Genomic DNA, 66,040 nt, shown 5'->3' with positions numbered 1-66,040 from the left:
GGGGGGCATGGACCCAAGCCTCAGTCACACTAACAAACTTAATCCTAAACCGATCATTCGTATATGGTATTGGGAAACTACAACAGTTTTTTCGGTCTGGATAATAAACTTTGCTGGTGCGACCGCAGCCAAATTGACAAAGGAAAGTCATTACAATAGGGCTTATCTTCTTGAATGCAATCGTAAGCGATCTTGAAAGCATTCTCTTTATTACCGCAAAAATAGAAACTTTGACAAAATATGCATCGCATATCGTGATGCACAGGCATAAACAGGACAATTCTCGTGTTACAATTTGTTTCAATTTCATTATCGACATGATTATACAAACATGATAGACGTGTCCACTGTTCCTCACTTTTCCTTAAGATTTTTTTGGAACATTTTTTGTTCTTATACATTTTTATGTCTATGAATTGAAAACGAAATAACAAAAAAGTATCCGATACTTCAAAAAATATAGTACAAAACGCAAATCTGAAACAGTATCATGCAGTTATATCTCTGGGAAATAATTTTGGCAGAGTTAGTGTCAATCTTTGAAAATGATAACTGAAGTGGCTACCCTGGGTAATTATGCCGTTATTATTATTAGTATTATTAATTACATTCTTTTTTAGCAGGCGGCTCTTGAAACAACTGACAACCTTTGAAAGCATTAAAGCATATTTCAGTATTACTAGATTATGTCTGCCCTTAAACATGACTGTGGATAAAATAGTATATACATATTCTTATTTTACTTACATTGCGATTTCAGATAAGAGTTTGTTTTGATCAAAACAAGCTTCCAACATGATGTTGAAAATAATAACTGAAGTGGATACCCTGGGTAAATATGCCGTTGTTATTATTATCATTAATTACATTCTTGTTTAACAGGCGGCTCTTGAAACAAGTGACAACATTTGAAAGCATTAAAGAATATTTCAATATTACTAGATTATGTGAATTGGATAAAACAGTATATGAAGAGTTTGGTTGCAAAAGGGGTTAGGTCCACTTTTTACCATTCCGAGAAAAAACATGTTTTTTATTCTCTCTTACTGCAATACTCTTATGAGAAACTAAATTGTCATGATGTACTACCCTATCATGTGAACATAAAATTGGGTATAAACTATAAAAGAAATCTACCCGTCTTCAATTTTTTTCTATATATTCTTTTAAAAATCATCATTGTGGACCTAACCCCTTTTGCAACTAAACTGAAATTAATCCAATCTATTTTAATTAAAAATGTGATTTTTCTTTGCCACTTTCATTCACGTTTTCATGTGAATTTCAAATTTTCGTTGTTTTCATCAGAACGACTAAAAATTTAGAGGATTTGAGACAGAAAACAAAAAAATGTATGAACAATGGACTTAACCCCTTTTGACAAATGAGCTCTTTAGAATAGTTTGTTTGCAAAAGGGGTTAGGTCCACTCCAAGAAAATCATTTTTTATCCTCCCGTATTGCAATATTCTTATGCGAAACTAAATTTTCATGATACCCTACCATGAGAACATAAAATTGGGTATAAAAGAAATCCACCTGTCTTGATATTTTTGTAAATATTCTTTTCCAAAAAAATTATGTGTGGACCTAACCCCTTTTGCAACTAAACTTAAATGGATCTAACCCCTTTTGAAAAAAAGTGATTTTTCTGTGCCATTTTATATCACTTTTTAATGGGAATTTTAACTTTCCTTTGGTATCATCTTATAGAGCTACTAAAAATCTATACATTGGGACAAAAAAAAATCAAATTTGATGAAAAATGGACCTAACCCCTTTTGCAAGTGAGCTCTTCATATACATATTCTTATTTTACTTACTTTGCGATTTCAGATGAGAGTTTGTTTTGATCAAAACAAGCTTCCAACATGATGTTGAAAATAATAACTGAAGTGGCTACCCTGGGTAAATATGCCGTAATTATTATTATCATTATTAATTACGTTCTGGCTCTTGAAACAACTGACAACCTTTGAAAGCATAAAGGGCACACTTCAATATTACTAGATTATGTGAATTTGATAAAACAGTATATACATATTCTTATTTTACTTACTTTGCGATTTCAGATGAGAGCTTGTTTTGATCAAAACAAGCTTCCAACATGATGTTGCGGTTAACATGGTTATGTTAGCCCCTGTAATAAATCGCCGAAAAGTCAAGTTCCAATAAAGTTTCACCGTGTTTACACAGTGACTCGGCTCGGGGGTTCGACACGCGAGATGTGCTCAACACGGCATTTTATGCTGTGTAAACGCAATCAGTGGGATCCGCGAGCCATGTCGAACTCGCCCCCTTTTCGGTATAAACATGATAAACGCCATCGCATTGCCGTGTTGAGCATGGCTCGCGTGTCGAACCCCGAGGCGAGTCACTGTGTAAACACGGTATTGTATTCCAAACGGTTGTTGTCGAATTATAGTAAATAACGTACTTTTCAAAAAAAAAATGTTAATCCAAATTTCAACTCCAGCCCGCACAACTTAGGATCATCAAAATTGCATTTTTTCTGGTAAAAAATCAGCGTTCTTATCAAGTTCCTTTAGGAAAAACATAAAATATCATGGGATAATTAATAGGTTTACCCGAAATGGATTAAACTGGATATCTAAGAGGGACTCTATATAAAACATTTTCAGTCATAGAGTAACGTACGTTTCACCTCCTCTTTGTTAAGGTTATCATGCTGAGGATTACTTGTTTGAAGTAAGAATCTTAGGCTACTCTGTTCCGGAAGTGCTGCATAATCATACTGGGGCTCAGAATAGCTTGAGCAGGTAGCTGTGTCTTCAAGGTATTTGTGATCATTGCTACCGATGGTTAAGACTTCCGATGGTTTCTCCGAGTAGTCAATTGGTTCTTCGACAAATTATTGCGAGCTGGAGGGCGGTTCTCCTTGATCCTTGTCCATCACTATTTCTTTTTCATGATCAGACTCTAGTGTATGGTAATAGCTACCATCAGGCATGTCCTTATCACTATCACATATCTTCTCGACTCTAGGGTTCACGGGTCGACGTCCGTCATCAGTTCGGGAAGCGTATTTCCCGTTTCTCCCAGACTGTGCGTTTTCGAAAGTGTCTCTGTTACAGGGAAGTGCTAACATTCCCCTTTTCTTATAAGTAATGGCTGACAATTCCAAACTACCCTTATGAGACACATCGTTTAGTTGACCTCTTGCCAGTTCTACCTTCAACGCGTTTCTCGGTGTACCTCTGCCAATGTGGCTTTCAACATCTACTACATCGGTTGGAGCCTCTGGTGACCATTTCTTGAATCCCCTCCTGCAATTAGCACGAGTGCTTCTCTGATTACTCCAGGGTCGTCCTAAAGTCATTATCCCTTGACAACTACCAGTCGCGCCGTGTTTACTCATTGAGCAACCAAACCCTCTGTCACCTCCTTGCCAACCTTCACTCGCTTCTGTAACCTTCTGTGTGTCTGATGAATCTCGTTGTGAACGTCTAGAGCCGGATGGAAGTCGGCGAGGCAGTGACTGCCACCCTTGGCCATGCTGGTGGCGGTTCCTACTGCTCTGGATGCGCCCAGACGAATCTGTGTGATCATATGTGTCCTCGGACGAAAGATTTAACCCGGAAGCAGTACACCCATTGGTTATGTTGGTGGATTCAACGGGACGATGAAGACTGGGTCCCACAGTGCAATAGATGTTTTCATTTCCTTCATGCCGAGCGCGTCGAGATGAACAGTCGGTTGGTACGGCGGCGTTCTCGATTTGATGACTTTCTTGTCTTCTCTTATGTCTCCTGTTTAAACGAAGAGAATCACCCAAAACGACATTGGTGACATAAATTCTCGTATACTATAGGCTTACGAAACTTCTAAATAGTGAAGAATGATGTTGCCATATCATTTAGAATTTGAAATGTTAACGAACTTAACTGAATAAAATAGGCCTATAATGTGTCAACATTATGCCACAGAAGGATAATCAGTTAGTACTGTAGTATGTTGATATGAAATTAATGTAGGACCAATTATAACGCGGTTTCTGACTGATATCAGTTCTTCATTTTAACTTTAAATTATTCTCAATGAACGTACTGTTGTTTGAAATAGGTGTTTCCCCTTTGTTGTCATTTTGTCTTTGCCACGTTTCCCATTCTATCGATAACCTAAGGATGGGAAAATATCTAGGCCTTTTTTGTTTTAATAGATCTTCACTAAAGACAATCACTTATCATGTTTTCCATAGCCATCTCCACCCGTCACACTTTTGACCCTGGAAGCTGATTTTAAAGCAGACGTACCTTCTATTTATACCATAAAAGCAGCATATAAAACATGTTGAAATAACTATCGCGAAACACACAGCTGCAGATACCAAGTATACGAGTTTAGGAATGGGTCCTAGAAGAGAAAGAAAACGAAAAAGAAGACTATGCTTGAGGAAGAAAGAAAAATTGATAAAGATGATGGCTTTAAAAATAAGGGTATCGTTCAATTTAATCTAGTTTTACTATCAGTAATACTACTAGCTACATGTATAGTAGTGGTGGCTATACTATAGGAGATTTAAATATCTACTTGCCAACAATGATGAAGGAAAATACAAACGCAAATAGGGGTCCCAAATGTTTTGATATGTTGATGATTGTATAGTCCACGAAAATTGTGTTTGCATTAATTTCCCATGGGTTTTAAATTTCACTGATAATGATGATGAAAATACTGATTAAAATACTATTTTAATAATCCTAATGACAACAATCCCAACATTGATAATAACAACAATGATGATAATAATGATTAGTGACAATAGTAATAATGATGATGATAATGATAATAATAATGATAGCAATATAGATCTAAACTGTTTTCATACAAAAATTAATCATTGTAAATCACTACCATATACTTGCCATGCTTGTCCGTAGATTTTTCAGACGTGGTGTCTAAAATGAAAAAAAAAAATAAAGGCAGCATAATTCCAGCATGAGAACAGAAAGAAACAATTATATGAATATTCATTGTGCTAAAAGTACAATCTGACTTTTGAATATCAAATTCAATTAAAAGGACACGTTTGTCACGTCCGTGTCGAGAATGATTGGTTAATTTCTGCTTAGGGAGTATAGATACCCGTGGGGGGGGGGGGGGGCTGGAAGTTTGGGTTGATGCAAAAAAATCCCTTCTTCTTTAAGTACATTTTGTCCCTTATTCCATTGAGACAAGTTTTTTTTCGCCCCTTTTTGATGATTTGTCAGTGGACCATTTTTTAAACTCTGATGGTGAGTCAATCTTATTTTTGTTGCTCATACAGCAAGTCAACTTTTTGTGTGAAAAACTTTTAGCCCCTCCTGGATATCTAATGGTGCGTCCCTTAGCGTAGAATATGTTGAGATCGAGGTTAATTTTCCTATCAAATCCAAATTCAAATATGCCCTACAAGGAATTTTACAAGGTTCATCATGACCAATAAAACAATCAAGGAATAGATTATTTAGAGATTTTTAAAATATTAATCCTAGTAACTAATAACCCGCCGTCTTTTTTCCCCGTTGCTTCGTTTTCTTAAAGGATTTCATGGGGAGGGGGGGGGGGATGGTGCCGCTCTCTCATGACCAATATCATCGTTAAAAAAATCTGAAATAATTAACAACTTTCTCTGCTTCTCACATCATCTTTTAACGTGATGTAAAAATCTGCATGTACAGTACATTCTTCGCTTCCTTCGCCATTACTATAACATAACTGTGTATTAAAAAGAAATTTGTATGTTAGAAAGGGGTCTTGACCTGGTACGTGTCCGGGGGGGGGGGCACTAACATTGACGAGTGGATACCATGCGCGATCAAAAAACACGTAAAAAGTATGTCTTTTTCAAAATAGGGCACGTTACGTACGTAACGAAATAAGGGTGTCAAAAACACTAAAATAATGAAAAAAGGGTATCTATTTCGCTAGGAATTAGGGTCAAATTTAGAAGGGTATAAAATAGATTGAAATGTTTAATTTGTAAAGGATGTACTTTTTCCCCAACATTCAACACTACGTGTTTAGAGTCCGATTTGCACGAGGTGTGGGAGGTGGGGCCGTACTAAACATAATGATGTAGGTAAAGGTAAAACCGACGACCGACGTCCGTTACACTAATTCGCTGAACTTGTTTAGGGGTTCAGTTCAGGGAATACTTGCCAAGGGTATCGTTTTGTTTCCCATCCTTGTTTAGGGTATGGTTTCACACGCCAATACTTGTTAAGGGGTACATTTTTAGAATATGGAAAATACTTGTTTAGGGTGCTTTTCGAGACCCCATGGTCGCGCATGGTATCCACTCGTCAATGGAAGTGGCCCCTCCGGGGTACGTGTTCAGTCCCCTGTAAACTGACATTTAAGATTTGAAACTAAATGATATTTAAGTTGAATGAAAATTACTAAATGAAATTTAAATAGCGAAATTGAAACAGTTACCTTCGTATACTTGATAAAATCCATTGCCGCCACAAAATTTGTTACCAGTACCGTCCGCATTTAGACAAGGTATACCGCAACGTGAATCACAGACTATGTCCTTTCGTTTACAGGTGAAATTTCCACAAGAACAAATGCTTTGTTCTGACAAAGCTGCAAAGGAATGGCCTTCATTCTTGCATCGGTTGGTACATTGGTCAATTTCAACGATATATAACGTTGTTGTCGTTTCAAAACAAATGAAGTCATAACAGCCAAGATATGTCATATCTGCAGGAAAAAGTTGATAAAATGGTTATCATTGTTTTATTATTATTATTTTCTTAACTAAGTATGCAATCTAAATTTATTTATGATTCTCAAGGGTAACCACATTCTACAACCTTGGCCGTTTGATTAATAAATTTCGGTTTAATTTACTATAACGTATAAGCATTGTATTATGCGTATTGGATTATGTCAGCAGTATTATTTAAATTTGGTTTTTAAATGTTTTTATATGGAAATGAAATAAAAGTCTCAGAATCTTTGAATCTTGAATCCAGGTAAGGAGAATAAATATCTACCAGTCAATGCTTAACATAATACAGCACTGAAGGAACTCTAAACCTTTGGTAAGGCATTTATCCTCATTACCAGGTCCCTCGGAGAGGACCTTAAGCCGTTGGTCCCCTGGTTGCTTGCTCACAGGCGTTCGTGCTTTCTTAACAGTCAGGTTAAAAACCTCGGTATATATTATATTATAAATCGATTCCAATAGACAATTCGAGTTTACTGAAAAAGAAAATGGCACGATAATTTTCACCATAATTTGTGGCGTTGTGGCCCAGTGGATTAGTCTTCGGACTTTGAAACAGAGGGTCGTGGGTTCGAATCCCAGCCATGGCGTAATTTCCTTCGGCAAGAAACTGATCCACAATGTGCTGCACTCAACCCAGGTGAGGTAAATGGGTACCGGTAGGAAGTAATTCCTTAAAAAGCTGTGTGCGCTATGAACGCCTAGCTTAGCCGGGTAATATAGGATCGCCTTGAGCACATAACAAGGTGGATATGTGCGCAATATAAATACCCTATATTATTATTATTATTATTTAAGATTAAAGTGAAATAAACAAAATCCCCTCACATTTGGATGTTCGATCACCAATGCCATCAGAGCACAGAGGGTCATCCGTTGTTTTATCTGGCGCCGAAAGAGGCAGAAGCAAGACACCAACGATCAATCCACAGAACACGGCCATGACCAAGATGAGTTTTACCCTCTGCGTCTGTTTGGGTTGTTTTTAGAAGAGGACGGGAGATGTTGCCTCCGATATTCAAATTTATATCCTCAAAAGAACGATATTAGCTATTCGTCTTGGGAAAGTCCTTATCCATACTGTTTTTTTGTGTGCGTGCATTCAGCATTTTGAGGAAGTATAATAAAAATAGATTTGAACAATTGACTTCACACTTAATTGTAATTGTCACGTGAACGTTAGGTCTGTCCTACATATTTTGCTAATCATTGGTTAATTATGGAATTAAAGAATGAAACTGGAACTTTACGTAGGATTGAAACTGGATGATGTGGTTACGAAGTGGGCGGTGGCGTGATGAGCCAAAACAATGAGGGGCCAGCTATAATGTAAGGGGGAAATGCAACCGAGCGAAGGGGGCAAGCTTTTTAATCATAATACCAACGAAAGAAAATGTGATAAATTTTGGCATAATATTCTGAAAACGATATTATATCTCACCTTTTTAACAGATTTAACTTCTTTTTCTCCCTTTTCCTTGTCATGTTTATAAGGACATTTCTGTTTGTAGGTCTATGGGTCTATGATTATGTAGATAAAAGTGGGGCGGACCTGCTCCGTCGCAAAAGGAGCGAACTATACCCCCCAACAGCCATTTTCATTTCTCTTGCTTTTCAGACACAAAATTGAAGTAACGTATTTCAGTAAGAAAATATCACACCTTACTAACAAAAATATCATAACTACATTCATTAGTGTCTATAAAAAAAAAGAAATTTGAAAAATTCCTTTTTTACAAAATGGCCTCGAAATGGACGAGTAGCTGTAATATTCTGGAATTCCAAGCAGATGACCTCTCGCCAAGGTATGTTACAACATTGGGCAGGATAACATTACATCTTCAACAAAACCGACATCCAGTCACAGCAAAGTGGAAATCAAGTGGTGGGCGGACTTGCCCCGGGGGCGGATAAGCCCCGCTCTTCCCCAACATAACATATGGGGCAGCTGCTCGATTATGACGTCACAAATCCAAAACTTCAAATTCTACTAACTTTTTTAATCCTTAATGGATTTTCCTCAAACATTCACCAATATCTTTTATTATTTTTTTTTGCTATTTTTACAACCAACTTTTTTTTCAGGGTGAACTTCCCTTTTAACTTTTGAAAATGTTAAAGGGGAATGAAACCTTTGGAACAAATGGGCTTGCGTGGAAGCTGAAAAAAAATCAAAGAATAAGATCAAAGAAAGTGTGAGAAAAATCGGACAGAAATAAGCATTTGAATATTGCAATCACTAATGCTATGGAAATCCTCCAATTGGCAATGCGACAAAGATGTGTGATGTCACATGTGAACAAATTTCCCTTTGATGGACTAATAAAATACACCCGAAATGTGTCTTTTTGCTCTTTCTTATGGTGATACAAACTGCCCTCCTTTAGAAAGAATACACGAACTACTGATAAAAGTGATAAAAGAGGCGGGACTTTTAAGTGAAATTATACAAAAGTAATGAGAAGATTGTTTACATGTAACATCACACATCTTTGTTGCATTGCCAATGGGAGGATCTACTTTACAATAATGATCTAAACTTCAAATGCTCATAACTTTTTAAACATTTATTCAAGTTTTCTCAAACGTTTGTAAATCTGTTTATTTTATTTTCTGTTTTCGCACAAGCAATCTTGTTTCAAAGGTGTAATTTTACTTTAAGAGTAAACTTTATCTCAAATTCACGTAATCATACCTGTAGTCAGGGTCGGATCCAGGATTTTCCAAAATTTACCCGAGGAAAATTTGATCAGGAAAATTGTTTTTAAAACAAAACTTGAAGATTGTCCACATAAAATTTGACAAGAAAAAGGAAGGAAAGAAAGAAAAAAACAAACAAACAAGGTCCTCATTTTCAAGGGGGGGGGGGGGGGGTGGGGGGGGGGGGCAAACTTGGGTAAGAACCGCGTTTTTACACTAAAAAACTTGATTATGGCACAGGCCGGATGTGCCCCCCCCCCTGGATCTGCCACTGACTTAGATCATTATGTCCATTTGACCATTCCCAATGTTATAATACCAAATCTCTTACAGGTACTGGGGCCTGTTGCAGAAAGAGTTGCTTCATGATTGGCTACAAATCAAATTGCGCAAGATTTTTTGAGTTGCGTTTGATCGCAACTTTTTCTGCAACGGGCCCCTGGAGAAGGAATACATGATTACATTTTAGATTCTGGTATCCGAGCTACACATTAAGACATCAGAGGTACAGCTGATGCTCACTTTGATGCTTACGGTGGAAATGTAAGATCATGATATAAGCACCTTTCTTCTTTATTCCCTTTTCTTTCTTATTTGCCTCTTCTTTTTCCCCTTCCGATAATGAAATGCTAGGGGCAACCGCCCCTGCCTCATGTAGCCTAAAGCATATTATTACCGGGTTGAAACAGGTTGGCGAGAGCTTTTGACACTTTGAGATAGTCGAAAATTAACAAAAGAGTGATCTTATAATTTGCACTGCGCGGACGGGGGGGGGGGGGGGGTAGGGGCAAGAAACCATGAACCTCCCCATTCCCTATGAATTTTTAAACCATTTACGTCCAGCAAAATTCCCAAAAAACTGTATTATACTCTATTGATTAGTTCGGGCACCTTGTTGCTCACTCAATATTGCTGATGTTATAACCGCTATGGATAATTATGAGTACTGCCATGATGTAAAAAAGAATAAAACAGGTTATACTGTTTAGACTATATGCAAGTGTTTTAATATTAATTTTCCCTCTTTTACATAAGTTATTATTGTTCCAAATGGAAAGTAATTCTTCTCTTTCTGCTATTCAGTAAACTTACATTGTTTTGATAAGGACAATTACATTGAAGAAAAAAATAATGATTGACAGATGCAAGGTTGTGGTACCCTAATGTTGTTTTTTGTTCTGTTTGATCTTTAAATAATATTATTGGGAATCAAAGCTACTACAATGATCAGCCAAACGCAGAATACAAAGGTCAATAGATTTTTTGGTGTAATTTGTGTTTGTAATTTCAAATTGTTCTTTGCTAATGGACAGGGATCTGATATTGATGGGCATGATAGGCCTACCCATTGTGCTGGGGTCATAGAAGGTACTAAGTATGGTATAGCAAAACGAACTTGTGGAGCGTTGTGGCCCATGCAGTGGATTAGTCTCCAGACTTTGAAACAGAGGGTCGTGGGTTCGAATCCCAGCCATGGCGTAATTTCCTTCAGCAAGAAATTCATCCACATTGTGCTGCACTCAGCCCAGGTGAGGTGAATGGGTACCCGGTAGGAAGAAATTCCTTGAATGCTTGAGCGCCTAGGCAGCTCAGCTAAAGCCGGGGCATAATAATATCGGGCCCGCTGGTAGAACAGTTTTCGAAACTGAAGTGGCTACCCTGGGTTCATATACCTATATTATTATTATTATTATTATTATTATAACTCATCAAAAATAAAAAAAAAGAAAACCGTAAAGTTATTACAGGTAAGTGATGGGCAATATTTTAGTAATGATGGCTGTATAGTCATGGAAGTGAGTACACATAAAACACTTCTTGTGTGAGAATATACTCCTTCGTGTTTTTTTTTCTTCATTTATCTTGTTATGGTGTGAACCTTCTGGATAGGCGTCAGGGAAAATTTATAGCCATGATATATTTTTAACGATATCAAATTTGATGTACCTTGTTTTAACGATATTAATTTTGATGTTAAACTTGCCAGTTATGATAAAGAGCAAAATATAGCTACTATAAGAAGAAATAAAGGAGGCGACGCTTTCTTTTTTAGTACTTCGACAATAAGCCAATGAGGCGACAATACATCCTTCCCTTTTTTTCAGTTGTCGAACGGAGTCATTATCCAGAAGAGTAGAAAGTTAAAGAATAAATGATGATTCGCTGTAGAAGACAAAATCTTATAACTTGCCATAAATATCTTGCCCCGCTGAGGATATCCCCAGAATCTGAACTATACATGATTCTTAAAGTAGGGTACAGACTTTCTTCGGAGATACCAAGAGAAATCGATTCACCATCAATTTACGGAAACAATTCAATCACTGGACATGGAGATGTTGTTGATTCTTTATCAGTCATATATTCTCTCCAGAAGTGCTTGTGTTCTATTTTTCATCGGCTTGAGTGGTTAAGTTATCATTTTTATTTTAGCAAAGTGTTTGCCTCATGGTGTAATATTAATTGAAAAAAGAGGGACTTAAAGCTAGTCGTAAGTCGCGACTTTACAAACATGGCGCTGGTAATTAGCCAGGGGTGCTGAAGCATCCCCAAAATTTTACCTGGAGGCGGTGCTGCGCGTACTATTTAGTCCAGTAGATATGTGAAAAAGATGCTCGAATCTGGCAGAAAGTGTGAAATTTGGCATACAGGGGTATTTTTGGGCGCTGATTTCAAAAATTGCCGGCCCCAAGCGATTTGACCATTGGGTCGGCCGCCATTTTGAAATCCAAGATGGCCGCCATGAAAAATCATTAAATGTCAATTTCTTGAGTTTTACATGACATGTGACACTGAAATTTGGCATACAAGGGTATTTTGAGGCACTGATTTCAAATATTGCCGGCCCCCAGCAATTTGACCATTTGGTCGGCGGCAAAATGGCCGCCATCTTGAATTCCAAGATGGCCGCCATGATATATTATTGCAATCATTTTCTCGAGTCTTATATGAACTGCGGTATTGAAATTTGGCATATAGGCTTAATTTGGGGTGCTGATTTCAAATATTGCCGGCCGCAAGTGATTTGACCATCGGGTCGGCCGCCATTTTGAAATCCAAGATGGCCGCCATGAGAAATCATTAATGTCACTTTCTTGAGTTTTACATGACGTGTGACACTGAAATTTAGTATGTTGGGGTATTTTTAGGCACTGATTTAAAATATTGCCAGCCCCCAGCAATTTGACCATTTGGTCGGCGGCTAAATGGCCGCCATTTTGAAATCCAAGATGGCCGCCATGAAAAATCATTATATGTCATTTTCTTGAGTTTTACATGATATGTGACACTGAAAATTGGCATATAGGCTTAATTCGGGGTGCTGATTTCAAATATTGCCGGCCCCAAGTGATTTGACCATCGGGTCGGCCGCCATTTTGAAATGATGGCCGCCATGAAATATCGTTGCAATAATTTTCTGTAGTTTTGTATGAGCTATGGTATTGAAATTTAGCATATATAGTGTAGGTGTAGTTTAGGGCACTTATTTTAAATAGTCTTACCATCAGGTCAGCCGCCATCTTGAAATCTAAGATGGCCGCCATGAAAATCACTAAAAATCATTTTCTTGAATTTTACATGTGCTCTGAACTTTGGCAAATAGAGATGGCTGCCATGAAAAACCATATCAAAATAATTTTCTTGGATTTTACATTATATATGACAACAAAATTGGCATACAGAGGTACGTGGCACTGATTTTTGCCGGCCACCAGCAATGTAACCACCGGGTTTCGGCAAAATGACCGCCATGAATTAAAAGAAATGATAATAGTCTTGAGTTTTATATGAACTGTGGCCCTGAAAGCTGTCATATAGGCATATATTTAGGCACTGATTATTGTCAGACCCCTGTTTTGTTGCCATTTTGAATTACAAGATGGCCGCCATGAAAGATAATTTGCTCAAGTCTTACCTATGGCCTGTAACACTTTGAATTTGGAGAAAAACTTGAATTCCAATATGGTTACCAAGTTTGAATGATGTACAACATTATAATGGTGAGTAAAACCCATTGTATTGGCACTGGAAAACCGTTGCAAGGATTATAATACTTTGGCACCCTTAATTGCTGATATAGATGTTACGTAAGTATGAAGCACCATAAATACACAAACCAGCTAGCTTTTTCTGCAGTTACACATTTGAAGTGGCTTTGGTTGAATAATCACCATCCGGAACAATCATTTTCTGTTGAGAGGCTGTAAATTATTTCTTTGAGTTTTATATGATCTGCAGTATTGCACTTTGACATATCGACGGAGTGCGGGGTGCTTATTTCAAATATTGCTGGCCCTCAGCGATCTGATCCCCTGAGTCAGAAGCAAAATGTCAGCCATCTTGAAATCCAAGATGGCTGCCATGAAAAAAGATCATTGAAAAAAAATCACTTTATCTAGTATCACGTAATGTATTATTTTAAAATTTGGCATCTAGGGATATTGAAATTGCCCCCAGTAATCTGTCCAATAGATATGCTGCAAAATGGCCACCATCTTGAAATCTAGAGAGGATCGACTGTCATGAAAATTCATTAAAATCATTTTCTTGGTTTTAATAATTTGAGGCACTGCATTTTAGACATACAGGCAGGTTTTTGGCCTGCTGGTTTCAGAATAGTGCTCCAATAATTGTGATGTTTTATTACAAATCGACATGAAGAAAACTGCTCCAGACTTGAAGTACTGATGGTTATATAGTGGTATGATGATGATGATGAAATTAATATTAATGATGGATGATGATAATACATATTTTATTGTTCAAAATAGAATTCAGTTACAGAAATACTCCGAAAATTTATTTTGCCCATACCCTGTAGATCGTGAGCCCGGCAGCAACTTAGCAGCGCCACATCGGTATTATTTTGAAATTTGGCATCTTGGGGTATTGACATTTCCCCCCAGTAATCTTTCCAATAGATATGCTGCAAAATGGCCACCATCTTTACAACAAACTTTTCTCCGGGATGAACTTCCCTTTTTAAAATAAAGGTCAAGTCCACCTAAACAAAAAGTTTATTTGAATAAAAAGATAAAATTCCAAAAAACATAACACTGAAAATTTCATCAAAATCGGATGTAAAATAAGAAAGTTATGACATTTTAAAGTTTTGCTTAATTTCACAAAACAGTTATATGCACATCCTGGTCGGTATGCAAATGAGGAGACTGATGACATCATCCACTCACTGTATTTTATTATATGAAATATGAAATATTCTAATTTTCTCCTCATTGTCAAGTGAAACAACAATAATTCATCCCTGAACATATGGAATTAGCATTGTTTAATACTATATGGTTCAGTCAAGTTGGTCCATATTGTCAATTTGTAAAAAATGAAATATTGTATAATTCAAACAATAAAAAACAAAATAAATAGTGAGTGAGGGACATCATCGACTGTCTCATTTGCATGTCACTGAGTTGGGCATATCACTGTTTTTTTTAAAATAAGCGAAACTTTAAAATGTCATAACTTTCTTATTTTACATCCGATTTTTTGATGAAATTTTCAGCGTTATGCTAGTTTGATTTTTCTCTATTTATTCAAATCAACAATTTCTTGTGGTGGACTTGACCTTTATTTTAAAAAGGGAAGTTCATCCCGGAGAAAAGTTTGTTGTAAAGATGGTGGCCATTTTGCAGCATATCTATTGGAAAGATTACTGGGGGGAAATGTCAATACCCCAAGATGCCAAATTTCAAAATAATACCTACGTTATAATTATGATACTTGATTTTTTTAATGATTTTTTTTATGGCAGCCATCTTGCAGCTGAGGTATCACGGGCCTAAAACATTTCCCATAGACTCGTGTGTTAAAGAGGCCCTCAAAAAAAAAAGGATGAAATTCGAGAATTGAATGTTTACTACCTGTCCAGTGGATAGGATATATGTCTGACATTCCATATCTGACCAGAAAAGGGTACCTCGACCAGCTCTTTCTAAAAATAAATCGGCATTTATGAAGACTTCACCTGACAGGATCAAATTCATCACTTGAGACAGTAAAATGGCAATACTTCTCCCGCCAGTATAAAAATAGTTCCAAAGTGGTGATATATCTTCCCAATTTGAAAAAGGAAAGTTCAGTAAAGTTACCCTCCCTAGAATCAGTATTTTATTATCAATCATATTCATTCATTTTTGTCAATCAGCAATATCAGAATTAAAAATTGAGAATTAAATGGGTTGGCACGAATGAATATCTTTGGCCCGTATAACCCTGACTCAGGGGATCAGATCGCTGAGGGCCAGCAATATTTGAAATAAGCTTCCCACACTACTTCTATATGTCAAAGTGCAATACCGCAGATCATATAAAACTCAACGAAATAATTGCAATATTTCTATGGCAGCCAGCATCGAATTCAAGATGATGGCCATTTTTCCGCCGACCAATTGTCAGATTGCTTGGAGCCAGCAATTTTTTAAATGAACTTACCCACATACCGAAATACTACAAATTTCAGTGGCACATATTATGTAAAATTCAAGAAAATGAGTCCAATGATTTTTCATGGCAGCCATCTTGGATTTCAAATGGCGGCTGACCCGATGGTCAAATCGCTTGAGGCCGGCAATATTTGAAATCAGCGCCCAAAATTAAGCCTATGTGCCAAATTTCAATACCGCAGTTCATATAAAACTCGAGAAAATGATTGCAATAATATATCATGGTGGCCATCTTGGATTTCAAGATGGCGGCCATTTTGTCGCCGGCCAAATAGTCAAATTGCTGGGGACTGGCAATATTTGAAATCAATGCCTAAAAATACCCCAACATACCAAATTTCAGTGTCACATGTCATGTTAAACTCAAGAAAATGACATTAATGATTTCTCATGGCGGCCATCTTGGATTACAAAATGGCGGCCGACCCGATGGTCAAATCACTTGGGGCCGGCAGTATTTGAAATCAGCACCCCGAATTAAGCCTATATGCCAATTTTCAGTGTCACATATCATGTAAAACTCAAGAAAGTGACATTTAATGATTTTTCATGGCGGCCATCTTGGATTTCAAAATGGCGGCCGACCCGATGGTTAAATCACTTGAAGCCGGCAATATTTGAAATCAGCAACCCAAATCAAGCCTATATGCCAAATTTCAATACCGCAGTTCATATAAAACTCGAGAAAATGATTGCAATAATATATCATGGTAGCCATCTTGGATTTCAAAATGGCGGCCATTTAGCCGCCGACCAAGTGGTCAAATTGCTGGGGGCCGGCAATATTTGAAATCAGTGCCTAAATATACTCCAACATACCATTTTACAGTGTCACAAGTCATGTAAAACTCAAGAAAATGACATTAATGATTTCTCATGGCGGCCATCTTGGATTACAAAATGGCGGCCGACCCGATGGTCAAATCACTTGGGGCCGGCAGTATTTGAAATCAGCACCCCGAATTAAGCCTATATGCCAATTTTCAGTGTCACATATCATGTAAAACTCAAGAAAATGACATTTAATGATTTTTCATGGCGGCCATCTTGGATTTCAAAATGGCGGCCATTTAGCCGCCGACCAAGTGGTCAAATTGCTGGGGGCCGGCAATATTTGAAATCAGTGCCTCAAAATACCCCTATATGCCAAATATCAGTGTCACATGGCATGTAAAACTCAAGAAATTGACATTTAATGATTTTTCATGGCGGCCATATTGGATTTCAAAATGGCGGCCGACCCGATGGTCAAATCGCTTGGGGCCGGCAATTTTTGAAATCAGCGCCCAAAAATACCCCTGTATGCCAAATTTCACACTTTCTGCCAGATCCGAGCATCTTGGCCTTTTTTTGTCACATAACCGCTCCACTAATTCTCCATTCGTTGCACCCCTGGCATTTTGATTGGTGTTACAAAATGGAGAAATGTAACTAATTGGTTGTCAAATTTCTTAGGACCAAAATGACCTTATTTTTTTCTTTGTCAAATTTACACAGTAAAAATATAGTTTCCAGGGCCCTGGACTGGTGATCCTTTCTTGTGGTAAATGATAATTGCAAAGTTTTCACTGGTATTGATTTAGCTTCTAGAAAAGGATCACCAGATGTTCGCAAAGGAGCTTACGAACAGCTTTATGCAATCCCGAAGCAAGAGATTGAAAATGATTGAAACAGAGAGTTTGAAGGAGATGAAACCAATCTGTTTCCGAATTTGGAAACGGCATAGAAACGAGCAGATACAGCACAACGGGAGTACTACTGGTATGGCGTTTTTTGTTGCCGATAAAGTGAAAGAATATAAGAATAATCATACTTTTTTTTTATTGTTTAATACAGAAGGGACCAGATTAAATCTCACCTGTCCTCCATCAGCGAAAGGACATCAACTCCAACCAGTCCAAGTGAGCCCAGCCTCTGCGATGGGTAGGCTTCTTGATAGATATGACATTCCTATCAAGACAGCAGCAGTCGCCTGCACCGACCAAGGTAAATCTGGGCCCCGTTTTACAAAGCATTGATTGCGATTTATCCGAACAGCAAGAACTTGGAAGGTCTCCAACCTCGGTTCCATGACATTTGCTCCGGCGACAATTGTTCCGACGGTAAATCTGCACGTTAAGACAAATTGATGCTAAAACCTAGGCTCCAAAAATGAATAAACCCTTTATCTTTACATTATTCTGAATAAAAAACAATATTGCAATCCTAACTCTATCCCTCTGAGATATTGCGACCAGAGCTGATGACGCAGGAGCAGGCGCGTAGCCAGGGGGGGGGGGGGGTGGTGGCGGACGCCCCCCCCAAAACGTCCCCAAAAAGAAAAAAAAGAAGGGACAAAAGAGAGGAGAAAAGGAAAAGCGAAGGGAGGAAAGGGTAAAAAGGTAGCTTTGTGGGTTTTTCTTTTTCTTCTTTATTTTTTTTTCTAAAAAGAGAAACTCATTCACTCTTGCTCTCAATTTATATATATTAATTTTGCTTCCGCGCTGCGCGCGGATAAATGACAATATTGCAGTTCTCCTTTGTTTCCCTCACCCTTTCTTTATCCCTGTTTTCCATCTCAGCTATACGTGTTTCTTGCCAGTTCAAGATCAAATGTATACATGAGGGCATGGAATTAGAGTAAGGTCAGGCCGAAGTGTATGAAGTTAATTTTTTTTCAAATTGATCGCACAACTTCTGGTCGGGTCGGCTCCGGGCTGGTCAAATCTTTCTATCAATTTCTGCCGTCACCTCCATAAAGGCAACTTCTCCCGATTTTTCAGCTCATTACTAAACAACCATAATTTGAGGGCAAACAGGTTTCTAATTCAAAAGAGGAAGATATAAAATTCGTGTCGTATTAAATAAAAAGTACAATTTTTTTTAAATCAAATTCTATTAAATTTCATGTCATTTCTCTGCATATTCATTCTCTTGTCCTATTTTGCGCCCTCAGTTTGAAATTTTGAATGACAATTAAGTTTCTTTATCATTCAAAATGAAGCGCTTCAGAATTAGTCAAAGAAATTATATATCATCCTTTTTTATATAATTTCAATAAATCACAATGTTTCAACTAGAGCCGATGGGGTATTAGAGATATCTACATTTGATGAAACGACCGCCCTTTGAAATTTCGAATTGCTCTGCGCGGGGAGGAATATCTTCCTCCCGGCATAAACCCTTCTTCTCCTCTGTTTTGCGAGTTAAATATGCACTGTTGCTAAATTGTTTGTAATCAAACCTGATCTTTCCAAGGGAAGCATTCAATATGACTTATAGAATACCCTTTTCTCGGGATTCTTTTCTTTGCAAAAAAAAAGATAAAACGCTTTAGTTTCCGCGCTTTGCGCGGGGTAATTATTATTATAATTTCCTCCATTTTATCTTTTTTTTGTGCGTTCACAAACACTTTTGAAAACAAGGTTCAATATCACAATATTGTCAACTGAATTGGAGCTGATATACATGTAGATACTAGAGACAAGAGAGACGGCTCCTTTTCATTTTAATTTATGAAACACCGAAAGCTTCGCGCGGGAGGGGGAAACTCCCCCTCCCTGCACCCACCCCCTAGGGAGCGCGCTTCGCGCGCTCTGTAAGTGTTGGCCATAGACAAATAAATACGTGCATTTACCGCCCCCTCCAAAATGAAATCCTGGCTACGCGGTTGCGCAGGAGCAAAATGTCGTGTCACTTTGGCAGCCTACCGGGTATACCTTAGTGGAGAGTGCCAAAGTCCTGTAACGCCTTGTCAAAAAATGCTATAGACTTGATAGACCACGGTGGGATTCGAACACACGACGCTCTGATTTCTAGGCGAGGTTCAGAGTCGCTACACCTTGACGCTTCCACATTAATTCAATTAGTTTGATGATATCAGTCTCCGTAAGGCTTACGATAAGTCTTTCTTCCGGCTCCGGCTGTTCAGAGAGCAGAGAGGTTCGAACCCACTTTCGTGTCTATGACATATTTCATTAAAATAATCCTTGGTTCGTAGAATAAACTTGATTATGTTGATAATACTTTCAGGAAACTGGAAAGTATAATTATGTTGCGTGCAGGAAAGGCTTCTAAGAAGTACGGAAGGTTGTAGGTTTGAACATGTTGAATGCCAGGAGGTGCCTTTCGTTGAGAGCTTAATTTCCAATTTCCATCTATGTAGTTGTTTTACATTGAGGTGATACTTTGAAATAATACAATTAAGACTTTTAGCATGATTTGAAGGCTTCAAAAAGAGGTCTTTGTTCCACGGCAAGAGACAAGTTCAAAAGGTAGAGGAAAATCAAGTTCGCTGGCGAGATACAAAAGTGAATATCCATGGTACAGCTACACAACTTTAACACAAGTAAATATATATATTACTCCTGTTAATGTTACAGTTCCTTGTCAAAATGGAGGAAAGCAAATCATTACACAGGGCTACTTTGCATCTTGTGAGTGTCCTTTTGGAATTAGAACTCGTTACTGCGACTGTAAGTATATCAAGGCGTGTCCTTTGTCAGTATAATGATAAAGATAAGAAACAATGATAAGAATTAACAATGATGATGATGATAATGATGGTGACGATGATGATGATGATAATAAGAATAATGATGATAATAATAACAATAGTAATAATGATAACAATAATAGTAATGATGACTTTATAATATGATATATAATATCATACATTATTATATCATTTCGTGCATAATATATATATATATATTGCACACTACCCCTAGTCGAAATTAGTCTGCAGGCACAGACCCTGATTGGAACTTTGATCAATAAGTGTGCCTCCACGCAAAGACTAGCACTTCAGTACACAAGGCATGAGTAGGCTGCACATTCAGACCCTTAACTCGAGTGAAGGGTTTGCCCAGCAGACTAAGTCGAAATTGGGAGCGGAAACATTTGAATATCAGGATAAGTTTGAAAAAAGAATTTGTCGGATCGACGTCTTTTTCCCCTTTATCTAAAATGAAATGAAACAACATGAACAATGCGCGTTCTTTGTCAATGATAATACTGATTATACAAGAAACAATGTCAAGAATAACAATATAATAATGGTGAAGAAGATGATGATGACAATGATGACGATGATAATGATGATGATGATGATGATAATGATAAAAACCAATTAATAATAATGATAATAACAATAATGATTATGCTGATGACGATGATGATGATAATAACAACAACAATAATAATAATAATAATAGCAATAAATTTCATCAACAATAGAACTAATATCGATTAAGATGACAACAATTAGAACAACACTAGTAATGACGCTGCTACTTTACTACCACTCATTGTAGTACTATACTCAAAGTAACAAAACATGGTAACTCCATAAGTGATAACAATGGTAAAAATCATGGAAATAACCTTATTAGTAATAACAATGATAACAACGAAATAAATCATACAGGAGCAACATAATAGTAGCTTTATTTAATCATTCTTCATTCCGTACAGATAAATGCAAGTTAAACTATAGCAACCGTGAACTTCGATTCGAGTATCCCTTGAGGATGCTTGAAAGCTCTAGAACTCGAATCGCATTCACTCACAGTGGCAAACGAATAACCATCGTTCTAGCAAGTCACAAGGATACGAAAAATCTGAAAAATATGGAATTCGGTGAGTATTCTGTAGACAATGGTCTCCTCCTCCCTTTAGGTAGAAACAGAAAGAAACAATTTCATCGAAATCAACGTGCATGGTTGATATAACCTCTATCTGTATCTTGTTTGATTAAATCATTTTGATGTCGGTTTTTTTTAGTCAGATTTTAACCAGTCAATAAGTACCGTAAAGTAATGATGATGATGATGATGATAATAATAAAAATAATAATAATGATAATGATGATGATAATAATGATTATCATGATAATAATTATATTTATAATAATAATGATGATAATAATAATTATAGCAACAACATAGTAGTAGTAACAATAATATTAATAATAATAATTATACCAATAATACTACTAATATCTGTTATCATTATTATGACCCCCCAATCTTTACACATTGGTAAGCCAATATAACCGGTACCTGAGCATGGAAACGATGTCATTATCACCTGTGTATAACAAATGACAACTGTAATCATTATTATGAACCCCCTCCCCAATCTTTACACAGTGGTATGCGAAGATGACCAGTACCTGAGCACGAGATCGACGCGTGTATTACGTGATTATTGGGTTACCGTAGAAGATAAGAAGATGAGGTGTGATGGCATTGGTGAAAACCAATATTGGATCGATTTCAAGGACCTGTTTTACCAGATGGGCCACATTGGTGATCCCGATCCCATTCTGCAGTGGAAAGACTATCGAAAGTTTAGCATCAATTATGTTGCTGTTAAATACTCGTACTACTCCTCGAAAAATGATCAAACTTATTTGAATTTCGACGTGCCATGTAAGGCTTAATAAGTCACAACTCAGAACGGCGACCGACCGATTAGTAGCCTGCTCGGGCGCCGCAAATTTAGGCATGGCCGATCGATTTTTTTAGAAGTCGAGAGGGCAGTAAAAATACTCAGCGGTGGCCGAGCAGTACTAGTGCCCGGTCGATTACCCATTACTCAAGGTCAAATCGGGGAACTGTTTGGCGTCCGAGCAGTGATCGGCTGACGACCCACGGAATCCCGGGCGGTCCCCCACCGGCCAGTGGCCTATTTTTAGGTAATCGCGCGTCCGATCTTGAAATCGCCGCGAGATCATCGACTGATCTCTGAACGACCAGCGGCAGGCCGATGATCGCTCGACAGCTGTTTATCCAACGAGTTCAATTTTCGACCTAAATCGTTCGACGGCTACCTCTCGATTACGTCGGCGCCCGGACAACGACCAACATGGGCGCCGTGCGTATTTCGGGCGGCGAGTGAAAAGTGAGCAGGCGCCGCCAGAATTTTAACTCCGCGCTAAATCTTGAGCGGCGACAGAGCGATGCCACAAAAACCAGTGGTGCCCGGCCCGGACGGCCGCCTGTCGGTGCCCGAGCGAAATTGGCTAAAAACTCGCCGCCCGGTCGCCGAGCAGGATAATGAATAAAAAATGGATTTTTATTAAAAAACATCACGTCTTGAAGTACAAAACTAAATTGAACATGAAATACAATTAAACATAAACATCAGCTATTGTTGAATATACAAGTAACATTTTAAAGCAAATGGTCACTTTCATGATCCATCCAAAAGCATCACGAAAATCAGAATAATCCAATACTGTATGTATCAATCAAAACTGAAGCATCCATTCAATATCTATGAAAATTCTACGAAAAAAAAAGATTAAAAGCAACAAAAAAAAGGTAAAACGAATACGTAGCATTATTTGTAGAAAATTGATAACAACCCTATGGTATTTCTTTAAAAACAGTTAAAAAAATAATACAGTAATAAAAAACATCAGTCGTTAGTTAATCCCGAATACATTGGCTCATGTATTCACAAAATTATAGCACTTTATGACATCGTCATCATTATTATTATTAATGTTATTACCATTATTATATTCATTGTTATTATTACTATTATTGTTCTTCTTCTTCTTATTATTATTATTATTATTGTTATCAATATTGTTGGTGATAATATTAATGGCATTATTTTAATTTTAAGCGGTAATATTATCATTACTTACAGAAAATGAGTTGAAATAAGACGATTTGTATTAATAGATTTATATCTCATAACCTTTCTTTTGATATTTCAGTCATCGATCAATATGTATTACAAGTATGTTACTTTATGCCAATTATGTATGTGTCACGTGAAGAGACTTTTTTAAAATTTAATTATTTATTTACTGCTACTCGAGACACCAAATAAGGTATGAACAAACAAATTGTATAAAGTTAAAATCAAGTTTAATGTTTAGATCTTTTCTTTGGTTTGTACATAAACGTATATGACAAATGGATATTGAAATGATCACAAATAAATAGAACTTAACTTAGGTAAGACTGGGTGTGACACGCCCCTTCGGCCTCTGGCAGTCAGTCCCTGGCCTCCGCAGCTGGCGTTGCTCCACTTGGCCCCGGTAGTCGGTCACCTGGCCTTATTATATCACAATTATTATATCATAATGAAATAGTGAGTGGATGATGTCATCAGTCTCCTCATTTGCATACCAACCATGATGTGCAGAAAACTGTTTTTTTAAATTAAGCGAAACTCAGGTGACATGAGGAAAATAAAAATCATACTGCCATAGCTTTCTTATTTTACATCCAAATTTGATGAAATTTTCAATTTTTTGCTTGTTGGATTTTTTTTATTCAAATCATCTTTTTGTTGGGGTGGACTTGTCCTTTTAAGGTGGTTCTCCCTGATTAACTAAAATCAACCCCTTTAAAGCCCCTTTCACAATTGACGTACGACCTGTTTACGACCACCTGCAACAGTTTTTTCTTGTTGTTGCACGATCGATCCCTTGGTGTCTTGCGAGCACTCGCAGTCGTTGTAGACGATCGCACAAACTCGAGGTGGTCGGAGGTGATCGTGACTGGTCGCATCTGAACTTTGAACATGTTCAAAATCCAAACGCGATCAAATACGATTGATTCACTCGCAACAGGTCGTACCATCGGTCGGGCGATCATCGTGTGAGTGTTGTTCAACGTTGTACGACTTGGTGCGAGAGGTGGCACAACTAAGTATAGTCGCATTTAGTCGACTTGAGGTCGTACAACACGTGCACATGTGCTGGAGACCTACAGAGACCAGTCTTGCGACTGGGTGCGATAATATGAGACTGTTGCAAGACCGATCGAAATTACGGCTTACTACATTCCACTACCGTTGCATTCGCATGTATGCGACCGTTCAGCCCCTTTCACAATTGACGTGTGACCAGTTTACGACCGCCTGCAACAGTTTTTTCTTGTTGTTGCACGATCGATCTCTTGGTGTCTTGCGAACACTCGCAGTCGTTGTAGACGGTCGCACGAACTCGAGGTGGTCGTGACTGGTCACATCTGAACTTTGAACATGTTCAAAATCCGAACGCGATCAAATACGATCGAGTCACTCGCATCAGGCCGTACCCGGGGTCGTACCATCGGTCGGGCGATCATCGTGATAGTGTTGTTCAACGTTGTACGACTTGGTGCGAGAGGTGGCACAACTAAGTAGTCGCATTTACTTGACTGAAGGTCGTGCAACACTTGCACATGTGCAAGCGACCTACATGGACAGAGACCTGTCTTGCGACTGGTTGCGATAATAATATGGGCCATAAGACTGTTGCAAGACCGATCGCAACGGCTTACAACATTGCACTACCATTTCATTCGCATGTATGCGACCGTTCCACTCGCAATCCCTCGTGCAACACTCGCATGTGATCGCACGAGCACAATAAGAGCATATGCGACTTACTCGTGCAACGGGGTTTACTGGTTGTTTTTGTTGTACGACAGCTGTTGCAACTGTGAAAGCCTCTGTGCGATCTAATGAGATGACTAGCGATTGATGCCTGTTGCAGCTTGTCGCACGACCAAAAGGTCGCAAATGGTCGTACGTCAATTGTGAAAGGGGCTTAATATACCCTATCGTAACTAGGAAGTCACATTATTTACTGTCGCTTGCCCCTGTAAACCCCTTTCACATTTGACGTACGACCTGTTTACGACCGCCTGCAACAGTTTTTTTTCTTGTTGTACGATCGATCTCTTGGTGTCTTGCGAGCACTCGCAGTCGTTGTAGACGATCACACGAACTCGAGGTGGTCGGAGGTGGTCGTGACTGGTCGCATCTGAACTTTGAAGATGTTCAAAATCCAAACGCGATCAAATACGATCGATTCACTTGTACATGTGCTAGCGACCTATAGAGACCAGTCTTGCGACTGGCTGCGATAATATATAGGCCATAAGACTGTATTAGGACCGATCGCAACACGGCTTACAACATTACAATACCGTTGTATTCGCATGTATGCGACCTTTCCTCGGTGTAAAGCCCCTTTCACAATTGACGTACGACCATTTGCGACCTTTTGGTCGTGCGACAGGCTGCAACAGGCATCAATCGCTAGTCATCTCATAAGATCGCACAGAGGCTTTCACAGTTGCAACAGCTGTCGTACAACAAAAACAACCAGTAAACCCCGTTGCACGAGTAAGTCGCATATGCTCTTATTGTACTCATGCGATCACATGCGAGTGTTGCACGAGGGATTGCGAGTGGAACGGTCGCATACATGCGAATGAAACGGTAGTGCAATGTTGTAAGCCGTTGCGATCGGTCTTGCAACAGTCTTATGGCCCATATTATTATCGCAACCAGTCGCAAGACAGGTCTCTGTACATGTAGGTCGCTTGCATATGTGCAAGTGTTGCACGACCTCCAGTCAAGTAAATGCGACTACTTAGTTGTGCCACCTCTCGCACCAAGTCGTATAACGTTGAACAACACTCGCACGATGATCGCCCGACCGATGGTACGACCCCGGGTACGGCCTGATGCGAGTGACTCGATCGTATTTGATCGCGTTCGGATTTTGAACATGTTCAAAGTTCAGATGTGACCAGTCACGACCACCTCGAGTTCGTGCGACCGTCTACAACGACTGCGAGTGCTCGCAGGACACCAAGAGATCGATCGTGCAACAACAATAAAAAACTGTTGCAGGCGGTCGTAAACTGGTCGGACGTCAATTGTGAAAGGGGCTGAACGGTCGCATACATGCGAATGCAACGGTAGTGGAATGTAGTAAGCCGTAATTTCGATCGGTCTTGCAACAGTCTCATATTATCGCACCCAGTCGCAAGACTGGTCTCTGTAGGTCTCCAGCACATGTGCAAGTGTTGTACGACCTCCAGTCGACTAAATGCGACTATACTTAGTTGTGCCACCTCTCGCACCAAGTTGTACAACGTTGAACAACACTCACACGATGATCGTCCGACCGATGACACGACCTGTTGCGAGTGAATCAATCGTATTTGATCGCGTTTGGATTTTGAACATGTTCAAAGTTCAGATGCGACCAGTCACGATCCCCTCCGACCACCTCGAGTTTGTGCGATCGTCTACAACGACTGCGAGTGCTCGCAAGACACCAAGGAATCGATCGTGCAACAACAAGAAAAAACTGTTGCAGGTGGTCGTAAACAGGTCGCACGTCAATTGTGAAAGGGGCTTTACAAAAAAGAAAAAAAAGTTAAGAATAAATAAGCCCCTTTCACAATTGACGTACGACCAGATTACGACCGCCTGCAACACTTTTTCTTGTTGTTGAACGATTGATCTCTTGGTGTCTTGCGAGCACTCACAGTCGTTGCAGATGATCGCACGAACTCGATGTGGTTGTGACTGGTCGCATCTGAACTTTGAACATGTTCAAAATCCAAACGCGATCAAATACGATCGATTCACTCGCATCAGGTCGTACCATCGCTCGAGCGATCATCGTGTGAGTGTTGTTCAACGTTGTACGACTTGGTGTGAGAGGTGGCACAATTAAAGCCCCTTTCACAATTGACGTATGACCTGTTTACGACCACCTGCAACAGTTTTTTCTTGTTGTTGCACGATCGATCCCTTGGTGTCTTGCGAGCACTCGCAGTCGTTGTAGACGATCGCACAAACTCGAGGTGGTCGGAGGTGATCGTGACTGGTCGCATCTGAACTTTGAACATGTTCAAAATCCGAACGCGATCAAATACGATCGATTCACTCGCATCAGGCCGTACCCGGGGTCGTACCATCGGTCGGGCGATCATCGTGCGAGTGTTGTTCAACGTTGTACGACTTGGTGCGAGAGGTGGCACAACTAAGTAGTCGCATTTACTTGACTGAAGGTCGTGCAACACTTGCACATGTGCAAGCGACCTACATGGACAGAGACCTGTCTTGCGACTGGTTGCGATAATAATATGGGCCATAAGACTGTTGCAAGACCGATCGCAACGGTTTACAACATTGCACTACCGTTTCTTTCGCATGTATGCGACCGTTCCACTCGCAATCCCTCGTGCAACACTAGCATGTGATCGCACGAGCACAAGAAGAGCATATGCGACTTACTCGTGCAATGGGGTTTACTGGTTGTTTTTGTTGTACGACAGCTGTTGCAACTGTGAAAGCCTCTGTGTGATCTTATGAGATGACTAGCGATTGATGCCTGTTGCAGCCTGTCGCACGACCAAAAGGTCGCAAATGGTCGTACGTCAATTGTGAAAGGGGCTTAAAAGTGAGCAATTAAGATGATTAATACGCCCTGCTTGTATTAGAATTGAACGTAGAAGTAATAGCAAAATACATTCTTAACGGGCCAGTTAGGCAGGCAGGTGTCTTTTGATCTACAATTTCACAGAAAAAAACCCCAAACGACATCAAACGTGGACTCAAATTAAACTATATGGTACTCCATCAATGATGAAATCTATTGGAAAAGATTCATTTTGAAAAAAAAGAAGAATATCCCCACACTCAAAAGATTGTATAAAACCCCACGAATACGATTATTTTCACCCCAAAGATCAGGCAAGATATAAAATATGAAAAAGCTTATATTAGGAACTCCATTAAAAACTCTATTCCCGTCTATATTAATTTTATGATGCCAAGACGCCACGAAAGTGCTTTTAGTCGTCAAAATACTGTAATAAGTGTTCATTTTCTAACCATAATATCGAGTATTTATTTTCTCTTGGTATAAAGGAATTAATATATTGCTGCCTTTTAGATACTTCAGCCATAGAGACGATCTCATTACAACACATTTTATCATCCTTCTAACTGTCTAAAATTTAAGTTTATAAAACAAATTACCTCCTAAAGTCAAGTTAATAATCTCTTGAAGAAAATAAGTAAATAATACGCCTCTTCAAAGTTCATTGCTTTAGTTACTTAGATAATAGATTTTTTAATGCAATGCTAGTTGGATTGTAACTCTGTCTTGTATTACAAAACTTATGGGGGTGTTGCAAGAAACCTGCGATCAATTGTAAGTCTATTTTTGTCCCTAAATCAATCGTATGTCTTTCAATTAATTGTAAATTTGTGACTGATTTCTGAACTGATTCTTGAAACAAGGAGTGTAATCTGATTTTTCTACAGCTAAGATTGATCTATTGATTGTAAAATCGCAACAGAAACCGTTGCGATTGATTGCAAACATTTTCTTGTAACGCCCCCATAGTGATTGATCGTACCATTAATTATTGTTTAACATTATTGATTTAATACATCAAGCGTACAGATGGTTTTCCTTTAAAAGTAAGCAGTTACAAAATTTAAATTTTGTTCGATTTAATTTATTGCAAATTATTTTTTGGGGTGTTTCACAAAAAACTGTGACTAGGAGTTGCACTAAAATTTCTGTTGTGTGCGGTATATTACGCACCACGACATCAATCAATCAGATTATGTGTGAAATAGACTTGACTTGAATCTCGAAGATAGTCAAGAATCTTGAATGTTTGAATTTAGCAAAATTTTGTAGGATAATAATACATCACCTTAATTCAAAATAGATAGGTTGATTCGATTTGTACATAATTGTATCATAGTAAATGCTACAATCATAATTATGACAGTCACGATCTTATAGTATGCGATGTCTAATGTTTATTTTCACTTTGAATAATTTGTTTACTGTTTTTTTATAGTGTTTGATCTAATGTACGTAAGTTACTTTGTACCAGATGTAAACTGAAATTTTCGAACTTTGCGAGAATATTTGGTTTAGTTTTTGTAAATGGCTACGCTTTTGTCAATTCATTTATTTATTTTCATTTCTTATTTTGTTTACTTTTATTTACTTTTTTCTTCATATATCTGTGTAATAATTATTATTGAATTCGTATAAAATATATACATGATACTGTAAATATTTAAATTATTGTTCTGATTGTAAATATAAACGTTATAAAATAACAATAATAGTATAATAATAATATGTTCCATTTGCATAGCGCAGCTAAAAACTATAATTGCATATACTCTACTGCACTTGATAGTTGGTATCATATCATTACCCCGGCTGTAGCTGAGCCGCTGCATAGGCGCTAAAGCATAAGTCTATACCGGGTACCCATTTACCTCACCTGGGTCGAGTGCAGCATAAAGTGGGTAAATTTCTTGCTGAAGGAAAGTACGCCATGGCTGGGATTCGAACCCACGTTCCTCTGATTGAAAGAGAATCGTAACCACTAGACCACGACGCCCCACCTATTTCAGGTGACATGAGGAGAATAAAAATCATATTGCCTTAGTCTTATAGGGTTTTTCATAGGGTTTTTCCTTGATATGTAAATAAGTACACTTTTCAATTCAATTTTATCTTTTTCCAGTACTGGTAAAAAACGTCCAATTGCAAATACAATTGCAGTACATCGATGAGAAAAAAATGAATACAAAGACGAAAAAAATAACAAATGAGAAATAATTAGTACATGGAATGGGATAATAAAAGCAAAATATGCTTCTCTGGGTTATCCCCTAAATAAACATAATATAAAGTCTTTGTTATAGTACACCTTTTCTATACATTTCTTTGCCACATATTTGTATCGTGTTTTCATCTATATATTATAAATATTCAATTTACACTCTGAAAGTGCAATACTCCTAGGCCTATATTGAATAATGCACTATTAATTTTATTCACGATTTCGCTTCAGTTATCAAATTATGAATGTATGTATACGTTAATTTTGTAATCTTTCTATCAATCTCCGTTTGAACATGGAAATTTTGCAATAAACCGAAATCAATGAATGAATAAGAATTTTTTTGCTATGAATCATGGCCGTACACAGATTTTTTTTCTGGGTAGACTAGACGCGTAAATATTTTTGACGAAACTCGAAACGAGGGAGCATAGCGGCCAAGCTTAGAATGGAGGCACTTTTGCATTTTCTAAAGTGGAATTAAATGATGTTGTGTACTTTTTTGTGTGAATATTATGAGAATCTTCAGTAGAAATGTGTAATGTTTCAAGATTCCGCAGGGGGGAGGGGCAGCTACCCCCTGCCCCCGCTCCGTATGGATATGTGACTATTCATAATCTCGTAATATACGGTCTCGAAATGCAGACATATGCAGAGTATTTGCATAGCATAAATGTTCACATACCTCTATATAAGTATTCCACGCATTCATAATATGTTTGTATATATAGCATAATAATATGATAAAAATGGGAGCTATAAGTTCTGTTAAGCCATAATTGAATCATTATTATGTATTGCACTGCACTTTCCCACTTTATCTGGCGTTTACAAATATGTTAATATTTTGTATAGTAATTCAATTAAACCTAAATTTTCGATTTAAATACCCATGTTACACTTTGCACTCTAATTGAGCGCCTCCAAGCCAGAGCCTTGCATGGGAATGATTTAAAAAAGGGGATGCTGCGGGGTTTTGTTCAGGATCTATTCGTTAGAAAACCAGATTTCCGACTTTTCGCATTTACTACGGAGACACTCTCTACAACGCACCAATTCCTTTGAAAATGCAAGTCAGATTTGGGAGACTAGGACAGCCTCGGGATCTCTTGACTCTGGACAATGATATATTTGCAATTGAAAATATGAATATAAAAAAGGCACAAGTCCATACGAGGTCATTAAGAGAGAGAAAAAAAAAATGACATTTTTCAAATTTGGGCAATTAAAGTATATTTGGCCATAAGACATCAAATGACATCATAAACAAATTTAAGTGTACATTTTTATGAACATTAATATCCATGTTACTTGTGGGCGGCGCCTTTTGTCTGGTGGACTTGGGTCGTTTATAGAATCATATATGGACTTGGGTCATTCTTACACTCATATACATGTTAGACTTTTGTAGTATGTAGTAGAAGAGTAATGAGAGAGGGTGCTATGATATGGATGTAAGAAAAGCTCAAGTTTAGGATTTCATACCAGACTTTCCTCCTTTATTTAAGGCATTTCTGAGATGATTTCAGATGTATCATTATACACAAGATGAGCCATCGTATAATAAACAATTTCCCATATTTAACTCAATTTCGCCCCAAAAATGGACTTGAGCCGTTTTTATATTCAGATACTTAATTGTTTGTCCGGTGCAAATCTGAGGATGATCTGCTGTCCAAGTCCACTGCCTTTCGACAAAAGCCTCTCAGCTCTCTATTGTGATTTCAATGGTATTTTAAAAGGAATCGATGCGCTGTAGAAAGTTCCTCCGTAGAAATGCGAAATAATCTCTATTGACAAGCAAGCGCGAATGTTATTGCTCCAAAGTCTCCGTCATTCATGTCATTTGGGAGCAATAACTTTTTTTCTCTCTTTTTCGTTGCTTGTCAAAATGATTTCCAGGGGTTGCTGCCTATGGTAAATAACATTTGTATAGCACCCCCTGAAAAATCTTTGGGATACCTCAGTAACCCAAGAACCCACTGGCGTACCTAGGATTTTCCAAAAGGGGGGCAAATTTTTTGGAGGATATTTCGTCCGCGAAAAAATTGACAAGCAAAAAAAAGGTCCTCAGGTTCAAAAGAGGGGGCACACGTCTGTTTTCATTGCATTTTTACATTACAAATTATTAATTTGGCTTCTCAAAAGGGGGGGGGGGGGAGGGCACGTCCCCTGGATCAGTTGTGACTCGTCAGGGGGGGGGGGCAGGGATACGTCCCCTGCATGAGTTGTGACTCATCAGGGGGGGGCAGTCTGTCCCTCCTTGGGTACGCTAGTGCCAAAACCCCTTTTCCCAGCCCAGGACCATGCTCAGAGCAACTTTCAGTTGCCTAGGTTGCTGAACCGTTTCAGTTAGATTAATTTACCGAGCTGGGGCACCGGTAAGATTTTGCCTCGTAATAGCGAAGGGGCGTTATATTTTACAATGTCTACTAAGCGCTTACGGTGTTTTATGTCTCAAAATGCCTCGCTAATCTATCTGTTGTTAAAAAATAAAGTAGAATTTGCATTCTGCACGAGATTCTGTCAAATATTATCTGCCGTGTCAGGTTTCTTATGGCGACACGTTTGTTTGAGTAAAGTTACAAAAAACAAATTCATCAACCAGCGTGTCATCCTTGGTGTGTTCCGAATTATGAGAGAGAATGCATGGCCGTGAGAGTAACTGGAAAGACTGAAATGAGTGAGAAGTATCATGTGTGGTATTCTTTGTAAATTAAAAAAAAACCATGGAAACCATACGGGTACTGTGGCCTATGACATAGTTTAGAGCATGGACTTGAGTCTAGTTCCCTCTCACTTCCCTGTTCAGAGAGAGAGAGAGAGAGAGAGAAAGAGAGAGAGAGAGAGAGAGAGAGAGAGAGAGAGGGGGGGGGGGAGCAAGACATAGTTCATGTACTTGCGGTGTTCTGTCTTTGCAGTATTATTGCGGTTCTCAGCTATGCATGTAATGGGAACTGAAATGCGCTTTTATTTTTTTGGGGGGGTTACTTTTGATTGTCATAAAATAAAACGTTACACTGCACCTCATTTTAAAGTACGAAAAAAAAAATCAAAATTAAGTAATAAAAAAGAGTCTGTGGATTACAACATCGGACAACAGAAGGAAGAAGGCTTTCCACCAAGTATTCCTCGAGCATATTATATTTCATTAACATTGTATTCAATCACTATGATTACACGTGGTTTTCAAATGTGACATCATGTGTCATCAGGTCTGTTTAGATTCAAACTAATAATTTGTTCACAAATTATTATCTAAGGATAAAATATTACATTGAATAAAAATCCCTTAACCGTCGTCGCCACCACCACAGACATGCATCATAACATACAGCAAAATAAATTTGAAGCATCAGCTTTTAAAAATCAAGCGAACTTGACTGAAAACAAATGATCAATTTAAAATATACAAAATGCCCCTCCCCGTGATATACTTTGTATAAATCATCGCTTCATCCTTCTAAACATTGGCTATACTAGGTCTACATCCTTTTCAAAGTTTTTAAACACTAAACAATTCAAAGGGTTGTAGCGTTGAGGTTGCTTAGTTATAATCAGAAAAATACATTTGAATACATTTTTTTTAAATACGGTTCGGTGTAAAAATTGCAGAGGTAAAAATGAAAGAGGTAAAATATAGCAGAGGTATATATCAGAATGAAAAGAAAATATAAAAGTTAAAATTATTTATAAACCTGTCTTGTCCGGACTCTAACTTCTCGGCAATATAATCTGATTATACAGTGCGTCCCACAAAAAAGGAAACAGAGGTTTATCGATGATTTATCATAACTTAATCACAAACACAATAGACAAATGACCTACCATTGTAAAGCTTAGAATCTCCTCTTTCATCTGAAATTACTTAGATTATTTCTCATTCACGCATGAGTGAGCAAAAACAATTTGAAGAGGGGATACCAAAAAGTCATTTGGCGGGCTGTATCTGGGTTTCAAAAAGAAAACCACATTTTTAAAAAGTTCAATAACTGCTCTTTAATTTGATACCTCAATTGCAGAAAATGGTCAAGAAAAAACAAAGTTCTGGTTATTTGAAATAAGGCTTGAATTTCAATAATTTCATAAAATTAAGAGGTTCTATTACAGGCTAGCGTTCAAACTCCGTTTTGTTGACGATCAGCCACTAGCGTACCTACGGGGGGGGGGGGGGGCAGGGGGGGCACTCTGCCCCCCCTGACGAGTCACAACCCATGCAAAAACGTATCTTTGCCCCCCCTGACGGGCTTGAAAAACCTTTTTTGCCCCCCCTGAGACCTTCAATGGTCCCCTGACGAGCTTGAAGACCTTTTTTTTTTTTTTTTTTTTTTTTGCTTGTCAAATTTTTTGGCGGACGGTTTTGCCCCCCCTGTGGAAAATCCTAGGTACGCCACTGCGATCAGCCATGTATTACGTCTTTTGTTAACCATGCGATAGCTTCTGTGGGAGACCGGTGAAAACACGTTTATTTAATGAAATTATGGAAATACAAGCATTGTATCGAGGGAACATAACCTTTTACTTCTTGACCATTTTTTGTGATTAAGGTATCAAATAAAAGAGCAGATATTGAACTTTTTAGGCATTTGATTTTCTTTCTGAAATTCAGATACCCCCCGCCAAATGAGTTTTTGGTATCCTATCTTCAAATTGTTTTTGCTCACTCATGCGTGGATGGGGAATAATCTAAGTAATATCAAATATAAGAGGAGATTCTAAGCTTTACATCGGTAGGTCATTTGTCTATTCATTGTATTTGTGATTAAGTTATGATAAATCATCGATAAATCTCTGTTTCATTTTTTTCTGGGACGCACTGTATATTACATATCCTTCATTTCTTATCATTATATACAAGTACCACATCAGTTGATTCAATTAAAAAGGAGACATTTTACAAATTGTCAAACTGACTTATTCATGAGTGTATAGGACAGCTGCGCTTCTTACGCATACCCGACGATTTGGAACACTCTTGTAAGTATCTCTGTTAACAATAATGCGCTATAATAAAACTTCTTGTAAGTGAAAAGAACTAAAAATGCAATGAAAGAATAAATGATTATTCATATTGAGCATTAAAACAGTTTTATTTTTAAATGTTGAACAATGACCTAGACATTCACCACCTCTGTCAACACAAAAGTAACCATGGGTAACAAAGCAAAATCGTTACTTAATTACTTTACTTGTACTTTTTTAAATCGGGTATTACAAATTTCAGTTCAGACATTGTTGTTCTTGGAGCTAGAATTGGAGTTTCCATTAGAAATGTGTTTTTAGACAAATATTGACACTATAAACTGCATAAAGTAATGCAGTATTATTCTTGAAGCTTTATTTTTTTCTAATTGAGTAAACATGAGTGAATGTCATTTCCCCATCTCATTAATATACTACGCTTTTCCTATCACGCCGACAATCTTCCATTATCAAATCCAGTGATTTTAATGAAATATTTGATGAAATCCAGCTGCTTTCTTGATGTCTGCAATACATCAATCTGTAAGAAAGGCAGGAATACAAAGAACATATTTCAAATTAGGTAAATGACTCAGTTTTGTCTAAAAAAAATAACCTCCTTCATCATGTTCATATCTGCGACCAACCTGCAATTGATGGATATAATTTTCTAATTATGAAACGTTGCAATCGTGCTAATCTGACAATACTAGAAGGGAAATTTTTGCATGGTCTATGAAGATGATGACGAGGAGGACCCATTTTGGGGGTTAGATTTTTTTCCCCTCTCTTGAGAAATCTTGCCAGATATGCCATTAGTTGTAATGCTCTAAAAATATCAAGGGTTGAGCAGTTCATTGGGATATGGAAACCTATCAACAAATAGAGTCATACCATAACAGGCTAATCATTTTAAACAACTTCCATTTTGCCTCATCATTTTTTCACCATGACAATCGTTTCTATGATAGCTTACGACCATATCACATACCGGTTAGAGCTTAAAAATTATGTTTAAATCATAATGATTATTAACTTTTATTTTCATACTGTGTAATCGGGCTAGTAAGCATCATTAATATTTGTCATACCTTTCTTGGTAGGTTCAGTGAATCGGCAACACAAGATGGTGGAAATTATTCTTCGTAGCTTGTATTTTTGCAAGCCACCTTCATTTCCTCACCAGCAACCTATACAAATGTGAAATTTAAGGTGCTTAGAAGCATTCAGTTACGACAGATTTTCAAACTGATTTATACAAGAACAACTTTTAAAAGGGAAGAAAGAAATAAAGAAGGATGCTCTAAAGAAGTCAATTATATTAATTAAGAATTATCGATAACTACATACAGCGAAAATATGTATAAGCATGTGAGTGTGCTTTTGTGAAAAGGGGGATAAGTTCGAATTAAATTATACGGGCTTAAAATGGTGCTATGTCCATGGTTGTAGGTCACACGGGCCTAATTACAACTGGCAGGCAAAAAATATTCATTCGAGTCAACCCGTTCTTAATTTTTAGATTTGATATTGCTGATTGACAAAAATGAATGAATATGATTGACAATCTAACACTGATTCTAGGGAGGGTACCTACTGAACTTCCTTTTTCCAAATTGGAAAGATATATCACTACTTTGGAACTATTCTTTTTACTGGCGGAAGAATTAGGGCAATTTCACTCTCTCAAGTGATGAATTTGTTGTTGTTGTTGTTAACTTATGTTTTAAGGCGCGTGTCATTCAGATATGAATATTTACGCCTATGATTAATTTGATCCTGCCAGGTGTAGTCTTTATCAATGCTGATATATTTTTTAAATGAGCCGGTCGAGTTACCCTTTTCTGGTCAGATATGGAATGTCAAACATATATCTTGTCCACTAATAGTATACATTCAACTATCGAATTTCCTCCTTATTTTTATGATTTTTTTTTTAAGTGCCACTTTAACACACGAGTCTATGGGAAATGAATTAGGCCTGTGATGCCTGTATACGCGCTTACATGGGGTTGCGTGTGAGTGTTTGTGTGTGATAGACATATAGGACTGACCACTTTTCAATATCTCTCCTTCTAGAAGACGAGACTCAATTTCATTTTTTCGCTTGAATGAGTTTGTGTTAGCATAATTACAGCAGAACTTAGTTTTACACGTTTTGATGAGGTCAAATTTTATTTACAACTGTCCGAGTACGTTTGTTATTTTACCTTTTCCTCTTGATCATATTGGCCTTCCTCGTACAGTTCTCCAACACGGCATCGTAGAGGGCGCTTTACAAATTCTGGCAGGCAGCAGTACAATCGATCGGCGACGGGGCTAATAAGCATGGGATTTAAGGTTCGAGGATCATTCGCTCCTTTAATCAGTTTGAAGGTTGCCAGGGGAAAAATAAACAGAAATATGTACGATTATTCAAGAATAACTGTCTGGTACGGAATGACAACAGCAAATAATAATACAAGAGATATAGGTGAGTTAAAAGAACGAGCAAAATTTGCATGCTGGCCAATATCTGATGTTGCTAAATCTGACGACACTGTTTTTAATAACAATCGATAAGTCAATTTGGGCATGCCAAGAGAAAGGACTCCCTCATGAGTAAAGAGTTTATTTTTCGTTATGTTTTAACCAAAAGGCCTCTTCCTCACTAATGATAAATCTATTTGTTTGGAACAGAAGGCTATAGGTTCGAATCCTAGCCATGATGACAGGGAATATTATCATAATTTTACCTGCAATAAAGCTAAAGACGAGTGACCAAAATATTGTCATAAGCGTTGAAGCTCCAGTGTGCCAGGCGTAGGACAGAGTATACAGACTGGCTATGGCTGGTCTGAAAGACATGAAAGAGAGGAATAAGATGTAGAAGTTCTACAATCGGTAGGCCTGGTAGTGGAGATTGGCATGTTATTTGGGAAGAATCGTTACTAAAGCCAGAGGTACAAAATTATGTATAGATAGAGGCGGAGAGAAAGAGATGTTTTCACTCTAACTTGAAATTCAAGGATATTTTTTACCAACGTGCTGCCAATGTCTATATCTGATTTCATTATGACTATGGCCCAATACACTAGTCTTGCTTCGTAAAGTAGGCATTTCAGGTATATTTTCTAATGACCATTGAGCTGTTGAGTGTATAGTTGTTGTAAGCAATGCTAACTTTATAATTTCAGAAAAAATATTGCAATTTGATCTTTTCAAATCGGACAAAGCGTTCAAGAGTCATGAATTTTGTAAAAAATAAATTTAGTCCCATAATTTGATACACTAGCCTTGCTTCTTAAAGAGAGGTCCAAAGTGTTTCATGCATACCCTTTCATTTATAGTAATTCCTTTAAAATATCGATAAAAAGTAAATCTAATTAAGAATGAAGCACATGGTCAATTGAGATTTGCAGAAAAACAAACAATAATTATGAAGCAGGAGGGGGGAGAAGGCGTTAAGCTGGGCCCTTGATACGATTTTTTTTTGGCTGGGGTGCTGAAGCAAATTTGACGAGAAAAAAAAAAGGTTTCGCTACAAAGTGAAGTTATTTTTTGTCCCTACAAATTTTGACAAAAAAAAAAGGAAAAGGGTTTCATATACAAAGTGTTGGTCATTTTTCAGACATTTCTCCAATTTGATAAACCAGCCAGAATGCCAGGGGATGCTGCCTATGGAAAATATACACGCAGCACCCCCTTGGAAAATATTGGGGGTGCTTCAGCACCCCCGTTTTCCTAGGCCATGGGGTTAAGGAGAAGTGTCTATATCTTATGAAAAAATGGCGATGAAAATGACATACATAAAATAATATTTGATACATTTACAAAGATAAAGTAAGAAATGTACAGACATAATTATCCACACTATATAAGAGGAAAGACGTTCAATTTCTGTGAAATGAGAAAATGAGATGGATGTGTGTAATTCATTGTTGTAAAAGAAATGTGATGCCACTGATGAATCTCAAAGGACTTACTTAAACTCTTCCCCCAGGAGAGCATCAGTATTATAGACCTACGTGTCGACCGACAGGTTTCCAGCACAGCTGACTGTCACTCTCATAGCTGCCGGATAAAACGGGCTCTGTCGGATAAGAATCCGACATATTCCACTCAGTAAATATTCCCCAAATGTCAAATTGAATCTGCAATAAATAGGGAATGTCATTTCTAGTACTTAAAGTGGGAGGAATGATTAAAAGCTTTGGGATTACATGCCTTATAACTGAAAATCCATATACCTTTCAGCCATTGGCTCCATTGCTGATGACGTCATGAGGGTGTCTGAGATGGTTGTCATGGTTTCCATAGTGACGTTGCTACAACCATCTATGTTCAGCTGCCGCCTGTCGTAATATGGTGGGTAGAGAAATGAACCTATCCCTATCCAGAAAGACCACACCAATCCCAGCAGAGTGCCGATGAACACCCCCTACGTCAGGAATGAGGAAAGGGAACAAAATCATTATTGCCATTTGGGGATTTTGAGAAGCCTTTGGGGATGGGAGAATTTATTTGGGGATTAAAATGATTTTCGGAATTTTAATGCATTTTAAGGGATTTTTCAAGGTTTTGATTAAAAACACTCAAGATTCGTTATTTCAGTATTATGATGCTAATAATAGTTAACTATAGATCATAGAATACGGTACATCAGCGCATTACATACGCAATTAAAGCTATGAATTCAATACATTGGACTTAGTTGGTCAATGGTAGTGTTGCCAATCTACTTCGCACCGAAATAAATAATAATGATAAAAGAAACTGCTGTGTATGGTGTGAACAAACGAACACATATTAACTAGTTTTGGGCAATAACCATGATAAATGTCCTCACTGTTTAAGAAATTATTGTGATTGGAAAAATTTGGGTTTTAAGGGTCCAATCAGGGGATTTCGAGTGCCTTATGGGGATTTTCTTCAGCTCGGACCTGGCAACACTGGGATCCAAAACTTGTCGTTTGTCAAATAGACTGGCATGTGGAAGCAATTATTAATTAATTAATTAATTAATTAATGAATGAATGAATGAATGAATGAATGAATGAATGAATTAATTTAATTATTTATTCATTCATTTATATTATTGATGGATTGATTAATTAATTAATTTAAAAAGAAAATAATCTATTTATTAATCTATCTATCTATCTATCTAATTATCTATCTATTCATTTTTACAAAACAACTTTTATTACCAATATGTTTTGTATACACACTGAAGTTTACAGTATTTGAGAAAGAGAACTTCATACCAAATTAATTAAGATCAAATGTGTGCAGTATATCTAGACCGCATCAAACTGGAACATTGATTAATAATGTGAAGAAAAAAAATATTTGCAACAAAACAAGCCAAAGTGGTCCAAATGGTTGTCAGACGAAATTTGTATGGACGGAAGGGCATTAGACTAAATGAAAGTATATAGACCACGTGGTGAGTGGACGAGTTGGCATTAGAGGAATTGGCAATTTACACTCTCACTAATCTATTTTTACTTAGCTTTTGAGCAATCCTAAAATATAGTTAATGTAATGAGGAGGCGCGATAGCTCAGTCGGTAGAGCGGGGGATTCGTATTCCGGTGACCCGGGTTCGATTCCCACTTGGTGCGCTAGTGCCCTTTGGTAAGGCATTAATCCTCATTACCAGGTCCTTCGGAGAGGACCTTAAGCCGTCGGTCCTCTTGTTGCTTGCTTACAAGCATTCATGCTTTCTTAGCAATCAGGTAAAAAATCCCCACCAATCACCAATGATGCAAGCGATGGTAATATATCAAATGACTGGATATTTTAATAAAGATTTTACACCACAACCAATATGATTATCAGTATCAATGTTTCCTACTTTGATTTGTTTGAAAGTTATTATTTTTTTATGGCTTAAAGCCGGGAAAACATTGCTATGTATAAAACGTAACTTCGACATGGGATTGGATAGCAACAGTGACTACAACTTACCTTTGAGTTGACCCAAGGAAAGAGCATTCCAGATGAATAAAGACCTAGCAGCGGACCGCCGAGCATCCCCAACACATTAAAAACCGCCTACAGGTAGATAGGTTAGGATAGTGACAGGTGGGCATGAAAACACTCTGAAACTCATTTATAATCGTTGGATTAGAGAATAAGATTAAATATTAAATTGAAACTATTAGTAGTATTGTACAATTTTTTAATAATTTATCTGATGAGACATTACCGGCATTCATAATGTCACCGCATCCTTGATAATGAATTAAGTACATGGAAAATAATTGTGCATCAGAAATGATCATTATTTCTCCTATATCTCGGATTGATTATTGCATGGCTATTGCTAATAATCTGCTTATAAGAGAGATTCCGAATACGTTTATTTTTCTTTGTCTTTTAAACAGCACTATTGCATCCAGTCAAAGACGGATATTACATTTTCGATAATCCTTCTTTCCTTCCTGGTTTTCTCTCTCCGCTACTTTCGGAGATCAGCCCTATGAAGGCAATAGCATCTAAAGTAAACAATCATCCAATCATAAGACTAATGTCAAACATAATTAGGATAACAATTACTATGACTATGTGGATATATATTCTCTTTAATGGAGGGTTTGAGCTCTTGAACAAATGTAATATTGTTGCGGTTGTTCGTTTAGATTTAAGCTCATACCTCATCATGGCCTTACGCGGTGGGGGGGGGGGGGGGGGTGGAAGAGACCGATAGATCCCCCACCCCAAAATTGTAAAAATGTAACACTTGGTTACTAAAATTCTTCACAAATTCAGCAAACATGTACACGGAATCATTTCTTTTTCATCCAAGAAAATGCAAGATCACGCCACAAAAAACTCGATCTCTACTCTCCCTTGCATTCGGTATTATTCTTCGAAAAAAAAATTGTGTCTTGCCCCCAGGAAAAAGATTTCTGCTTGCAGCCATATACTTCCTGTTATCTAATCGCATTGATGACGTGATTAATTAGTTTAGTTGAGATATAAGGTACTTACACCAAGTACTGAGCCAAGTCTGGAAGACACAAAGGCCATCGCCATACATACAAGTCCAAAGAAAATAACTGTGTAGGTTAAAACACAAAAAACAAAGTCAAATAGTTTAGATTCAGCCATAATGGTGTCAATTAAGGGGGGGGGGGTGGATAACTGATTGTTTCTGAAACTTCTTTTAAAAAGCAAATAAGACTTTATCCATGTCATTTATAACAGAAGTTGTTACCACCGATACAAAATTAAGTCGTGTAGATCTAAACCTAGATTCCGAACTATATTCCACATATTCTTTTTATTTTGTTATATTGTTGAACAACCATGTATGAATGTTTGTGAAAAAAGATGATAAAATCATATTCTTTTTATTTTGATATTTTGTTGAACTACCTTGTATGAATGTTTGTGAAAGAAAACAAATAAGTGATCTATAAAATAAGAACTACACTGTTAGAAAATTTCAACTTAAAAAAAAAAATCCTTCAGCAGAGTCTGGAGAACACAAGTAATCTTACTGCACTGTGTAATCTTACATGCATTTGTGTAAAATTACCGAAAATTGGTATTTGGTGTATGTAAGCTTACAACTTTATTGTAATAAAAAAAATCCCCTTGTTCAAAACAGATCTGTCCTGTAAAATTGTTGAAAAATTGTAAACAAATCTTTCCTGTTATAACAATTTACATAATAATTTGGTTATTTCTTTTTGTAAAATCTGTTTTGTTTTCTTCTGTAAAATCTTCTGTTTTTCTTTTTACAGTGTAAAAAGAACCTTATATTGACCATTCAAATGAAAGATTTACTTTTAGATCTTATGATATTTTTTTTTCGAATCTAAAATTGTTTAAATTCAAGTAATATAGATTATATACAAATATAAAGTTGGACCGGCCACCATTCATTCCAATCTGGATTAAGCATTACGTTTATACAATTGATCACATGAAACATTATACACTCTTAAAATGTTGGGAAACATATACCGTCCACACAACAATTGGTTAACAAATTTATCAAATTTTGGGTAGTTTTCAACCAATACTGTGTAGTTTTCACCGAAAGCACACATTGTTAGTTTGGAATTACCCAGAATTGGATAAAGAATTAACCATTTGTTGTGTGGACAGTATGTTGCCCAACATTTTTATGAGGGTAGCAGTGGAAACGTCACCATAGTATTGCGCTTCATATACAATCACTATAATCATGATAATACGTCATCATCCTAACTAATTACCAAGTCCTTTTGTTATCCACGTGTAGGTTCTTTCTTTCATTTTGGGCCATATTGATTTCACGATGTCCTCTCCTACCACAGCAGCAAGGGCGTTCACCGCCGAAGACATAGAACTAATTTGGGGATAACGAAAATGGAAGGGATTCAAATGAGTTAAAATGCTGTATTGTATTCGCAGGTATTATTTTTTTAATTGTCCTAGTACTCACACGTCTTTTCGTTATTGACACTGGCCTCGGAGTTCTTGTACATGTATGATACACAATTAAAGGATCCCCTTTTGGATATTAACATGCCAACATAAAAGGGAAAAGATTAGTAGTGATAATATCAATATTAATGATGAAGATAATAATAATAACGATGATAATAATGATGATGATGATGGTGATGATGATGATAATTATAATAATAATAATAATAATAACAAAAAATATTATTAATGATGATAAATACAATATCTGCTACCATAATTCTGAAACATACACACGCCCTCACACATAATAACATACAGGCCACAAAGCAGAAGGTATAGCTACCTGAGAGAAGCACTGAATACAGCTGAGGTAAATAGTCCAGGTAACCCGGGCATCTTACCAAACAGGTACAACACAAAATATGGTATGAGCTAAAATGAGTTTGGAATGAAAAGATGAAAAATAAATCATTAAATGAGATGAAAAAATTGCAATAATGATTAACAATTCATACTGATCAATGAAAATTCATGTATGCGTTGGCTCAACTGCGCATTCCAACAAAAGACTGGCGCACCAATTATCATTATCTTTCTCATCATCATCATCATGATTATCACCATCATAATCAATATAATCATCATTATCATCATAGTCATCATCATAATAAAAGATATCATAATCGTAATGATCATCATCGTAATGATCATCATCGTCACCATCGTCACCATCATCATCATCGTCGTCATCGTTATCACCACCATCGTCACCACCATCATCATCATCATCATCATCATCACCACCATCATCATCATCATCATCATCATCGTCACCACCACCACCACCACCACCATCATCATCATCATCATCATCATCAACATCATTATCATCGTCACCACCATCATCATCATCATCATCACCACCATCATCATCATCATCATCATCATCATCATCATCATCATCATCATCATCACCATCATCAACATTATCCAGCACATCAGCATGATCAGGGAGCTCTAGTTTTTTGGTGAAATCAACCTTAATGCCCATGAATTTTAAGAAGGGGGTCGGGCCCGGGGTCGGGGCAGCGTAAATGGAGAGAGGTTTCCAGGTCTTGGGCTAATTCTAAATCTCTATGATTATTCACTTAACATCATCATCTTCCTCTCCCCTCCTTATCATTAGAGTTTACATGTTTACCTGGTCAGACCTTGAGACATATCCAGCGGTCAGTGGGTCGCATTCAGCGAAGTTTGCGTACATAACCAGACCAGTGATACAGACTGTTGTCATCACAATGATCATACCAACGAGTGCAATAAATAAGGCCCTATTTCAACATGTTCAAGATTGTAACAAAGACAAGTGAATGTAGTTGCTTTATCGAAAACTTTCAATTGGCAATATCAACAAGATCAATATGAAAATGCTTCAAACTAAACATGTCTAACAAATAAACCAGACGCATCCAAAATGGCTTTGATTAAAAATGACTATACTGTCGTATACATCTATAAGAAAGTATATAAGTCACGCACTTTTTTTTTTTATATCTACTCAAAATACACATATGTTAAAGATATCAGTTCTGCTCAAATCGCGCGGTAAGCAATACGCGGTGGGGGCGAGTTGCAAGTTTCAATGGGGCTAACTCTTGGGGGAGGGGGCTAACTTGGTGTTTAATATACCTATTTCATTCACCCTAAAGTTAATACGTGTACATAAAATGAGAAAAAAAATATAAAAATCTAAAGGGAATAAAGAGGATAAAAATGCAAAGGCATGATAAACATCTTATATGGGAATTGGAATCGACAAAAATAGCCAGAAGCTTTATAAAACAAAGGACAGAAAAGAAATAAACAAATGTAACACATGAAAGGCGCAGGAGGGTCATTCACATAATATTTCCAGAGAGTAGGTCATGTAGATTTTTAATAGAAACTTGAAATCGAGGGAGCGAAGCAATTAAGTTTTTCAGGAAAAAAAATCTTAATTTCCAATTGTTAAAATAAGCAAAATGGAAATGTTGCTAATTCATAAATAAATGCAAAAAAAGAGTGTAAGCTTTAGATTGGCTTGAAGTACAAATACTATGAGCCTTTCCTTTGTAAAACCAACACAACCATTATTAATAATAATAATAATAATTCAATACTTATAAAGCGCCTTACAAAATTTCTCTAAGCGCTTTACATCACAAAACCTAACTACTTAACTTAATAAACTAAACTCACTTATCAACTTAACTACCTTACATAACTAAACATCCAACGTAACTACCTTACATATCTAAAATACTAACTTAAAGATAAATTCCAGTTTTGGTAACGATCTCAAAATGACTTTTTACAGAATCTAATATAATGACCACCCAAGTGTCTGTTTGTATGAATAAAAAATATGTGCCAAAGGATTCTGGAAGAAATTGTGTAATTGCTGAGAAATAAGCAAAATAAGCGCGGATTCTGTCACTTCCGTCGGGTCTTTATTCCAGCAATAATAATACACTGTCCCACGTGCGCTTATCTGTGTTGGTGATCTTCAGTGTGAACATTTTTCAGCGTAGATTTCAAGATTTCACAAAGTTCAGTTTATGTAACTGTACCAGATCTAGATCCTCGATGATATACTGACAATTAAGCCTGGTTTTACAGACTTTCTCATGAAATCAGTGTTTACTGCAAATACTGGCATTTCTCTTTAACTACGGGCATATTAACTGTAAAAAATCATACTATTTACGGAAGAGATATGTCGTAAGTGCTACTTTAAAGGAACGTAGAGAAGAATGGGATCTTAAGCTAAGAGGAAGTGAGTTCGAGAGTGTAGGAGCCACAACTGAAAAGGCTCTGTCGCCATGGGTGTGGGAGGTTGCCTTGGGAACAACTAAAAGATTATATTATATATTCAACCATGAATTTAAATCACACTTATTATTAAACATTCATGGGATACTGCAGACATTTTGTATGTATTATATTTTCTGATGGGGGAGTGGTTAATAATATACCAATTTACAATTAAACGGTTGTGAATTGTAAACTTACGTCAAAGCAGTATTAACAGAGCCACAGGAGAGGTATCGCTGGATCTGGGCTTGGTTGGCTGCATACAGGGTACCCCAGACGAACGTTCCACCACCAAGTATTGTTCAGAAAGTATGACGAACTGTTGGGTCTGGATCGAAGCTACAAGAAATACGTATGTGAGTGTGTGTATGGTGTGCGTACGTATGTGAGTGTGTATGGTGTGTGTACGTATGTGAGTGTGTGTATGGTGTGAGTACGTATGTGAGTGGCGTATGGTGTGTGTACGTATGTGAGTGTGTGTAGGGTGTGTGTACGTATGTGAGTGTGTGTATGGTGTGCGTACGTATGTGAGTGGGCGTATGGTGTGCGTACGTATGTTTGTGGGCGTATGCTGTGTGTACGTATGTTAGTGTGTGTATGGTTTATGTACGTATGTGAGTGTATGTATGGTGTGTGAAGGTGTGTGTGTGAGGGTGTGTATGGTGTGTGTATGGTTTGTGTACGTATATGAGTGTGTGCATGGTGTTTGTGGGTGAAGATGAGTTTGTGGGTGAGTGTGAAGGGTATTTGACTTTATTGGCTTCAATGAATTTACAGCATGCAAATCAGAAATACAAATAAAATTCAATGATGAACAAAAAGTCAACAAACTAATGAGCTTTCAGTTGTGTAATATCAATACAAATGAAATTCAATTTTCTCATCATTGCTCATATAACCATTCCTAAAAATGAAGAATTAAATATTTTAAAAATTATGAACAACTTAATTTATGCTAAAAACAGAACTGAAAAAAAATATAAAGAAGCCATGCTTTGTTATAACGCTGATCTCTCGATTACGTAAATTTTACATTACTTGGAGGGGTGGATCCAGGATTTTCAAAGGGGTGTTGCACATGTTACGGCATTTTACATTACACATTTTAATTGTGCTTTCAAGGGGGGAGGGGGGGCGGTACGGGCCGGCTTTGCCCCCCACCCTGGATCCGCCAGTGATTACTTGATTACAACGCATATATATATATATATATACACATGTTTCTGTGTGCTAGAGAGATATATATAAATATAAACAAAAACTGACATAGAGAGAGTGAGAGAAAGGGGGGGGGGTTATGTCTATTCTTATTTATATGTCTTACTTGTTATTTTTTCTGCACGTCAGCATTTAACCTCTTAAGTTTTTACTTGATATATTCACGCTTCTTCGTTCATCTTGACCGTCGCCAATGCAGGTTATCCAAGCTTACAGCTTTTATAATACAGATCATTTATCCATTACATCGGAAACACAAATTACAAGTGCGACGGAACGTTATGACTTACTTCCAAACGTCAAGTCGCCCGCTCTCTCCGGCGATCCGCCAAACTTCATCGAATCCATCTTTGTTCATAGAACCCCCAATGATGATTGCAATTAGCCCAGCCATCATGACAGTCACTTGTAATACATCGGTCCATAGTACAGCTTTCATTCCACCCTGTTAGAATCAATAACAAATTGATCATGTTGATAGGAATGATAGTGAAAAATCAACCAAGCGTAAGGCCGAAAATGTCATCGGAATCGGATGAAATGTACCAAAGAATCTGGAATTCTAAATTTTTCGCTTCATTTCACAAAACAATTAGTATAGGACAATCGAGAGATTCTGCCGAAAATACTCAAATCAATTCAAATCTCGCATCTTTGGAAGTGCTATGATGTACGAATGTCATTCGAGCTTACTGTATAGTGCTAAATAGGGCATATCCATTACACTATTGATCGTTTTTCAATCAATTAAATTTCAAGACAACAAACATGACAGACGTTGATAGTGATAAAGAGTCATGTTGGGGATTCCAACATTCTTATTTCGGGCAGGGCTTAAAAAGTTCGATTCCTGGTGGTAAAGTCGCATGAACGAAACCTTCTCAAGATCGATGATAACTAGATAGTTACTTTAAATAACACACCATCGGTCGGTTTGGACGATCACCGGGGGGGGGGGGGGGAGGTCGACCCCAATAAAGCAAAATAATCTACCACAATACTTACTATTGCTGTGTAAAACGTGCAGACAATGCCAACCGCAAAAACAGACCCCCAAAGATCAAGGCCGGTAACTAAATTAATTCAAGATTCGGGATTTGACATGTTAGAAAATGAATAAAATTACTAAACGCAGTGGGCCACACCAATAATTCACCCCACAAACACCCCTACACGCTCGCGCACACCCGCAAAAGTGGATTACGGCCCGGGTTACGGCAAAAGTGCACCCACGCCCACTCAACCAATATGAACACATCCCCAAATCCATCTTCGCGCGCACACACACACAAACATAGAGCTACCCGTTTACCACACATTTTAGGAGTTACCATATCTTGCGTACGCAAGGCACTGTTATAGCATCAGCCAAGTTGAGCAAACATACAGCAAACAAGGCGCCTTAGTTTCAAAAGACCGTTGAAAACCTCACAACAATCATTTTCTCAATATAACAAGATCCATACCCACATGTAGCTTTATCAATTTCTAAGCAGTTAACATCTTAAAGGGATATTCCAGGCTGAAGATATTTTTATCTAAATCAATAGAGGAAAATTCACAGAGCAAATTGCTGGACATTTCATCAAATCGGATAACAGATAACGAATTTATAGAATTTTAAAGATTTGCATTATTTCGGTAAAACACTTCTGGGCATTTCTTCATGCACATTCATTAGGTGGGCTGATTATGTCACATCCCCACTTTCTTTTTTTCTTATGTTATTACATGATATCATAAATGTTTCATTTTTCATAAATGTGTCTCCATAATGATGAATTAAGTTTCAGCAACAAATGCACTTAATCCGTTGTCAATCCAATTGTTTTAGTTCTTTGTAGAAAATTGTTGAATAAAACAATTTTTTTTTTATTAATAAAATAAAAAAGAACACGTGGGGATGTGACATCATCAGCGCGACGACTGTGGTTAGATTTCCTTGTGTGTTGGGTCTTTTGCACGCCAGCAAGAGACTATACCAGGGCTTGCTCTTTTGGTAGTCTGGTTGGTCTGGAGGCGGACGGTTCGGAGCCTGGAGCAGACGGCTGGTGGTCCGGAGCAGACGGGTTGGTCTGAAGCGGATGGTTGCTGGTCTGAAGCAGACGGTCGGAGGTCCGGAGCAGACACAACGGTGGGAACTACAAGTAGAGCAGAGCCAACGGGTGTGGTCGTGAGAGCCTGACTGCAGAAGGACCCATACATATGGTCGAGGAACCAGACGTAGTTTCCGGTACTGAACAGATGCCAGTGGTTGCAGTACGGACCCAGACTTGGTCGTGGTACTGAACAGACGTGGTTGCAGTACGGACTCAGACGTGGTTGCGGTACTGAACAGACGTGGTTGTAGTACGGAATTAGACGTGCATTATTGCTGTACCGAATGCAGACGTGGTTGCAGTACGGAGCAGACGTGATTACTGGTCTGAAGCAGACAGAAGGTCTGGACCAGACGACGGAAGAAGTTACATGTATAGCAGAGTCCATGGGTATGGTCGTGGGAGCTTGACTACAGAGGAACCCATACCTATGGTCGTAAGAGCTTAACTACAGGAATCAGATGCATATGGTCGGGTGAGCTGTAGGAGCTGACAATAAAGAGTGTAGCCGTCTGGAGGTTGCCTGGTGGTGGAACTAGCTGGTTCGAGGCTTGTGCAAGTGTCAACTGCGGCAGTATATCTCTGCCAAACGGATCCGCGACTAAAAGTTTGGAAATCGACGTGGCAAAGCACCCGCCGGCGGCAGGCATCCTGACAAGAGCGAGCTGCCGGCGGACCACCCAACCACCCGCCCAGCGATTCCGTCACAATATCTTCGGCGTGGAGCATTCCTGTAACAGTCGGATGGATTTGTGGAATCTGATAGGCCGATGCCACGCATAGGTTCCTTAATGCCTTTAATGTTTTCATTGTTACATTTTTCGTTATTAAGCCTATGTACAGTATAATAATTATATCACGATAAACAGATACCTATGCATGTAGAAGTTGATTCACATCTTTTGTAAAAGAAACATGTATTTCTGGGCATTTAATGACGGAAAGACAAGACAACAGCGAATCTAAGGTTTCCCTTGTAATGCTTGCGTTACTAACTATGTTTTAGTGATTATTGTTTGTGCATACTCTAATTCAAGATTCAAGAAGTTTATGTCATTTCCATGACAAATATAAATCAAATACAGATACAAATCAAAGTATGAGTACAAGATCAATTTTACCTTAGCATAATTATATAATAAGAGCTTGTATAAAATAGTGTTAAGCGTGTATGGAAATGAGGGGATCCACTAAGAAGCATTGCTTGTAGAGCGTGGATCCCCTATAGCGAGTTGAAGAAATAATTTCTATTAAGCAATTCAGAAAAGGCAAAGTAGTAACAGTTAATGAAATGTAGAAATTCATTCGATTGTACAAATGTACAAATATACAATATTATAAAATAGGAAAGTAAAATGTAATAAATTTATTAGGAAAATATTTTAAAGAAAAAAAAATGATAGCAAAAAATGGAAATAAGGTGACAGAAGTACGGGACGAAATACATTATCAAAGACGCACACACACACACAAAACAAATTAAACAATACATGTATACTCCGGTTCATACATGAACAATTCCGAATTATATTTTATCCATGCTTACCTTGGTTTAACGCGAGTGAAGGGGCATAAACGACTATACCGAGGTATAAGGCCTGTACGAGGAAAAACAAGAACTAGATTATGGAAGTGATTTAACTTGAAACTTATTTTGCTTCACACCTTGTCCCAATCTGAGAGTTGGATGTATTAGTGATCATCTGCAAAAGAGATTTATTTTACAGGTCGAACTTTCTTATGTATTCAAGGTAAAAAACGAAGATCATATACGAATACTGGTGGACGTGGACATTCCTTCAATGTTTCCTCCTTCTAATCTAATTATACTAAAGTTTCAAGCAATCTAACGCTTTTGCAAAGTGCTAAAATTGTGAATTATACTTGAATATCATCTAACTTGCTGATGTTACAAAAGTTATGAAAGTGTAGTGATTCATTTTTTTAACCGCTGATTAATTGTGAAAATCTGAATTTCAACTGAACTGAGTGATAACGACAGTAATGTTATTTTTATCACCCTTACTACAACTTTCATGATTATTATTATTACTACTACTACTACTACTACTACTACTACTACTTCTACTACTTCTACTATACTACTACTGCGACGACGACGACGAGGAGGACGTCACGACGAACTATACTAACAGCAACAATTGTAACAGTTATTGCAATTTAAAAATCAAAGTACAATAGCCAAAATTATCATGATATTGTGATAATTGGATAATCAATTCATTGTTTTTTTTTTGGCGCTTCGAATCATACCGCTATGGCTAGATATTTTTCATAAATGTAAAAAAAGTTTGTTGATAATAAAAAAGGAAAAAAAATACCATTTCCACAATGTAGATTAAGGTTCCAAGTAATCGTGTTGCCCGGTTGAATCTTTTCTCCAAGTACTGTAAGAAAGGACAAATTTTGGAACTTCATTACCTCAGGTTAGTAAATTTCGACAAGATATTGCCCATCTGACCAGAAGGTCGACTTGCCCGCGTGAGGAGTACGGAACAACAAAATCGGTGTTATCTAAATGGATAATTTCTTTGTTATTAACTTGTCTTATAAAACATCAAATCGTTCAGATATATTAAAGGACTGCGTTTTGTGTATTCTTTTCATTTCACGCTTTGACCTATTTTTTCATACAATACCCTGCATTATCCATTTCTTTCTTCCCTCTCTCGCCAGTATCACTCTTTCTTTCTCCCCTCAGTCTCTCGTATTTACATTTGCTTGATATTGCCTAATTCTTTGGCAGGTTTTTTTTCAGTTTGTTCGTGTTTTTCAGTTGACCGGGAAGATTATTATGATGATTATAACCATGATAACTGGTTGGTTGTTGTTACTTTCGTGGAGCGTTGTGGCCCAGTGGATAAGTCTTCTGACTTTGAAACAGAGGGTCGTGGGTTCGAATCCCAGCCATGCCGTAATTTCCTTCAGCAAGAAATGTATCCACATTGTGCTGCACTCGACCCAGGTGAGGTGAATGGGTACCCGGCAGGATTTATTCCTTGAATGCATGAGCGCTGAGAGGCAGCTTGAGCTAAAGCCGGGGTAATAATAATAATAACAACGCGCCCCGGAATAGAATATTTCTAGATAGACGGCGCTATATAAATGCCTATTATTATTATTATTACTTGCCATTCTTTCAAAATTTATTTATGAAACCATCACAAACATGACAAAGAACTCACAACTGGGTAAGGTATTTATTGTTCGATTATCGTCCTTTGTAATAACTTCGCCAATGCCACAGAGTTTAGCTTCTAAGTTATGCTTTATCAGAATGCGATATATTTTGACAAGGGTTGTCATTGCATGTATACGTGTCAAAGATAAATAAAGCATATGGACACCAATGACTACACATGCAGGAACAACAAGACAAGAAAAGCACGCAACACAGCCTGAATGCACAGCATAGTAGGCTCTGTCACACCGCCAGAAATTTGCTGGAGCGTTCCTTGAGCGGTGAAAAAAAAAATCACCACCGCTCGTTATCGTTCGCCACCGTTAACAGAAGTTGGCCCGCGTTAAGGTAACGCCGTATACGTTCGGCCACCTTTGGTGGTCCCTCCTATCGCTCCGAAAGTTTTGAGCTGCACAAAATATTGCGAGCGGTGAGAAGCTGGCAATTTACCATTCCGGCAAAGTTAACCAATAACGCCCAGTCAAAGTTTTGCACCGCTAGATGCACGGTCATTGACTCTTGGGTGCGCTAGGCCAACGCAGAAATCTTGAACGCTGGACACCGGCTGCTTCGGCAGTTTTGTCCGGGCGGTGATCAAACGTTGCACAAACTTTGGTGGAGCGGTCGTATGCGTTTTACAAGCGGACAAAGGATTGATGGAACGGTGTCGGGCGTTAAAGCAGCGATCCATGAACTTTGGTTTGGCGTTGGTATGGAGGTTTCTGAGCGGACCGCTCGCTACCGTTGAACCAACGCCAAAGCAACTCCGGCTTCAGCGGTGCACCGCTAAGGCAACACCCGTGCTTTCGATTTTCCCCATTCTGTGCGCGATGAAGAGCGTTGTCGAAATTCGGCCCCCTCTCTCTCCCTACCGTTCAAGGAACACTTCAACACTGAGTTCGGGCGGTGCGACCGTGCCTTTAGACACGACTGCATTCCAAATATCCCCAAACTGCCAAACCAACTGGCTTTAGACATGTAGATATTTTAGATCTGTCACGCCTGGCATACTGTTTCATATACATGTACATGTTTATGGACCCGATATCAGTGATTACTAATTCTGCAGTCGCATTTCCCCTGCGGCAACCGTAGGGCGAGTCGAAAACAGCCGTTATAACACATTTCTGTACGAGCTACATATATAGGTGGTTTGAATAAAAATGAATAAAACGGCTGTTTTCGGCTCGCTGTACGGCCGTCGTAGGAGAAACGTGACTGCAGCATAAGGCTTTGGTCACAACCCACCGTGTGTGTGTGATTTTTTTTTATAGTCTTTAGGCTTTTGGGGGAGGCATTGGCCGCCACGTTTTTCTGCAAAAATGTATCACTCACACGGTTACGTTGTGGACGTGGTAATGGATTCGTACTTGCTTACGACGTACGATCTCCGTGCGATAGCCATGTTATTGTTAGGAGCTAGGCTTTGCTTACACGTGCTGTTCACGCACGGCGTCCTTGCTCACTCGCAATTTCGAAATTTCCTTAAGCAGTTAACTCTTAGAGTACTTAGACACGACGTAGCACTATTACTGCACGATGACCTTTCGCCCATTGCGGTCTGCATGCAGACTATGGATTCAACCCAGATATCTGGCAGAAAAAAAAACTCACGTTCATCGCATTTGCCGCACTTACAACTTGCGAGAACAACACGTGTAAGTACAGCCGCGGGACGATAACGTGGTAAATCGCATAAAGATCGTACGTAGCGTGTTGCAAGCACTTACGAATCACTTACCAAGTGCATAACATAACCGTGTGAGTGACGTGCGTTGACACTTGCCACTCTCTCCTCACCTGTTTTCAGAAAAACGTGGCTACTGTGGCCCCCCAAAAAACATACGGACTAACAACACCACGGTTCTTGCTCTAAAAACAAAGGAAGAAAGCGTGGAAATGATTGGTTTGGGTGATCAAAGTGATGGCATTTTAAAATCAAAATTACAAATTACAAAATTATTTTTATTACCCCTCCCTGATAAATCCCGGATCCAGCACTGCTTTTGATAAACGAATATGGGACGAAACCAAGGATTAAAAAACAACGAATGCTATGGGTTCGTGAACGATGATAACAATGACAACTTGATTATAATACTTCGTTCCAACTCTCTTGCGATCAGTTACGATTGACCTTTCGTAGCTGACGTCTAGCATTCCTTTTACAATCACACCGATTACCACGACAGACCTTAATACCATGGTCACATTTGTTCTACGGCGGCCGTACGGCGAGTCGAAAACAGCCGTTTTAACATTTTTTTGTCCAACTACATATAGGTGGTTTGAATCAAAATTAATAAAACGGCTGTTTTCGACTCGCCGTACGGCCGCCGAAGAGCAAATGTGACCAAGGTATTAGATCTCATACGATCTGATACGATCACTACAATTGCTCCACGATTAAGACCACAGTTTCAATCATTGCGCGAATCGTGACAGTTGGAACTAGGTATATGAAATAAAAGTTTGCGTTGATACGTAGGGGAAGGTGGGGTAAGTTGTGACACTTTTTGCATTTTGCATGTTAGAATTGATATGACTAATAATATTGTAGAAAAAAGTACCTTTCCTTAAAATTTGATTCTTGGGAAATATTTTTCACCTTTATATAACTTTCTACCCCACACTGAAATTCATTGTGACCTTTGAAAAAAACGATGTCAAATGGCTCAACTTGCCCCATCTGTGAGGTAAGTTGTGCCACCTTCTGGGGTAAGTTGAGCCACAAAAACTATGTACAAAATGTATGCGGGAAGAACCAGCATATCAATTTTTTATTTCAAGTCTTTTCACTTGCTAATTCTCTATAAATACTAACATACTCTAAAAGTAAAAGAACTGTCATGTGAATTTGCACCTTTCTGCCTGCATATCAATGGCTTTTCAAGTTTTTTTAATTATTATTATACATTACCATAATAATTACCATGGCTCAACTTGCCCCATGTTGGCTGGCTCAAAGTACCCCAGTCCGAATTAAATGCGATATTTTCACATCCGCACATTTATGCATCCATCATGTAAAAGATTATGACAAGAATGAAGATCCATACCTGGACTAACAATATTGTTCTCATTTCTTTATTACATTTAAAGACATGTGTGGGTAAAAAGCACTGATCTATTTTACATCCTTTTTTACTTTTTTGGCTGAAATTTGTATTTTTCCCTCTAAAAAAGTACTTTATGTTTTCAAAGTAAAAAACAATGTGGTGGGGTAAAGGGTTATGTAATGGGTCATCAATACATGACACCACCACAATGTCTGACTCATTCATTATTGGCCTAGGGGTGGTGGCTCAACTTGCCCCTATGCTCAACTTACCCCGCCTTCCCCTACCGTTTGATATGATCTTGTTTTTGTTTTACCTCATTTGCACTTGTGACGCCCAAACGATAGAATGTTGGTATGAAGAGAGACGTCAAGAGTCCTGTAGAGATAAAAGAAAACGCAAACAGCCAAAACATAGCTCCATTCAAATACACTTCAGCTGGCGTCCCGAGTACGGTGATCGCAGAGATGAACGTAGCCACCAGCGACATCGCAACGGGGATGGGATTCATGTTGCGATCCGCAAGCAGAAATTCTCGGGTGGTCTTTTGACGGCCTCCTGTAAATGCGTAAAAGACTCCTATACCCGATGAAATGATAAGAATTGCTGCTACGACTACATAGTCCCATGCCTGAAACAGTCCAACGTTGTAAAAGTCGTCTCGAGCCATTTCTACAAGCTTTCCAATTTTAAGAAGGTAGTAGCTTCACTTATAAGCTTGGTGAACTTTTCAGTTTTCCAAGTAGATGAAAAATGAGGTAAATGAAAAGTGTTCGATCATTACGCAAACTAGTTTTCCGAAACAACGACTGACACCATTGTTCTGCATGATGGGAAATGTGTCCAACCCTGAGCCTATTATGGTGTTTGTTTTGCCAACTGGGGCCAAGTTGAACCTCTGAACTTCCAAACGCAATTCAGCTAAGTACAAAGACACCTTCACCGACTGGTATGTGCTGAATTTCTAAATAATGATTATGAAAACACAATCACCGGATAAAGAGTCGGAAAGCAAAAATTATATGAATTGAAAGAAAGGAGAACTTGTTTACTCGTCTACAAAATGTGAGCCCACAATCCGAACTCAATAAAACTTATCGTACAGTGGCTATTCTACTCTGACGGGGCAAACCATTGTGAACGAAGATGGGGCCCCTCGAAATGATTTTATACCTAACCCAATACACTGCTCAAATACACTGCTCATCTATTATTTTTCATATCACCCTCCATTCCGTCAGCTCGAACCATAATGACCTTTCTTTCACAAAAAAGGAAAGACCTTTTTTGAGCAACTTAGCTTCCACAGGAAGTCCCGTTTATGCGCAGCCAAATTGCATGTATTACCCTTTTACGTAAGAAAGTATGTGCTCATCCAAAAATGAATTATTCTTTGCACTTTTTTCGAGTAAAATTCATGAAAGCTGAGTTTAAAATCTTCTCATGGGAACGTTTTCTTTTAAACCAGATTAAAATTTTAGAATAGACAGTCATTTCAAATGATTTATATGCTTTGGATTGGTATCAGTTCGGAAAGCGCATGAACTTAATGAAAATGCGACATACAACATACAAGATGTTTGTGATTAACGAGCAAGAACCATTTAAACCTCATTTAGCAAGTATACAAATATATTCGGGGGAAGGGATGTTTCCATTATTTCCTAGTTGTTTGCCGTCTTAATATTCACATCGATTAAGGGCAATGTTGTTGACTAGTTTGAATATCACACAGCCTGTGTTCCCAGGGCAGCGATTAACTCGTTTCGCTTTAGTACAATGGGACAATAATTGATGTCAGCAGCAAAAGTATGGTTGACATTTTTTGGCAATTCAAGTCAAATCTAGTGTATCATCATCTCACGTTGCAGTATCGTGATATTTAGTATTGCTCTTTACAATACCCACAAGCATGACATAGTACAAGTAAATGGCCTGGTCACGATGTGGAACAATATTTGCACACGTTTTTTTTCTCTTCAATATGGGGAGGATGATTTATTTTTTAACAAGAAAACATGTTAAAAGACACCCAAATGGGGAAATCGCAATATTCTACGATGAAACACGTTTAAAATAGGGTCTTCCTAGAGACGCAGAAGTTTTGTAGATGTTTTATTTTATACAGTTTTGAGAATGGCAAGAAACTGCTTTGAAAATTCCATGGAAAATTCTACATCTTCGATTATTTGTTGATTGTTAGTAAAATAACTAAAATGTGCTGAAGTGGCAAAGTTGGTATCACGTAATGAAGCTTTGCCTTGAAGTGCTGTATGTAGACATTATCATTTTCATCAAAATACATTTTCTTGAAGATTTTTCCATTTGTAACGAAAGATCCATAATATCATCAGAACAGATCTAACATGGAAGAAGGGATCAAACCTTGCTGACGCCATTAACCTTACTCTAGATGTCGTGTACTTGAATACAATGGAGTTATAATAATGATAAATGATAACTAGTGTTATAGCGCTTTTTCTCGTAATGGCTCAAAGCGCTTTACCGCATACTATTAACCAAGTCATTGGAGCCATTTCAATCCCGCAGAAAAAGTGCATAATTTCCACTCCCTGGAGGGCATTCCTTGCATTCATCGCAGCCTCATAATGGCGCTGGCAAATTCAAACATACAATTATTTTCGCACCCTACTGGGTACCCATTTAGCATGTTTAGTACCTGGGTCGAGAGAGGCAAAGTATGGATTAACGCCTTTCCAGGGGACATTAGACCGCGGAGGGATTCGAACACACGACCCTCTGTTTACAGGCGAGAGTCAGAACCACTACACCACGGCTGTTCCTCAACCATTGGGTTGAGGTCATGATATTAATGCGTTTATATAATATAAAAATATATTTTTATTGACTCTAAAAGCTCCAAAAATTTAAAAAGCGAACATTTTGCGAAAAATTAATAATATTCATGGTGTAAAAAGGAGATTTCCATGAAAGTGATGACGCCATAAAAGGCAAAACAGTATTTTTTGTCAGTTCTGATTCGATAGTCATGAAGATTATACTGAGGGTCAAACGAGACATGAATTCATTCATATATATGATTCGTAATCTATCAAATTGTATGAAAAGAAAATAGGAATCCCGTTCTTTCTGTTTGCATATCCATCAATAATGACCTATTGTTAGCAGGGGCCGTGGAAGCGGGGGGGGGGGGGGGGGGGGGGGGGCTCCCCCACTTTTTTTTTCCAAAACCGTGTCCAAAAACGTAATAATGATCATAGGATTGTGATTTTTTGCATGGTCAGCCCTCCCCCTTTGAAAATCGTTCCATGGTTATATAGGGCTCGCACGCGCGCCAATTGCAAAACTTGACGGAGGCTACCTTCATTAACGGTCGTAGAAAGTTGAACTCTCTACCAAGTCACTCAAAATGATATGAAGATAACGACATAAAAAGAAATAGTTATTCCCTATTCTCTAAAGCGGTTACGAGGAAAATGCGCGCTGGCAATTTTTGAACTGTTAAAGATTTCCTAAAACGTACCCTACTTTGGTAAGAAAGTGAATTTGATCATTTAATTTTAATTTCAACGAGAGAGTCGTGACCAATATTTTCATGACATGACCTGATGACCATTTACCTGAAGCTGATTTGATGTAAACGCCATTAATAATGTTGATTATAGGGTACAATGTATAATCCATCATATCATTTTTTATTGATAAAGAAATAGTGACAGGGCAGATTTGAAATATTGTGCAAAAGTAATGACGGGGGCGGGGGAGAAAAAATCTATCGAAAAAAGTCCGACGAAATTTAGGCGATCTGGAGTACTAACAGACCGTCTAAATAGTGATAATTTTTCTTACAAATTGCAAAAAAATTGTGCTTTCTCCCATCTAAGGCTAAGGTCAGAATCCCCAAGATTAGCCTGCTCGGTGACCCGGCGGCGAGTTTTTATATTATCCACTTACGCCCGGGCACCGAGTGGCGGCCGTCTGGGCAGCAATGGTTTTTGGGGGCATCGCTCGGTCGCCGCTCAAGAGTTGAAATTCTGGCGGCCCCCGCTCACTTTTCACTCGCCGCCCTAAATACGATCAGTGCCCGGGTGGTTGACGTAATCGAGTGGTCGCCGTCAAACGATTTAGGTCAAAATTGAACTCTGTGTGTTAAAGGCTGTCGAGCGGTCATCGGCCGGTCGCCGGCCGGTGGATGCTCAGAGATAGGTTGATGATCTCGCGGCGAATTTAAGATCGCCCAGGCGATTATCATATATTTGGAAAGACCGTGGGATGGGCAAGGAAAATGTCTCTAGTTTTTTTTTTCGTGGGGCGCGCCTCCTGCAACCACGCAAAAACGCTGACACTAGGGGTAATTGAGGGTGTTGAAACCAATTATGAATGTTGCCATCTCTCAAAAAAGTGCTCATATTTAAACATTTTGGTGCAGATTTCATATTACAGTCCCACGTGCTGTGTCTTAATTTTGTTAGAATTATGATTTCTTTAAAAAAGTACACCAAGTAATTCTAAATTGATATTGATATTCACAATAAACAATAATGTTATTATTTTGATTATGAGTTTAGGTGCAAAATTCAGCGATGGCAACATGTTGCATGTATACATATTATCGTGTCCAAGAATTGTGGTTACATTTGCCGCTCCACGAAAATTCATAATTTTGGCGGTCATCCAAAAGTATAATAATCCAATATGCGTGATCAACCCCAAGACTTTTGATTTCGGCAAAAGTACTTAATAACCTTCGATCCGATTACCACTTTTCTTAGACGTCGAAAGAATGATTTCTTTTCGAGTACTTGAATGTTTCATTTTCATTTTGATGCAATTTCTTAAGATGTCATTTCCTGCTTATTTAATTTTGATTGATTGATTGAATCCATTTATTTCATTTCGATAAAAAGATATTTACAAAGTATAACATACATGATGATCACAACATAATATGCCAATATACAAATACATGAAAATATGAAATGAAATAAGAGAACTTAAAGAAAGGCCTTAAAGGCTTTGTGGGTAAAAGTTCCCTCAAATACTTATACTACATTGCGTTACAGGCATATTAGAATCTTTAATCTGTTATACCCCACCCCTTTAAAAACACATCGGAATAGTCTTACATGGGTATTATCGACACTCACATCATAACACACAAAACACACTCACCCCACACGACACATACATCAGCTATCAGAGGAATTAGATGCCAAGGTAAAGTTTGGTATATATTAATGTAAATTGATTAACGGTAAACATTGTAACAATACTCAAATGTGAAGAGACAAAAGATTTTTTTTTTCAATGCCCTCTTAAACTGTAATAACGTTTTACATTCAATAACATTACTTGGGAGGGAATTCCATATAATAGGTAAACTATGACGCACTGACTTCTGAGACAGAGTATTCTGAACTTTCCACAAATGTATCAAATTTGAACTACGAGTATTATAATTATGTATTTGATAATTGAGAGAGAAATAAGAAGATATAGAAATTGGAAGAAGACCCTGAGAGTACATAAAACCAATCAATGCAGTATGATATTCATAGAGATAATATATATTCAGAGTTTTCAACTTGTAAAATACGGGGGCTGAATGAGAAAGATAATGACTGCCTGTGCAGATGCGTACACATTTCTTTCGAACTTTATGCAGAGAATCTAATTTAGTACGGCTGCTGTTACCCCAAAGTACAATGCAATATGAAAGATATGGTAATATTAAAGCATTATACAAAGTAAATAATATAGATAAAGGGAGATAAAATCTTAACCTGTACATAATACCTAAGCATTTGGAAACTTTAGACAGAATATTATCAATATATACATCCCAGCGTAAAGTACTATGTACATAAACTCCAAGAAAATTAGCCACATCTACTTTATCAATAACAACAGAATTAAACTTTAATGAAATATTTGACAAAGATATATCAAAGGCCTTAGTATGGAAAAATATAAAATGTGTTTTACTCAAGTTTACAATTAATTGACTGTTGGCCTTAATCCAGTTCGAAACATGGGATATTTCAATATTAACATTTCGTTCTAGATCTGCAATTTCAGGCCGAGTATAAAATAAGGTAGTGTCATCAGCATACATGATGTATTCAAACTTATTTGATGAATGTATTATGTCGTTGATATATATTAAAAACAATAAAGGGCCCAGTATGGAACCCTGTGGAACACCTCTAGTTTCAGAATGTAATATAGACAGAATAATCTGACGAGAAACAATCATAAACAGTATACTGCAATCTATTTGATAAATAATCAACAAACCATTGTAAAGGAACCCCACGGATACCATCATATTTCAATTTAGAAAGGAGTATTTTGTGATCAACGATGTCGAATGCCTTAGAAAGATCCATCAGTATACAAATCCCAAAATTAATATCAATCATTGCAGAAATGATCTTACTTTGCAAATCAATAACAGCATGGGACGGTGAATGGTTACGCCTAAAGCCATACTGGCTATCTGTAAGAATTTTATGTTGTAAAAGAAATGAATAAACACGACTATATACACATTTTTCAAGCAACTTAGATAAACTAGGCAAGATTGAGATTGGCCTGTGATTTTTAATTAAATGTGGGTCCCCCTTTTTAAACACTGGAATTATTTTCGCAATCTTGAATTTATCAGGGACTATACCAGTCGACAATGATATATTAAAAATGTAAACTAACGGCTTAACAATAGAATAAATGATTTTCTTAAAAAGAGTACTACTTAAACCATCATGACCACATGCTCTGCTGTTTAATATTCAAAGATTTTGAAATTTCAAGTATTTCACTCTTTGTAATTGGCTTAAAGAATACTGAATTTGGATACAAATTTTAGGTAATCAGAATGTGAATTGGAGGCTACAAAAGAATCGCCCATAGATGAGTCGGTACAATATTTAGAGAAGTGCGAACTAAAAACTTGTACAATATGTTCAGTCCTTTTATCGTTGTGCAAAAAATACTGAGGTGAAGATTTTTTGGTTTATTCAAAAGTGAATTAATAACAGACCATGTACCCTTCGGATCGTTTTTCATTTGCTTAAATTTATGACAATAATAGAGTCTTTTAGCATTACGTAGCCAATTATTAACTTTATTCCGATATATTTTGAATTTCCTCTCATTAGAAGCGGAAGTATTGCACAATTTTTTTTATATAATCTATTTTTTCGTTTGATACATTGTAATAAAGAAGGTGATATCCAGGGTTTACGAATTCGTGGTCTATTTTTATTCTTTTTTATCATAGGAAAATGTGTATCACATAGACTTGTTAAAATATCATTAAATGTGTCATAAAGTGAATTTACATCATTTTTATTGTCCCATTATATAAAACAGACCAATCAGTTTGTAAAAGTTCAACTTGTAATATTTTTTATTCTATCCTCAGTAATATTCCTATTAGGATAAGTTTTTGATTTAAAATCAGAACCATCATTTACAACTGACATAAAAAATACTGGTAAATGGTCAGTAATATCGACAGAAATAGTTCCACGATGATATCTTAAATCAAGAACATTAGTAAATATATTGTCAATAAGTGTTTCTGTATCAAGTGTTACACGGGTAGGAATTGAGATAAGAGGGGAAAAACCAACTGATGAATCCAAACTCATAAAAGTACTAGCAACACTTGGATGAGAAAATTTCAAAAAATCAATATTAAAATCGCCAGTTATAAATATATTTCTTCTTTCCTTACTCAAAATATTAAGCATATTATTATGAAACTCTAGATATGCATGTATGTCAAAATTTGGTTTCCGGTAGATAACGCCTACAGTGTATTTTACATTCATGAGATTCATAAACAAAATCAATAAACTAATATTCACAAACCCTATCTACATTAGGGTCAAATGAAATATAACTTCTAACTTGATATTGGAGATTTTCTTTCACAAATAACGCCACACCACCCCACGACCTTCCATTCTGTTAGAATTAACAAATGTATAGCCATCCAAATGAAAGGGGATAATCGGTGTACTAGAAAGCCATGTCTCAGATATTGCTATAATTGAAAATGAATTTTTAAGGATATATAGTAAATCTGTAATGGCGCAAAAAAATTTCTGAAGACTTCTTGCGTTAAAATGAATAAGTGACAAGCCTGAAATTTTATCAAAATTAGAATTAGACTCAGAAGGTATATAGCACTTACAGGTAACAAAAGAATCATCAGTATTTAAATCAGGATCAATATTTTCAAATGGATCAGACATGGGGGAGGAATAGGCCTACTTCAAATGTACAAGGCAATTCCTCTGAGATACACAAACATACTTACACCCACACTCACAACACACTTTACACAAGCAGACAAAAAACAGACAACACATATCGTGAAAACTGGGTATTACAAAGAAATGTGAATTTAAATCACAATAAGCTGGATTACTACTGGATTTTTTTTCTAAATAAAAATAATGCAATGTAATGAAATGAAAAGAAATTAGGTGTATATGTGCCAAAAAGAGAAAAAGAGAATTAAAAACAATTTAATACGATTAAAAAGTTTACATGTAGCTTATAAGTAGCTCATCAATTCTAAAAAAAAAAGTCACTGTCCAGTGTTCGAATGTTATCAAATATGCGATGTGCGTGAAAACTTCCCAGGAGACTATCTTGGCATTAATGTTTTCAAGTCTTCTTTACTGTATATCACCTTCTTCTCTTTGGTGTCCTTTAACAATGCAATGATTCTTCCATCGAAGCTCCATGCCGTTTCAACCTTCTCATGCAATCTAGTATGATTTAAAAGTGCTTGATTCAACTGAGTCAAAACGATTGCTTTCTTGTGACCCTTGAGTTTGCGTCTGTTCCTCATCATCTCATCATACGAACGAAATTTCACAATTATTCCTTTGGATGGGTCACTCTTGCTTGGGTTCTCCTTCCGTTTTCCAACCCTATGACTTCGTTCAATATCTGCTAGTGAAAGATCCACCTTTAGAATATTCTTGGCAAGATCCAGCATGATACTATCGGTGTTCTCTCCCCTTGTTTCAGGGCAACCAAAAAGTCGAATGCAATTCCTCCGACTATAATGCTCTTGCGAGTTAAGTTGAAGGTCGACTGCATCAAGGCGATCTTGTTGATCTCTGACCTTGACCTGAAGTTGTGATATCCCTCTCAATTGACTTTGACTGTTGATTTGTAGTTCAAGTATTTTAGCTGTTTGCATGTCAATTGTTTCTTGCATAGCTTGTATTTTCTTGTTGACAGATGTCTCAATGACATTAATGAAATCCCCATTCTGTAGCAAATCTTTAATAACCTCCTGTATCATTCCTGAGTTACTAGCAGTCTTTTCCTTTGATTGGGATCTAGTAGTAATTGGTGATGGACCTGCCATTTTGGCTTTGGTTTGGCTTTGGAATTTCGAGCTATACTTGTAATAAAAAAAATTCGAGACATATTTCATCTGAAAACAACTAATTCATTCAATTTATATAACCATATTATAAAAAAAATCTGATGAGGTTTTTAATGATTGTTTGATATAAGCGTTTAAAAATTATCCATAAAAATGAACTATTTTTTACATCTAGGCAATTACACCAAAAACACCATACAAATAATATCAACGTTTGAAAAAAAAGATTTAAGAGAGAGAGAGAGAGAGAGGAAGGGGGAGGAGTTTCATAATAATAGTACACGTATATAAAAATCACTTGCGTTCCACTTTTAAGCGTTTTGCCCATGCGCAGTGGATGAAAGGAAATATAAACAGTGGGAGATCTTGCAAAATACATGTAACGAAGGAGATGGTACATATATATTCTGTTGTTCTTGAGACTGGAAACTAAAATATTGCAGTGAATCAATTTAGACTGTTAGATGAAGCTTGAAATTGTTTTTGAGAGTATACATTCTCGACCGCACCTTGAAGGTGTATTGTTGGGTAGGGGCGACATTTA

The 66,040-nt window shown here is 37.6% G+C and overlaps 1 protein-coding gene across 1 annotated transcript; it reads right to left on the bottom strand.

The window, feature by feature from the left end:
- Positions 1-33,424: 33,424 nt before the first annotated feature.
- On the bottom strand, positions 33,425-56,822 carry LOC129279775 (sodium-coupled monocarboxylate transporter 1-like). Its single transcript, XM_064112388.1, is given in 16 exon segments — positions 33,425-35,798; positions 36,349-36,447; positions 37,468-37,616; positions 37,993-38,093; positions 39,487-39,677; positions 41,209-41,295; positions 42,235-42,302; positions 43,470-43,582; positions 44,009-44,097; positions 44,867-44,996; positions 46,717-46,857; positions 48,027-48,181; positions 48,742-48,809; positions 51,382-51,433; positions 52,178-52,243; positions 56,413-56,822. Coding segments are annotated over 15 exon segments (1,818 nt in total). The 5' UTR covers positions 56,767-56,822; the 3' UTR covers positions 33,425-35,798; positions 36,349-36,393.
- Positions 56,823-66,040: the final 9,218 nt, after the last annotated feature.

This window comes from Lytechinus pictus, chromosome 17, assembly GCF_037042905.1.
Source record: "Lytechinus pictus isolate F3 Inbred chromosome 17, Lp3.0, whole genome shotgun sequence".
Taxonomy (NCBI): domain Eukaryota; kingdom Metazoa; phylum Echinodermata; class Echinoidea; order Temnopleuroida; family Toxopneustidae; genus Lytechinus; species Lytechinus pictus.
This window is presented reverse-complemented; position numbering and strand designations above follow the sequence as displayed.